Source organism: Hemiscyllium ocellatum, chromosome 34 (assembly GCF_020745735.1).
Source record: "Hemiscyllium ocellatum isolate sHemOce1 chromosome 34, sHemOce1.pat.X.cur, whole genome shotgun sequence".
Lineage (NCBI taxonomy): Eukaryota > Metazoa > Chordata > Chondrichthyes > Orectolobiformes > Hemiscylliidae > Hemiscyllium > Hemiscyllium ocellatum.
Window position 1 is genome coordinate 12,065,293 of NC_083434.1, and position 72,089 is coordinate 12,137,381.

Consider the following 72,089-nt stretch of genomic DNA (forward strand, 5'->3'; position numbering starts at 1 on the left):
GAGTGTTTTCAAGGATATAGGCATCACGGCAGCTCCTAGCATACCTGGTGCAGTCCTCTAAGATGTGGTAATGACGATCCCAGATGAGTTGGATCGACTGAGCGGAATTCTTTCCTGTTAATGAATTCAACTGTGTTATGATATAGCCTTCTCATTGCATCACATAATATTATTTCTAATGTGACCTGTATTTGGGGCAAGCCAGCTGTTAAACCAACTGCCCAGGCTGCAGCACTGACCTTGTCATGGGTAAAGAAGTTGGCACAATCACCATGACAGCAAGTTTCGAATAGCAGCCTTCCCTTGATCAGCAGACAAATAAAGGTTGTTGTGAGAATCTTTAACTTGCCCAAATTGACTGAGACTTGCTGGGGTTGGGGGAGCAGGGTGTGGGGCAAGGATTTGTCAGTTGCATCCAGGAAGGGTTCTTGAAGCTATTTGTAAATAGTCCATCTCAGGAAGGAGCCATGCTAGACCTGGTATTGGGGAAGGAGCCCAGCCAGGTGGTTGAAATCTTAGTGGGAAAACGTTTCAGGAACAGTGACCATAATTCCCAAAGTTTTACATTAGTTGTGGGTAAGTATAAAAGCAGTCCTCAGGTGAATATACTAAATTACAACGGCCAATTACAACAACAGAAGGCAGGAACTGGAGGATTTAGTCTCAGGGGTGGAGGTAGGGCAGCTGTTTGAGGGTAAATCCACACCTGACACACAGGAATCTTTTAAAGGCCAGTTGATTAGAGTTCGGGACCAGCATGTTCCTATGAAAATTAAGAATAAGGATTGTAAGATTTGGAAATCTTGGATGACAAGAGAAATTGTGAGCTCAGTCCAAATGAGAAAGGAAGAATACCTAAGGTTCAGGAAACTGAAGGCTGACCGATCCCTCAAAAAATATACACCAAGCAGAACTCAAACAAGATGTTAGAAGGGATACCAAGGGCCGGGAATGGTCAAACAGGATTAAGGGTAATTCCAAGGCATTTAATATGTATATAAGGACCAAGAGGGTGGCTGGGGAACTGGCCAGTATGTCACAGAGTCATAGGGTCACACTGCATGGAACAGACCCTTTACATGATGAGCCGGTTTCCTAAATAGAACTAGACCCATTTGCCTTTGTTTGGCCCATATCCCCTCCACACCTTCCCTCTCCATGTAGCAGTCCTCATGGCTTTTGATGGTTGTAATTGTACCTGCCTCTACCACTTCCTCTGGCACCTATTTCCATACACACAACCATCTGTGTGAAAAGCTTTCCCCACAGGTGCCTTTTAAATCATTCTCCCTCACCTTAAAAACGATGTCCTCTAGTTTTTGGATTCCCCCACCCTGGGGAAAGGTCTTAGCAATTCACCCTATTTATGTTCATCATGAGTTTATAAACTTCTGTAAGGTCACCCTCAACCTCCTACACTGTAGGAAAAGAAGTCCTAATCTATCCAGCCTCTTCTTATTACTCAAACCCTCCAGTCTCGGGTTCATCCTTGTAAGTCCATTTTGCACCCTTTCCAGTTTAATAACATTCTTCCTATAGGAGGGCAAACAGAATTGTACACCATACTCCAAATATGACCTAACCAAAGTCTTGCACAGCTATAACATGACCTCCTAACTGCTGTATTCAATGCTCTGACCATTGAATGCAAGCATGCCGAAAACCTTCTTTCAAAGAACTATGTACCTGCACCCATAGATCTCTCTGTTTGACAACAATTCCCAGGGCCCTACCATTAACTGTATAAGTGTTGCCCTGGTTTGTCTTAACAAAATTTAACACCTTGCATTTATCTGCATTAAATTCCATTGGCCATTTCTCGGCCCACTGGCCCAGTTGAACAAGGTCCATTAATACCCTTAGATAATTTTCTTCACCGACCACTACACCACCAATTTTGGTGTGATCGGTAAAGTTACTAACAATGCCTCCTACATTCTTATCAAATTGTTTATGTAAATGACAAACAACAGTGGGCACAGCATGAACCTGTGGAAGGGAAATTATTGGAGAAGATTCTTAGAGATAGAATTTACTCACATTTGGAAAAATGTGGACTTATGTATGATAGATGTTTGTATGGAGGAGGTTGAGCCTCAAAAACTTGATAGAATTTTTGGAGGTGACAAAGATGATTGATGAGGTCAGGGCAGTGAATGTTGTCTACATGGACTTTAGCAAAGCCTTTGATAAGGTCCTACATGGAAGTCTGAAACAGAGGGTGGAGTCACATGAGATGTGCAGTGAGCTGATACAATGGATACAGAACTGGCCTGGTCACAGATGCAAGAATCGCAGTGAAAGGGTATATTTCTGACTGGAGATCTGTGAACAATGGTGTTCCCCAGGGATCAGTGCTCCAAAGTAGGCTCCACATGAGCATAAGAGAGTGAGGGGCCATCTGACAGAAATTTACAAAATTAGCAGAGACATGGAGAGACATGGATAATCAGAGTCTTTTCCCAGAACAGAGATGTGTTCTAAATGCGAATTCTGGAGGATATATGTTTAAGGTAAAAGGAGGAAAGTTTAAAAGAGGTGTGAGAGGCAAACATTTTACACAGAGGTTGGTAAGTGCCTAGAATGTGCTGTCAGAAAAGGTGGTGGATGCAGATATAGTAGTGACATTCAAGATGGATCTTGACAGATACATGAATGGGCAGGGAATAGAGGGATACGGACAGCATAGAGACAAAAGGTTTTGTTTGGAAAGGCACCATTTGTTGGCACAGGCTTGTTGGGCTAAAGGACCTGTTCCTGTGCTGTACTGTTCCTTTCTCTCATTGTTCTTTATCACCAGTCTTACTCCAGGAGAGGACGGCATCCTGGTGTGGTGTCCTGGGACATCCTCAGTTGGCAGTGACGCTGGAAGAAATGCCATTGAGGATACTCCACTCGGAGTCTCTTGTACCTCCTGAGGAGATCTGACGGGAGCTTTCACAAGATCTTGCCCATGTGGGGGCTGTTTACCAGCTATGACAGGTTACTGTTGGTTATGGGCTAACCAACACCTTCGTTCCTCTTGGTGCTGTCTATGACTGTGACAGGAATGAGAGCACTTATTATTGCTGGCTTGATTCGGGACATGTGCACTGAACCGATGTGAGCAATGTCAGAGACCAAACAGCCTCTCAGTGAGATGCTTTGTCAGCATTTGCAGCAAACATCAATGAGACTTGACTGTAGCCCTCAGTACAATGGGAAATGGAGCCCAGCAACAAGGAAGGTCATAGGATGCCTCAACATAGACCTCTGAGATATTAGATTTTACTCTGACAGATGTCGCGTAAGACATATCACTGAAAAGCACTTGGAGATTATAAGTGCAGCAGGATTGCTTTGTCCACACGCCTAAATCATCCAAGAAACACAGAATTAAACATAATGCCCTATGTTCTTATACACATAAAGTTTACTGTGAGAGAAAGTAGCCCCATGTCCTTGTGCAGCCCTTTTGGACCTCGGTTGAGAACTGACAATCTCAGGTGACACTGTAAAGATTTTCTGTGATCACTTTCACTTCATAGAGATTTTGAGGGTTTACTTGTCATGATCAATGGCATAACCATTACTGCTTGTGGTCTAGGAGTTCTAATTGATCTTGTTAGTGAATGCATGAGCTGCACATAGAGAGTGGTGTAATGAGTACGAGAGCCATTTTGAATCTATAGTGCCCTAATTAATGCAATTGTCCCTTGAAGGGGCTCACAACAGCCACAAGTTGACCCCAACCCCACAGAGTAAAGAATGAGGTCTGCAGATGCTGGAGATCACAGCTGAAAATGTATTGCTGGTCAAAGCACAGCAGGCCAGGCAGCATCTCAGGAATAGGGAATTCGACGTTTCGAGCATAAGCCCTTCATCAGGAAGGGCTTATGCTCGAAACATCGAATTCCCTATTCCTGAGATGCTGCCCAATCCCACAGACAAAACAAAACAAAACAAAGTTATTCCGTCCACTCTTGATGTGCTGGCAGCCACTTTTCATTCTACCTTATAACCGCTACTTGATGGAAGATGGAAGGCTTTTCAGGTCATGCTTAAGAGTGTGCACTGCAGGCTTTACCTGCTATTCCAAATGATCCCTCCCATCTCCACCGCCCACTAAACCTTTATGTTCCATTTTGCATTGCAGTTTCTGTTAACCTATCAGGTTTGGATCTCCTCATTTTGAACCCTTTTCTTTAATATCAATATCTCCAAATTACCTCCCTAAGCTCCCAGCCTTTCACATAGCTATACCACAGTTGTTATATTCCATCTCCCACTGAAGCCAGGGGTAGTAGTCACTCGGGAAAAAGCCCTCCTCCTGCAGTACCCTGTGCCTTCTCATGTTATCAATGAGATACAAAATTGAAAAAACGATCTTCATGCTTATCATAGAGATGCTTGTCTGGCTGTTGAAAACTTACGGGGAAAATTGAACTATTGAAGAATCTAATTTTTCCACATTTTCCCAAATATCCCACCACTGGTGATTCTGTTCCCAGGCTGGAAGCCAATAATTCAGTTGAATCTTTCCAGACTCTGAGTGGCAAGATCTACAATGAGAAATTTAGGAAAATCGGTTGAGATGTTGAATGAGGGACTTCTCAGTTGCGAATCCGAAACCTCGCATTTTCCAATGGCATCCTGGATGTTGAGACAAGTATCTCGCTAGTGATTACCATTCATGATGGCCCTCACCATGACATAATCTCACCTCTTTAATATTCAGGCTCCCTGCCAGGTAAAACCTAGACACTGGGAATTCCCGACATGAAAATCTGAGCGGGTACCTGGTGACCGCAGCTTGCTGTTTGCTCCTCCAGATCTCCGTCTTGGACACTGGGCACCAACATCTCAGGGCAGTGACCACACGCACCCCATGTTCCCCAACACTGGCATCCAACATGTGCTAGTCTCACTATATCATCAAGGTACACCTCCAATCCAGTTACAATACAACTCTGCTTTTCAAATTTGCAGAGAAGCAGTGCTTGCATTGCATCATAGTGTCATACTGCAGTCCAACCCATCCTTGGCTGACCCAGGTTGTCTAAACTGAACGAGTCCTGTTTCTTGCATTTGGCCAATATCCCACTGGACTTTTCCGATCCACGTACCTGTCCAAATGTCTTTTAAGTGCTGCAATTGCACCCTCCTCCATCACTTCCTCTGGTAGCTCACTCCATCCATCTTCTGTGTGAAAAGGTTGCCCTTTAAATCTTTCCCCTCTCACCTTGAACCTGTACTGTCTACTTTTGTACTCCCCCATCCTTCGAAAAAGACCTGAGTTGTTCACTGTTTCTATGCCCCTCATGAATTTATGAAAAGTGGAAGCGCTGGCACATCTTGCACGTGGGGAAAAGATGGTGAGCTGTGCGCCTGTGAGAATGATAGAGCATTCTGGGAGGTGGGACCAGTAGAGCGCGCACACACACACACACACACACACACACACAGAAAGCGCAGAGAAAGACTCACCATGGTGGAATGGAGATCACTGACCTTTCTGTGACATTGGTGTGTGTTCCTCCATGTGTCTGAGACTGCATTCACCCTGGGGGCAACTTCAGGCCTGGCTGTCAGGATCTACTGTAGCGGCCTCCTCTGCCAGTGCTGATGGAAGAGGTCAACCCTTCTGGCTCGACACCACCCACTCACCCACCCATCAAGAACTTCGGGTCCCTTGTCCACAAAGTAGACCACCAATTTCCTCTCATCAGCCTTGCCCGGGGCAAATGCCAGGACCGTTAAGCTGCAGATGGCCAATATTTGATCAAGTGCGCAACTGACTTTTAAAGATGGCGTCAGCACTGGGTTTCTGAAATGTTTTGACAGTGGTGAGTATTTCGGCTCACGGTGAGGGGGAGAATCCAGCTTACATCAGTAGAGAGGAGCACGAATGGGTGTGATATATAGTTCAAGGTGTGAATTTTGAGTGATCACGCATGACGAGTTACAAGGCCTCAACGAATGTATTCCTCCATGAAACTCAACTAAACTGACACTTAGCCAATTTCTTGTCAGATTCAGGCCTTTGCTTTATTCTCCCACAGTTGCTCTCTATCTCTTTTATTTAGAGAGTCTCATGTATTCTCCACATATGGATGACATTCCATAAGGACTCTTCTTGTTTGTCTTTTCAAACAAATGTACTGTGTTGTTAAAGATTGAGGGCGTAGGGGAGCAATGGTCATTCTCCATAACTCTTCACTGACAACAGCTCCCTGTGATTCTTGGAACTACTTGTCCTTGAGTTAGGCTTTCTGCCAAGTCAGTCTGACTGCTCCAGTAGGACATTAGATTTGCCATCCACAGTTTAAAATTGTAGCTCTTGACTGTTCAAGGCTTGCAGCAACTGGTATTGGATACTGTGACAGTATCCAGAAAATATGCAAAACCACTGGAACTGGTTTAGTTCAAAACAGACTATTCTATTTACTCTTGAATACTGACTGATTAGCTGAAGGCAGAGGCTGTTTGAGTTCCTCGAGCCTGTTCCATCTGGCTTCGCTGTGACCAAACTCTGTATTCGCCTTCAGCTAAATCCCTTGGTACCTTTGGTTAACATAAACAATCAATCAATCACAGAAATAAAATGAACAATTGACTGAGCATAAGTTGCTAATTGTGGAACATCATTATTCCTCTTTAATTGTAGAAATGTTTTCCAACCTCACTCCTGAAATTTCTTGCTCCAACTTTCAGTCTACCTCTCCTTGTCTGACACTCCCAAAGAGTAAAAATAGGTTTTGTCTATCTGCGTTAGCCCTTCCCCCATAATACCATGGAAACTTTGATCAAATAGTCTCTTAATACTTTTAATTCCAAGGAATGCAACTGTAGTATGTCATCTCTTGTAGTTAAACCCTGAAAGTCCTTGTATAGTTCTGCTAAACCTATGCAGTGGTCCTCCCAAGGCTAAGGTATAGAACCTGGAACATTTCACTGCAAGTGTGGTCTAAGCTGGGCTTTGCCTAACTGTAGCATAACTTCTACCCTCTAGTCTTTCATTCCACCAGCGTTCCATGAACCTGTTTGCTTGTTTTCCACACCGGTTAATTACATTTTAATTATTCCTATCTATAGACTGACATTTTTCTTTGGACCTCCATTTTAGTTTTAAACTTTACACGACACGTGACCTTATTGAGGTTTATAAAATCATGTGGGCCGTGGATAAGACGAGTGACAAGAGACTTTTCCCTAGGGACGGGGGAAGTTCAAACCCACGGAATTATTTTTAAGGTGAGAGGAGAATGATTTAAAAAGCCCACGAAGGGCAACTTCTTCACAAGAGAGTGATTGGTGTGTGGATTGAACTGGCAGAGAAGGTGATGGATGCAGGTACAGTTACAATGTTTAAAAGACATTTGGAAAAGTTTATGTTTAGGAAAAGTATGCAGGGATATGGGCCAAGCACAGGCAGATGGGACTAGTTAGTTTAGGTACATGGTTGGCATGGACTGGTTGGACCAAAGAGTTGGTTACCATACCAAGTGACTCTATGACTTGTTGACATTGAATCACAGTTGCTAAAGTTTTACCTATCTACTTAATTTACCAAAATCTCATTGTAAAATATCAATATTGCTTTTAGTGCCACGATTGACAAACTTGGATAAGTAGCCCTGCGTCTCAATTTGAAGGAATGATCGTTGCAACACCGTCATTCTAAGGCATTGTTGTCTACAGAGTACTCATGAAATAGATCATAGAAAAGAACAGACATTTTCTATCTCTTTACTGCCCAACACTGAAATATGAAATGTGGAATTGAAATGTTTATTTATTTAGCATTTTTTTACCATAGAACATGAAACATCACTGCTATAATGTGTACTATCAACTCAAAAGGTTTAGCTACTCCCATCATTCAGTAATTGTACCTTGAATGAGATAATAAAACAGCTCTCCTCAGGCCACCTCAATCATCTCTCCTAAAATGATCTTAAGAGTTCCATTTATCAGAGACATTATTGTCTTGCTGTTTTCTGAGTCCCAAAGCGTGTTAAAGTGAAGCATGTGTTTCACTCTGCAGCTGCTGGAAGAGTTCAGTCTTATTGTGTGGATCACACTAAAGGCTCAAGAAAGATGCAATGGCTATTTGTACCTCCAGACATTCACACACTGCGAAGGCCTATTGAGCAGAAGACGGATATCATTAAGTACATTGTGCAATACAGCGGACTAACAAGCGAAGAAACTATGGGAAAGGTCGAAAGGACATTTCACTTGAGTGGTGGCTACCTCTCAGACCTGTTTCAAATAGAATCCCAGAGCAATTACTTGGGCCATCCCCACACATTATTGTTTAGATTTGCAGTTTGGAAGATAAGGTGCAGACTACAGATCTGAAAGACCACGGTACCCCTTGAGTGTTCCAGGCTAGGTTTGAAGTATCTGGAGAATAGTGAATAAAGATAAATTACCTACGCTTGTAAGGTACGCCTCACTTTTTCAATGATATTTTCTTCTGCATGTCAAGTACCCACACTTCGAACTGTGACTGTTGTACCTAATATATGCTGCTGTTGGACAATGTTTCCATTGTTGGCCAGTTTAGACCGTTTACATTGTATGTAAGTAACAGGAGAATGATGCCAAATACATTCAATGAGCCAATGTCCAACATTTATTCTTTGTCTTACCTCCTCTGAAAGACTGTTGGAGGATTATTTGGAATGAAGCAGAGAGAAGCTGCATTATTACTGTAGAGAAACAATTATGTCTAGCTCTGGGTTAAAAGATAGAAGGACATAGCTCAAAGGTGGAGATTTGTATGATATAGACAGAAAAAGGATTAAAGAGTTTTAAGATTCATGGTCCTTCAAAGCTACAGTTCGTGGTTGTGTAAGTGTCAACCTGGGTTGGTGGTAGTAATTGAGACAAGCTGATGGGGAGAGTCTGGGAAAGTTTGGACTTAGGGTAGAAAGTGTGATTAAAACTTAATTGAAACAACACAGAAGGTGGAAGAAATTTCGGGGAGGGTACATGAGGGATCTCTTTAGAAAAATTGGGAAGTTGCAAAAGGTTGTATTTATTAAGTGTGTCTTGTGAATAAATTATCAGAGGTTTGTGATGTACATTCAGAGTAATAATGGGTTCATTATATTGGAATCTAAGTTCAGTCTATTTTGCAAAGACAATAGAGGAGAAATGTAATAGGAAAGAAATTAAGTTTAGATTGTTCAAAGTCAAAGGACAGAGGCAAAAAGCAGAAAATATAAATTTTATATTTTGCTGCACAACAGTGTTTTGCAAGGGAGGAGTAGGCAAAGGTAGCAGTAGCAGACTGACACAGTAAGAAAGTGACCACAGTGTGATTATTGCAAAACATCTTTACGTAATGTTTTTGTCATTTTGTGATATTTTTAAAACATTTCAAGTGGAGATACAGATATGAAAGGAATAGAGCAGGGCACTGGACATATATAGGAATGAGATCATGAAATCACCTTCAGAATGGTCTGTCACCGATAGGGATCATTAAATGGGAATATTACAATGCACACCCCCATCTCTGCTAAAAATGATAAACTTGAAGACTTTTTAATCACCCTCATGCTAACAAATCTATTATATCAGTCACCTAATGACAATTCAGAGATAGTATTTGATCTTCAGCCAATTCATACAACTTTACTACAGCAGAAACCTGTATGCAAAGTCCGTAGAGGACAGGATACTGGAAGGGACAGTCCAGATAACAGAGTGCCTCGGCCTACAGGGAGTAGGCATTGGAGCTACCAGACGGGCATTCTGTCCTTGCTGTGAAAGATGGTGGGGTAAGTAGGACAGTGTAGGTGCCAGGTGAACACCTACACAATTGTAATGATGTCCCTTTTCTGCCTACTTGCAGCTATGGCTTCCTTCCCTGCAGAGCCACCAAAATAACAATGGAAGAAGATAATGCTGATGAAGGGGAAGAGAAAGAATTGATCAGAACAGCAAATCATAAGCAGTAGGAGGATACAGCCATTCAAGTCAATTCCACCATTCAATAAGATCTTAGCTGAACTCTTATCCTGGCTGCACCTTCCCACATCTTACCTGTATCCTGTGATTCTCTGATTTTCCAAAAACCTATTAATGTCTGACTTGAATAATATTCAGCAACAGAATATCAATAGCTCTTTGGAGTAGAGAATGTGAGTAGTCCATAACTCTTTAAAATAAACACATCCCCAGAATTCTGAATAGCTATCTCCTTATTCTGAATTTCTGATTCCTTGTTGTAGACTCTCCAGTTTGGGGAAATATCGTCCCAGTATACACTCTGTCAACACTGTAAAGAATTTGACATGTTTTAATAAAATCATCCATCAGTCTACTCAATATAAGCCTTGCCTACTCAACTTCCTCAGGATAATCTGCTCATCCCAGGAACCAGTCTTGATGAATATTCAGGCCATTCCCTCGAAGACAATGCTTCCTGAGGAAACTAACCCAGGTCTATACACAGTCCTCATTGTTGACTAGTACAGTTATAATAATACTTCTTAACTGCTAAAATTCAATCCCTATCTAATGCAGGCTAATGCTATTTTTGGTTTCTTAATTGTCTGCCACATCCAATTAGATAGTGGGAGGGTATCTGTGAGGAGGAGGCACAGAAACTTCAGTGCGTTTTTCACAAGTCAAGTAAGTGGGCAAATGTGAGGCAGATGAAGTAAAATGTGGATAACTGTGAGGTTATCTATATTGGGAGCAAAAACAGGAAGGCAGACTATTTTCTGAATGGCAATAGATTGGGAAAGGAGGCGATGTAATGAAACTGGGTGTTCTTGAATGTAAGTATTCAGGCATAGCAGACGGTGAGGAAGGCAATTGGTATGTTGGCGAGAGGGTTTGAATGAAGGGACAAGGATGTCTTGCTGCAACTGTACAATACTGCTTAGCAAGGTTAGATCTCATGGAATACAGGGAGTACTTGCCATTGGGATACAGAACTGGCTCAAAGGTAGAAGACAGAGGGTGGTGGTGGAGGGTTGTTTTTCAGACTGAAGGCCTGTGACTAGTGGAGTGTCATAAGGATTGGTGCTGGGTCCACTACTTTTCGTCATTTACATAAATGTTTTGGATGTGAGCATAAGATGTACAGTTAGTAAGTTTGCAAATGACACCAAAATTGGAGGTGTAGTGGACAGCAAAGAGGGTTACCTCAGATTACAACAGGATCTGGACCAGTTGGGCTAATGGGCTGAGAATTGGCAGGTGGAGTTTAATTCAGATAAATGTGAGGTACTACATTTTGGGAAAGCAAATCTTAGCAGGGCTTAATGGTAAGGTCCTAGGGAGTGTCGCTGAACAAAGAGACCTTGGAGTGCAGGTTCATAGTTCCTTGAAAGTAGAGTCGCAGGTAGATAGGGTAATGAAGAAGGCATTTGGAATGCTTTCCTTTATCGGTCAGAGTATTGAGTACAGGAGTTGGGAGGTCATGTTGCATCTGTACAGGACATTGGTTAGGCCACTGTTGGAATATTGCGTGCAATTCTGGTCTCCTTCCTATCGGAAAGATGTTGTGAAACATGAAAGGGTTCAGAAAAGATTTGCAAGGATGTTGCCAGGGTTGGAGGATTTGAGCTATAGGGAGAAGCTGAACAGGCTGGGGCTGTTTTCCCTGGAGCATCAGAGGCTGAGAGGTGACCTTAGAGAGGTTTATAAAATCATGAGGGGCATGGATAGGATAAATAGACAAGGTCTTTCTTTGGGGTGGGGGAGTCCTGAACTAGAATGCATAGGTTTAGGGTGAGAAGGAAAAGATATAAAAGAGACCTTTTTCACACAGAGGGTGGTGCGTGTAGGGAATAAGCTGCCAGAGGAAGAGGTGGAGGCTGGTATGATTGCAACATTCAAAAGGCAGTTGGATGGGTATATGATTATGAAGGGTTTGGAGGGATATGGGCCAAGTGCTGGCAAATGGGAGTAGATTAGGTGAGGATATCTGGTCAGCATGGATGAATTGGACTGAAAGGTCTCTTTCCGTGCTGTACATCTCTATGAGGTGATTCGTAAGCCCAAACTTGGAGTATTGAGTGCAGTTTTGATCTCATTATCTAAAGAAAGATATTTTTGCTATTGAGCAAGTGCAAAGAACAATAGAATCCCTAGAGTGCAGAAGCAGGCCATTTGCCCCATTGAGTCTGCACTGATCCTTTGAAGACCATCCACCCCAACCTTAGTCCCTGTAATCGTGCATTTCCCATCACTAGTCTACACATCCCTGGGCATTATGGGCAATTTAGCATGGCCAATCCACCTAACCTGCCCATCTTTGGATTGTGGGAGGAAACCCGAACACCTGGAGGAAACTCACACGGACACGGGGAGAATGTGCAAACTCCAGACAGACAGTCGCCTGTGGCTGGAATTGAACTTGAGTCTCTGTCACTGTGAGGCATCAGCGCTAATCACTGAGCCACCACACCTCCCACACTGGTTTACTGGACTGATTCCTGGGGTCACGGAACTGACATGCAAGGAGAAACTAGAGCAATTAGCATGATAGTCACTAGAACTGAGAAGAATGAGGGGAAGTCATAGGTGCATATAAAATTCTAACAGGAGCAGACAGGTTGGATGCCGGAGAGATGATCTCAATGACCAAGATGAGGTCACAGTCTAAGATAAGGTGGTGGGATTTTTTTGGGACAGAGCTAAAGAGATCGTTCTTCACCCAGAGAGTGGTGAGGTTGGGGAATTCTCCAACACTGGAAACTGTTGAGGCTAAAACATTGACTACCTTCAAGAAAGATATGAATGTAGTTCTCAGGATTAAAGAGGTCAAGAGGTGTGGAGAGCAGATCAGCAAGGAAATTTATTAGGCCTCTTAACAAAAAGAGTCTAAAAACCTTCATATGACTCAGACTTAGCCCAACATCAGCCTCTCCACTTTATGCTTAAAAGATGCAATGAACAATATCTCCATATCATGAGCAAATAACTGGGAGAGGAAAAGAATCCGGTCTGAAGCAATCAAAAAACTGGGAGAAAAGTGAGAATAGAAAGAAGGCCATCCTTAGAGACACAGGAATCGATTGTTAGGATAGCTAAATGTAAACATGACATGCTCCATCATTAATGGAGATTGAACCATCCAACTCATACAGAGCATTACTGCACCTTGCACCTCAGCTAAGGGTGAGCAGATTCCCAAGTCAGACAAGTGAGCTGGGCCAGAAGTAGATGTGATGGTTGACTTCAGACCCCTTGTGATTATTCTCCAGTCTGAGCTCCCAAGTAGCATACTGTGCTCTGAATGCTTTCGTTGTACTTCACTTCTTCTGTCACTTAGCTTAAGAATTATGCAAGGCTGATTTGAAACTTGTATCTCCAATAGGAACGCAACATGGCTGTAATTTCTATTTGAAACCTTAGGTGACAATCATCAGCAACTCAGATTTATGTAGCACTTTTAACGTAATGAAAAATCTAAAGGTGCTTTCAGAAACATTGCAAAAAGGTATGACGTTGAGCCACATCTTAGGTCAGATGACAAAAAACTTGGTGAAAGAGATAGTCTTAAAGACGTATGTCACTGACCAGAGGGAAAATTGGATTGCATTATTCTCATTGTGCTTCTCTTCTGTACAGACGTTTTTTAAAAATTGCTTTCTTTATTTTCTTTTCCCTTTCAAATAGATGCTGGTGTTTTTTTTTCCAAAGCCTGTTTGTAAAGTCAAATTTAAAATGACCCTGAGCAAACTTTTTCAGCAAAAGCCATTTCAGATTTATGACTGCATTCACAACCTCGGGGAACAGTTTATGATCCACATTCATACATGCACTTGAGAAACAAAGAAAAGAGAAAGAAAAGGTGGAAGTTACCAGTTACCAGTTACAAATTGCCGACAAAGATATCAGAAATAGTTAATGTGAAGTACAGAGTCCAGTAAGTTAATGTCCTGTTGAAGTCCTTTTAGAAGAGATGCAAAACGTACTGTTTACAGGAGCTCAGCACATTCAAATTGCGAGTGACAGTGTAAATGTTGTAGAGTGGGAATTGGTTTACTTCACAGACAAAATAAAGTTTTCTTTCCAGAAATAAAATGTTTGAGAGATATTAGGATCAGAGACAGATGTTTAACAAATCTGAGGGCTGCTTACTCATCTCGAAACATAAGCAGACTGGAGAACAGAAGTCAAGTTATCTAATTCCAGGTGGCTCAAACAAACTGCAGTCTCAGTTATTTGACTGGTACCTCAGGTGGAGACACTGAGTCAGTGAGTTGGTTCTAATGCTACCCCCCCCCCCCCCCCCCCCCCCAGCAAAACCACTGTATTCAAGCAGTAAACTGTGGAGTGGTGTACAGTAAGTGAAGCAAAAATGGGTTTTCATGGTCTCTTCTATTTAGATCTGGCTGACATAGATATCTTGCCTACAAGTCTTTTGTATTGGCTTTGTTCATACAATGTCATTAGTATGACATTCCTGGAGTTGATGAGTTCACTTTTAAGTCCTGGAAATTTCTGGAAGAGGTCAACTTTAAAAAGCAATGTAGGATATCTCTTTCTGCACTGTGAGCATAGCAATTGTCTAAAGGGGAATAAGTGTGGGAGGTTAACTGAGATGTGTAGGGATGGAACTCCTGAGCTTGGTACCTGGACAACTAAAGACACCGCCACCAATCAAGGAGCTATCAGGTCCGTGAATGCACAAGTGACAATAATGCACCGGAGTGCAGATATCTCTTTGTGCTGTGGGGATTCAGGGAATTTCAGGAAAGGTTTAAACTAAGGAGGGTTTGAAAACAAGGATGAGAATTCTAAGATCAAGGTATTGCTTGGCTGGGAACAGTGAGCACAGCGTTGCCATGAGTTAAGACATTGGGAATGGAATGTTGAATGATGCTACGTTTACAGGCGACATTTGAACTCAAATCTATAACGGGGAATAATGTGTCTGGATCAGTTATGCCTTTGTTGCCCTGAGCTGTATCTCTGTTAATGAGACTATTTTCATATGCAAAGCTCCTGATTGGACTGGAGGCAAAATTGGCACCTAATTAAGATGGCTTGGAAACTGATTCTGACAGTGGACTACAATGCTCAAAGGCAATTGGCAGCCATAGTTGGACTTGCTTGGAGATCAGAACAGAGAACAGAATAGAGGGCCAGTGTATACTCATTGCCAAAGGGTTAATCATAATATATTTGACTTCTCTCTTCTAACATCTCAGTTTCCAACATTTTAAATGAGCAGCACATCACATTTTAGTTCTTCACAGAGCTTTCAACCGGCCTGTGTTAACATACCCAAAACATATTCAGCTTTTGTTTCACCACTTTGAAAATCTCCTTCGAGCTCTCTCCATACTGTTCACAAGCTTTTCAACAAGTTTAACAGCCCATCAGCAGGAGCTGAATGTGTTGCTGCTCTATTCACAGTTGATCTCACTTTGAACATTTTAACATGGTACATTTTTGAGACAAAAATGGGAAAAGTTAACTGACCTTTTTAATTAGCCAAAGCGCAGGCAAGTTAATAACCACAACCTTATGGAACTTAGCTTAATAATGGTAACACATTTTGGGATATTCTTAAGAAGAAAACTCATACCTGGATAACATGAATCTCAAGCTCATTTATACAAGGGATTTTAAAACATCAAGTAGTCTGAACATTTGCTAGAAAATCAATCTTTGTTACAAGATCTTGTATCCATGCAATTTGCAAATCTGGCCTAGCACTGATCAGTTTCCCAATGGCCTGGGTGTTGTGCGAATGTATCCACACTAGACTTAACTTCGAATGGTTCTGTTTAATTCAGTCGTTATTAATACTGGAACACATTGTGCAGGATTTTTTTGAATGATGGGTTTTTTTTCATTGGCTTGTGGAATAATCAATTGGGAAAATAATGTATTGCCAATTATCACATCAATCCCTGGCTATTTAACTCTCCAATAATTGGCCATCTAACGGATTCAAGTAGCGTGAGGGTGGATGGGCTGCCCTCGCACTGCAAAATCTGCAGAGATTTGTCATGGGTGCGGCTCAGCAGAGAGTGTTGTGGGAGTCTCGTCCCTGCAAACCCATCAACAGGGGAAGTTAAGCTAAAATAATTTGGGTGTTCAGTCCATTTGATGTTTTAAAATCACTTCCATAAAGGAGCTTGAGATTTGTGCATGTGTCTTATTGTTAAGAATATATGAAAACGTGTTAGTGATATTAAGATTGGTACTGTAAAGTTGTGCTCATTAACTTGCCAGTGCTTTGGCTAATTACAAAGTCAGTGAAAGTTTCTCATTTTTGTCTCAAAAATAGAACACATAGTTTTGATTATCTGATTAGTGTGCCAATGACAAAATTCGTTGGAAATAAAAAAAAGTCCCAATTTTTATTAAATAAACATTTGAGCTGCATGTTTTAAACATGAGAAACATGTTTTAAAAATGAGAAAGAAAACATACGTTCTTCAGAGTCTCATTTTAATGTTTAAAATTGCCAGTGTTTAATTTAATTTTTGTACGATTATCCCAGGATTCCCAATCCTGTTGTGATTTACAATGTGTTTACACAATATTGTTCTCAGTTTTCCCCCAATGGATTTGAGCAGGAATGCTAAGAGTAATGTGTTGTTGCTAAACAACATCTCTGAGCATCAGTTTTCTATTCTGCTGGGAGAGGTCTGGAGAAGGAGACCTGTAAACACATATTGTAAAATAAACACATTTCTTATTACCTGCCTTTTTCCAGATTTAACTTTTCATAACTGTTTCCCTGACCAGCTTCAGAGGATTGCAATGGGCAAGGAACTCTTACAAGCAGACAGAAGTCATGGGTTCAGGCATTTACTTTCACCCCAGAGTCTTGGAATTAGAATTGCAGCTAAGTAAAACATTGTGTGGTGTCAATAAGAAGAGCAACACAACACTTCTTTGCCTCACCAGCCTATGTGCCAGTGCCCTTGATAGATGCCTCGTTGTAAGTGGAAACATCACAGGCCCTGAATGATGTGGGCAATGGCAAGAAATTCAGGGAAGTCTGATGTGATGTCAACACTAGTTCATCTCAATGGTGAGGACAAAAGGCACATTTTCCTAACAAGTCCTGGATGTTGAGACAAGATTCTCCCGACTGAGCAGTGAAAGGCTATTCAATGGGAAGTATCATTGATTTTCACCCTCATTGCTGGCTAACCTTGCCTCACTCATCTGCAGGCTCCTATTCTCCTACCTTCTGGATAGAAGCCAAATGCAAAGGATTTGCTCCCTGTTTCTCCTCCAGACCTTGAAGTTGGGCATCAAACACCAACATTTTAAGGTGCACGCCTTATATTTACCCCACAAGGATGTGAGTATAGGAGGAATGGTTATTAGGTTTGCAGATGACAACAAAGTTGGTGATGTAGTGATCAATGAAGAAGGGTACCTCAGAGTACGTCAGGATTGAGGCGTGGCAGATGGTGTTTAATTTAGACAGATGCAAGGGGTTGCATTTTGGTTAGGCAAATCAGAGCAGGACTCACACACTTAGTGGTAGGGTCCGGGGGGAGTGTTGCTGAAAGAGACCTTAGAGTGCAGATTCATAGTTTGTTGAAAGTGGAGTCGCAGGTAGATAGGATAGCGCAGAAGGGGTTTGGTGTACTTGCCTTTATTGACCAGTGAAGGAGAAAGTGAGGACTGCAGATGCTGGAGATCAGAATCGAGAGTGTGGTGCTGGAAAAGCACAATAGGTCAGGCAGCATCTGAGGAGCAAGAGAATTGACGTTTCGTGTATAAGCCCCTCATCAGGAAAGTGCATTGAGTATAGGAGTTGGGATGTCATGTTGCAGATGCACAAGACATTAATTAGGCTGCTTTTGGAAAACTGTATTCATTTTTGGTCTCCCTGTTATAGGAAAGATGTTGTGAAACGTGAAAGGGAACAGAAAAGATTTCCATGAATCTTGCCAGGGTTGGTGAATTTGAGCTGAATAGGCTAGGGCTGTTTTCCCTTGAGCGTCGGAGGCTAACTTTATAGAGGTTTATAAATTACGAGGGGCATGGATAGCGTGAATAGCTAAGGTCCTTTTTCCCAGGTTTGGGAAGTCCAAAACTAGAGGGAATAGGTTCAAGGTGAGAGGGGAAGAGACCGAAGGGGCAACTTTTTCACACAGAGGGTACAAAATGAATGTATAGAATGAGTAAACAGAGGAAATGATGGGGTCTAGTATGATTGCAACATTTAAAAGGAGGGTACATGAATAGGAAGGGTTTAGAGGGATATGGGCTGAATGCTGGCAAATGGGACTAGATTAATTTGGGATACCTGGTTGCCATGGATGAGTTGGACTGGAATGTTAGTTTCCGAGTTGTACAACTCGATAATCTATGACTAAAACACAGATATTGACATCAGGCATAAACAAAGCCTCACTGCACCATCATAGCATATCTCCAATTCAGTTATAGCATGCTGCTACACTTCAGTGCAGAACTTTAGAGCACACTGGCAACTTTCAGTGCACGCCTGCTGCAAGGATACTTTGTAGCTGAGACAGGTACCCACCTCATGGATTGGACCAGGCTGCATCTCAGGCTATTGACCAACTCCATTAAGGCACACTCACTTCACAACTACCTGGATGCTCACTGCAACCCTAACTTGCCTTGTTTAGCCCTTTTGCACTGCACTCTCTCCGACAGACCTAAAAGGGTTACAGTACTTCTGTCTGCTGTTCAGTGCAGACACAAAGCCAGGTGGCTTACAATGGCATTCCTCAGTCAAAGGAGCTGACCATGTTGCTGCATGACACATGTGCAAGCAGCCGACACAGCAAACATATTATATACGCACCAACCAAATGGTAAAAGGTAAATAGGCCTCAGTCAAGTCAAGGAGGCGGGGGCTACTGTTTGTCAGTCAGAGGCTTCTGGTACAGTCAGTCAAGGACAGTGTTCCACAGACTTGGGCATGGTCAGTCCTCTGCTCAGAGTAATCAGGGGTAAGGATTCTGTCTCACTATAGTCCAGGAAGTGGCTCATAGGGCTGATGACCAGGCCAAGGTGGCATGTTGCCTTTCATCAACTATGCATGTCTCTTTGTTGGCTACGTAGAACCAAAGGGGTAGCCATGGGCCCCCCGTATGGGTCCCAGCTATGCCTGTCTCTTTGTTGGCTACATAGAACAGTCGTTCTTCCGCAGTTACACTGGCACCACTCCCCACCTCTTCCTCCGCTACATTGATGGCTGCATTGGCGCCACCTCATGCTCCTGCAAGGAGGTTGAGCAATTCATCAACTTCACCAACACATTCCACCCTGACCTTAAATTTACCTGGACCATCTCTGACACCTCCCTCCCCTTCCTGGACCTCTCCATCTCCATTAATGACGACCGACTTGACACTGACATTTTTTACAAACCTACAGCTACTTGGCTTACACCTCTTCCCACCCTACCTCCAGCAAAATTGCCATCCCGTATTCCTAATTCCTCCGCCTCCGCCGTATCTGCTCCCAGAAGGACCAGTTCCACCACAGAACACACCAGATGGCCTCCTTCTTTAGAGACCGCAATTTCCCTTCCTACGTGGTTAAAGATGCCCTCCAATGCATCTCGTCCACATCCTGCACCTCCACCCTCAGACCCCACCCCTCCAACCGTAACAAGGACAGAACTTCTCTGGTGCTCACCTTCCACCCTACCAACCTTCGCATAAACCAAATCATCCGACGACATCTCCGCCACCTCCAAACGGACTCCACCACCAGGGATATATTTCCCTCCCCACCCCTTTCCGCCTTCAGCAAAGACGGTTCCCTCCGTGACTGCCTGGTCAGGTCCACACCTCCCTACAACCCACCCTCTCGTCCTGGCACCTTCCCCTGCCACCACAGGAATTGCAAAACCTGCGCCCACACCTCCTCCCTCACCTCCATCCAAGGCCCCAAAGGAGCCTTCCACATCCATCAAAGTTTTACCTGCACATCCACCAATGTCATTTATTGTATCTGTTGCTCCCGATGCGGTCTCCTCTACATTGGGGAGACTGGACGCCTCCTAGCAGAGCACTTTAGGGAACATCTCTGGGACACCCGCACCAATCAACCCCACTGTCCTCTGGCCCAGCATTTCAACTCCCCCTTCCACTCTGCCAAGGACATGGAGATCCTTGGTCTCCTTCACCACCGCTCCCTCACCACCAGATGCCTGGAGGAAGAATGCCTCAGCTTCCGCCTCAGAACACTTCAACCCCAGGGCATCAATGTGGACTTCACCAGTTTCCTCATTTCCCCTTCCCCCACCTCACCCCAATTCCAAACTTCCAGCTCAGCACTGTCCCCATGACCTGTCTATCTTCCTTTCCACCTATCCACTCCACCCTCCTCTCTGACCTATCACTTTCATCCCCACCCCCACTCACCTATTGTACTCAATGCTACTTTCTCCCCACCCCCACCCTCCTCTCTCTTATCTCTCCACCCTTCAGGCTCTCTGCCTGTATTGCTGATGAAGAACTTTTGCCCGAAATGTCGATTTTCCTGCTCCTCGGATGCTGCCTGAACTGCTGTGCTTTTCCAGCACCACTCTAATCCAGACTCTGGTTTCCAGCATCTGCAGTCATTGTTTTTACCTAGCCTTTCAGCATCTCCCAATTCCAAAATACACCGAGTGACAGAAAAATGACTGAGACTACACTCAGAGCGGGTGGAGTCAGGGTCTGTTTTTGGGCCAAAGTTTGGGCTTCACTCGTGGATTCAAGAGGCAGTTGCATCAATTGTGCAGTCCAAGTTGAAGTCATTTGTAATCCTAGCATTGTATATGTGAAATGCATGAAATGTCCAACTGTGTGCAGTGTTAAAACTGGCCACATGTAATCTGACTATTGGTCATTGCAGATTAAAGAATCTCTGTGAGGCAGATCAAATCCAAAGCACCTTAAAAGAGGCATCAGTGAGTCACAAGAATTATTGAACGCACAGGGACACAGAACTGATACTCTCCGAACTTGAGGTTAATGCTGCAGCTCGGGCTGTAGGATTCAGCAACACAGCTGGCTTCCCCTCGGGAAAGGAATAAATACACTGCACACACATTGCATTGGGAGGTCCCATATCATAATGCAGCTGAGTTCATCAAGCTAAAAATGTTCCAATTCATTAACATGCAAGTCATCTGTAAACAGGTACTGGTACTGTGAGAACTGCGATAATGCCTATACCCTTTAGAATTCTCTTAGTCTATCTGCATTTGAGGTGCCAGGTGCTTGTCAAAGACGTTTACTAGAAGACAAGGTCTACCTCCTGTGTCCATTATGCAGTCTTCTGATTGAAGAATGGCAGAGATATAATGTTGCCCAATTTTTGACCAGATTTCTTGAAGGTGAAATTGCACTGCTTGTGCAGGGGAGGGGGGCTATACGTTCCAGACAGAACATGCTGCCTAATCCCAGAATGCTATGCAATGCTCAACTGGAGCAAGCAATAAGGTGATGTGATGATGCTGTTGAGTTGGGAGCAGTTTTCTGAGGAAGATGAGGGCATTGAGCAGGAGGAACACCACTTCTGCATGATAGAACCCAACACGGCCAAGACTGAATTGACAGTGGAGCTGGCTGCAGTGATCATTTGTTGACTGAAAAATTGTCACTGCTTAACCTGTAAGCAGTTTATTTCTGTTCCAAGAAGCAAATACAGCTTCTGATTGGTTGATTTATATTTACCTTTGGTGTTGATGAATAAAGGTGACTAGTTTGAACTGTTTGAAAGCTGCCCTGGATATAATGGTACCACATTAAATAGTGATAAGGTGATGTGCATTGGAGAAAGGGTGGGAGTGTCTTAGAGAGTAGTAAGAGGGAAGATGATTAAGGACAGGTCAGCCGCGTGGCCTGGTGCTTATATCAAGATTGGAGTAGGAATGTGGAGAAAGTGAGGTCTGCAGATGCTGGAGATCAGAGCTGAAAATGTGTTTCTGGAAAAGCGCAGCAGGTCAGGCAGCATCCAAGGAACAGGAGATTCGACGTTTCGGCATAAACCCTTCTTCAGGAATGAAGAAGGGCTTATGCCCGAAACGTCGAATCTCCTGTTCCTTGGATGCTGCCTGACCTGCTGCGCTTTTCCAACAACACATTTTCAGCTTGAGTAGGAATGTGCAATGTACATGCAAGGAAGTGGTAATCATATTGTGAGAGGCAATGTTTTAGGGGAGCTGCGCTCCTATGTAGATGGTGAAAGGCTAATGTCGTCTGACAATCCTTAACTGGATGTATACCTGGACTTCAAAGATAGAGACGGCATTAGAAATCCTGGGATATCCCGGTAGTAGTGAGTATTGCTGCTGATGTTGATTTGGCAAATCCAGCTCGCAGCATAAGAGATCAACATCATAAGCATGTGCACATAGTCAACAGAGTGAGCTTGGGATGATTGTGTGAGAAAGCCCATTACACCTCGCCGAGTTGTTTTCTGGTAAGATTCAGTCCTTAGGCACCATGCACGATGACTCCAGGTAGTTGGCTTCATTAAGTTTCCATATGTTCAGATACTTGAGTTTGTTCAAAGTATTTTCATTTTTTAAAAAATTCCAAGTTAGCTGAAGCCAGAAAATAGAACAAAAAGACAACAAGGTTTTGGACACTTCAAGAGTTCTACCATTCCTTGTATCTTCCCTGTCACTTTTTTTGCATGAAGGAAACACGACACCCAAACACATCCAGCTTGATAGAAAGTTAGTTGAGGTTTGGTTTTAATAATATTTAAATGATGTGATGGAAAACTGCAGTTAACAGTAAAGTGGAAATGATCGAGCTTAATGAACCTAAACCAGGGCAATGTATAAATAGATGGCTTTTCACAGAACTGAGCTGCCTCAGATGCTTTTAAAAGCAACAGGAGGGATGTGAATGGGGCTGTCCCATCCTTGCTCACATTTTTAATGGTGGAGAAGAAGCCAGGGCTGAATCACACATGCAATTCAACAGAGCCATTTAAGTGAGTGCACAATGCAAGTAAATACCATTTTGGCAGTTCCATTGTTGTTAATCTGCAGTGTGGAAATAAATACTTCATGGAGGAAGTAGAAATGCCCCTGAAAGATGTGTAAAGTCTGTTTAAGTCTCATGATCTGAGGGAATTTAAATCACCAGCACTTTAAACCTGAAAAAAAAAACAAAATGCAGAGAAAGCAGAGACACACTGCTGGGATATGACAACAGGTCAACTGAGATAGCTCAGAAATAAAACAAAGAGCCATTGCTTCTTGTACTTCCAGTAGACTTTGCTGTCTTCCCAAAGCTTTAATCACATATCTCATCAGAAGACATTTCACAGTTTCACTGATATGTTTTAAGAGGCTATTGAAGGATTGGTTGTCTTTGATATGGCTAAAGAGTAGTAGTTTGTAATGACAAAAGATTGTCCACTTAAGGGAATTAAAATGGTGGCCACTGAACTGTGTTCTGGCTCTGAGATGATGTTTGCGATATAAGCATGCACAACTGGAACTGGTTACACTACAGTGGAGGCAAATTGGGTGATGGCATTAGTCCAAGGAGTGTTAAGGTCACAGTTTTGCAGAGTAGCCAGATCACAGCATCAGTTAGCATGTAACACTGATTAGATGCCAGTGCTGCCATTTCGGAATTCATTCTTACAGTTAGTACTATCTTTTAAATGTACCCGTGTTCAGGAGAAAGAAGGAAGTTCATCAGCACAATTTAAAAGGGAGCAACTACTACTTCCAGATGAGTGGTTGATTTGTTGATTTCTCTGGGCTACTGTCATGTCTTTGGGTGGTTTCCAGAGTTCTTCAAAATTACATAAATCGACAGGGAATGGTTCAGGGATTCTTCACAAACCATTTGTTCTCAGAAATAGCTGCAAGGACATACATTTACCCTGGGTTACAACATGAGGGCGAATGAGTAGAGATGAAACAGAGCAGAGCAGACTGCTGGAAGGAGAAGGGGGGAATGGTATGTCGGCAAACCCCCAATGAAACTTGATATCTTTTGCAGTCCGGCCCATATCCCTCTAAACCCTTCCTATTCATATACCCATCCAGATACCTTTTAAATGCTGTAATTGTACTAGCCTCCACCACTTCCTCTAGCAGCTCAGTTTATACACGTACCACTCTCTGAGTGAAAAGGTTGCCCCTTAGGTCCCTTTTATACCTTCCCTCTTTCGCCCTAAACCTATGCCCTCTAATTCTGGACTCCCCCCATTCCAGGGAAAATACTTTGTCTATTTATCCTATCCACGCCCCTCATAATTTTATAATCCTCTATAAGGTCACCATCAGCCTCCGATGCTCCAGGGAAAACAGCCCCAGCCTGTTCAGCCTCTCCCTCTAGCTCAAATCTTCCAACCCTGGCAACATCCTTGTAAATCTTCCCTGAACCCTTTCAGGTTTCACAACATCCTTCCAATAGGAAGGAGACCAGAATTGCACACAATATTCCAAAAGTGGTCTAACCAATGTCCTGTACAGTAGCAACATGACCTCCCAATTCCTGTACTCAATACTCTGACCAATGAAGGAAAGCATACCATACACCACCTTCACTTTCCTATCTACCTGTGACTCTACTTTCAAGGAGCTATGAACCTGCACCCCAAGGTCGCTTTGTTCAGCAACACTCCCTGGGTCTTACCATTAAGTGTATAAGTCCTGCTAAGATTTGCTTTCTCAAAATGCAGCACCTCGCATTTATCTAAATTAAACTTCATCTGCCACTCCTCAGCTCATTGGCCCATCTGATAAAGATCCTGTTATAATCTGAAGTAACCTTCTTCACTGTCCACTACACCTCCAATTTTGGTATCATCTGCAAACTTACTAACTATACCCCTTATGCTCATATCCAAATATTTTGTGTAAATGATGAAAAGTAGTGGACCCAGCACCGATCCTTGTGGCACTCCACTGGTCACAAGCCTCCAGTCTGAAAAACAACCCTCCAGCACCGTCCTCTGTCTTCTACCTTCGAACCAGTTTTATATCCAAATGTCTGTCCTTGCATTTTCTAGTAGTTGTAGCCTATAATATTTTCTCCTTCCTTGAAACTGAACACTGTCTGTTTCTGGTAGATTTCAGTAAACTTGTTTCTTTACACTATTATTTTAAGTCAGTCTCTCACTGAAACAAATTTCCATCCTTACTTTCCTATATTTTTCACATGATCACTGACGTCACTGTTGCATTATGTTATCATTACTATGTCCTCTCTCATTATATTACATCTCTCCCCACTTTAGTGGCAACTTTTATATCAACATTATCTATTTCTTTCAACTATTTACATGTTCACCTTGCCCTGCCCCATACTCCAAACCTCAGAGTTTGAGTCTCTGTGGTACACTTACAGTTCATCTGATCTTTTCTTCGTCACCATTGATCAAGGGTGGAAGGTTGAAGCCATTTATTAACATGATACTCACTTTGCAAGTTAGTCAGTATATTATTTGGTCAGTACCCCAAAGTTTGTAATAGTCTTGTTTGTTCATTCTTGCAGCCTCAAGTGGTATAAATGTTTTTCTGTTTCTTCTCAATATCCACGCCAGAGTTTGAGTAATGTAAGAGTTTGACGATTGTGCCTTTAGATTACTTACAGTGTGGAAACAGGCCCTTCGGCCCAACAAGTCCACACCGACCCGCCAAAGCGCAACCCACCCAAACCCCTACATTTACCCCCTACCTAACACTATGGGCAATTTAGCATGGCCAATTCACCTGACCCGTACATCTTTGGACTGTGGGAGGAAACCAGAGCACCCAGAGGAAACCCACGCAGACATAGGGAGAACGTGCAAACTCCACACAGTCAGCCGTCTGAGGTGGGAATTGAACCCGTGTCTCTGGCACTGTGAGGCAGCAGTGCTAACCACTGAGCCACCTTGGCGCCCACCGTGCTGCCTTCTGACTTCCTATCTCTGATCTATGCCTTGTGGTGTGACACCAAAGCTGGAAGTATTCACATTGTATATGGAATTATATCAATTCGTCTGTTTTGCTTATATTAGTTCTCAATTGCTTATAATGTCTTCTGTTCTTGTGATTTGGTCTGAGGTTTTGCAGCTGAGAAATGCTTTGTATTTTTGTTCTTGTCTCCCTGAGGAAGTCTGCCCAGGAATATCCATTGCATCCAGGTGCTGCTTTGTAATACAGTAAATCCGAATTTCCTATCAATATTCTTTGGCGGTGTCAGGAACTTCACTGCTCTCTTGGTTTTGCTATTGGCTTGCGAATGAAAAGGGGAACTAGAGACATGATGAAGTCCAGATACTGTTATGACTCGCTGAAAATAGGTGTCTCAAAGCTTTCTCCAAAACCTTTTAAAAATTCCTCATGGAATTCCTAAACAGGGTACAAGCATAAGGGCACTTTACCTGAATACTTGTAACAAGTCAGAGGAGTTAATGGCACAAATCATCGCAAATGAATATGATTTAGTAGCCATTACAGAGATGTGGTTACAGAATGGTCATGACTGGGAGTTAAATATCTGGGGATATCAGACTATTCGGAAAGTAAGGGAGGTGGTATAGCTGTGATAGTTAAGGACATCATCAGGCCGGTGGTGAGAGATGATACAGGTTATATGGAGAATAAGGTTGAATCCATTTTGGTGGAAATTAGCAATTCTAAGAAGTAAAAGTCACTGATAGGTGTAGTCTATAGGCCACCAAATAATAATATCACATTGGGGCGGGCAATATACAGAGAAATAACTAATGCCTGTAAAAATGGTACAGCAATTGTCATGGGGGATTTTAATCTGCATGTCAATTGGTTGAACCAGCTCAGTCAGGGTAGCCTTGAGGAGAGGTTCGTTGAGTATATTCGTGGAAGTTTTCTGGAACAGTATATAATGGAACTGACGAGGGAGCAAACTATTCCAGATCTGGTCCTCTGAGACCGGAATAATTAATGACCTCATAGTTAGGGATCCTCTTGGAAGGAGAGATCACAGTCTGGTTGAATTTAGAATACTGACAGAGAGTGCGAAGATAAAATCCAGTACAAGGGTCCTGTGCTTAAACAAAGGGGACTACAGCAGGATGAGGGAGGAATTCACTAAAGTAGACTGGAAGCAAAAACTTTAAGTTGGGACAGTTGATAAACAGTGGAGGACTTTCAAAGCAATTTTTCAAAGTGTTCAGCGGAAGTATATTCCAGTGAAAAGGAAGGACTGTAGGAAAAAGGGTAATCTGTTGTAGGTGTCTAAGGAAATAAGGGAGGCTATCAAATTGAAAGAGAAGGCATACAAAGTGGCCAAGATCAGAGGGAAACTAGAAGATTGGGAAAACTCTAAAAGTCCTCAGAAAGCCATGAAAAGAGCTATAAAGAAAAGTAAAATGCAAAATGAAAACAAAAGCTAGTTCAGAATATAAAGACAGATAGTAAAAGTTTCTATAAATATATAAAATGAAAAAGAGTGGTTAAAGTAAACATTGGTCCTTTAGAGGATGAGAAGGGGACTTGGTTATGGGATATGAGGAAATGACTGACGCATTGAACAGGTAGTTTGTATCGTCCTTCACAGGGGAGGGGACTAATAACATGCCAGTAATTGACAAAGAGACAAAGGGAGGTGAGGGCCTGGAAACAATCATTATTACGAAAGAGGTAGTGATGGGCCAGCTAATGGAGCTAAGGGTAGGCACGTCTCCTGGTTCTGAAGGAATGTGTCCCGGGAAAAATAGAAAATGCACTTGTGGTAATTTTCCAAAATTCACTGGACTCTGCAGTTCCAGCAGACTGGAAAACAGCAAATGTGACACCACTGTTTAAAAAGGGAGGTAGATAAAGGTTCGGGTCAGCTTAACTTCTGTGTTGGGGAAAATGCTTGAGCCAATTATCAAGAAACAAATAGCAAGCCATCTCGATAGAAATTGTCCTGTTGGGCAGACACGGCATTGGGTTCATGAAGGGCAGGTCATGTTTAGCTAATCTTTTGGAATTCTATGATGACATTACAAGCATGGTGGACAATGGGGACCCAGTAGATGTGATGTATCTAGATTTCCAAGGGGTATTCGACAAGGTGTCGCACAAAAGGCTGCTGTATATGATAAAGAAGCAAGGTGTTCCAGGCAATGTATTAGAATGGATTGAGGATTAGTTCTCCAACAGCTAAGGTAGATGAGTTTTTGAACAGTAAAGGAATTAAGGGTGATGGTGAATGGGTGGGTAGGTGGAGCTGAGGCCACGAAAAGATCTTATTGAATGGCAGAGCAGGCTCGAAGGGCCAGATGACCGACTCCTGCTCCTGATTTTTATGTTCTTATGCTCTTATGTACAGTTCTAATCTAAACTTCATTACTAAATTGGATTAGCACTACCATATCAACAAAAGATAAAAAGTGCTGTGTGCTGGGGTAACATTCTCTCCTTGAGACGTTCCCTCTGGAATACCCACTCTTTTGCTTGCATTTACTCTTCTTGATTTACATAAATGAGCTTCCTAACAAGTCACAAGCAGGATGACTACACCTTCTCCCACCACCACCTCCTGTAATTGGATACCTCCCTCCCCTTCCTGGACCTCTGTGTCTCCATCTCCGACAACTCACTCAACACGGATGTCTATTTCAAACCCACCGACCCCCACAGCTGCCTGGACTACACCTCATCTCAACCACCCTCCCGTAAAAACATGACCCTTTACTCCCAATTCTTCCATTTCCATTGTATCTGCTCCAAGGAGTAGTAATTCCACATCCCAGATGGCCTCCTACTTCAAGGACCACAATTTCCCCTCCCATGTGATCAACAATGCCCTCTGGCACATCTCCTTCACTTCCTGCACCTCCGCCCTTGAACCCCATCCCTCCAACCACAACAAGGATAGAACCCTCGTGGTCCTCACCTTTCACAACACCAATCTCTAGATATAGCGCCATTTCCACCACCTAAGATCAAACCCCACCACCAGAGATATATTTCCCTCCCCACCCCTATTGGCATTCCACAGAGACCATTCCCCCCACAACTCCCTCATTAGGTCCACACCATCCACCAACCCACTCCTGGCACCTTTCCCTGCCACCACTAGAAGTGTAAAACCTGCGTTCACACCTCCCCCTCACCTTGTCCAAGGACCCAAAGGATCCTTCCACATCTGGCAGAGATTTCCCTGCACATCCAAACGCCTCACCTATGTATCTGTCACTCTCGATGTGGTCACCTCTACATAGGGGAGATAGGACGCCACCTTGTGGAATGTTTCAGGGAACACACGCACCAACAACCCCACTGCCCTGTGGCCGACCATGTCAACACCGCCTCCCACTCCACCATGGACATGCAAGTCCTGGGCCTCCTCCAATGACAAATCCAAGCCATCCAACGCCTGGAGGAAGAATGCCTTATCTTCTGCCTGGGGACCCTTCAACCACACGGCATCAACATCAACTTCACCAGTCTCCTCATTCCCCCCCCATGCCCCCACTTCATCCCAGTACCAAACCTCCAACTCGGCACCACCCTCTTGAACTGTCCCACCTGTCCATCTTCCTCCCCACCTATCGGATCCACTCTCCGCTCCGACCTATCACCATCAACCCCCACCGGAATCTACCTATCGCCTTCCTAGCTACCTTCCCAACATGCCCACCCCAAACAAATACCCACCCCCACCCTCCTATTTATCTCTCAGCCCCCTTCCCCCCAACACCATCACCCCTCCCACCCCTCACCACATTCCTGATGAAGAGCTTATTCCCGAAACATCAATTCTCCTGCTCCTCGGATGCTGCCTGACGTGCTGTGCTTTCCCAAAGACCACTAATGGCTGAGTAAGTGGCTTAAGTATCAGGAAAGAATTAACATCATGTCAATTAGCTGTGAGATGATTGTTTGGAAGTGTAAAACAAGCAGGGATGATAGGAGCGGGCATTCAAAGCTGAAAAAGGTTTTGTCAAGTGCACCAACAACAAAAAAGTTTGACTAACAGATAGGTTTAAGTTGTATAATCCAAATCTCTGACAGGTAGACAAGCAACTATGTCTGGAGTTCCAGCTTAATAGCAATCATCAGTTGGATTTCCACTTTTAGCAGATTACATCTAAAGCAAACAGAGTTTCTGGATTTCTGAGGACAAATCTTTGGCATTGCCACAAATATATCAAACTTAACAAACATCTGTTCATTCAGTCCTGATGTGTGCAAGGGATCTTTGTATGATGAAAAAGATAAATAAGATTGAAGAAATCCAAAAACATTGAAGAAATCCAAACTCTGCATGATTCTGCATGGATCGGTATTAGACATATCCCAGGGTCATGTAGATTGATCAATGATTTGGGATTGGAATCATTATAGCAAAGGAGGGAGCAAAGCCAACTGACCATGACCTAGACAATGCATTGATGGGAACTGCTTTCTGCCATTGAAGAACCATGAGGTAATTATATCTGTACAAACTGCAAAGACCAGTTGTTTCTCAGAAATGGATGGAATTTTCCCGTTTGTAGGTAGAGTGTTTTGTCGAGTTAGTCTCATTGCGTCAGCCCTGGTTTGGAGCATCATTTTAAACACATTTTCTCACATAATCTTCCACTCATCACCTCACCAATTTGCAAACAGGTTCTTTCTTGGGGAATTGTGAGGCTGATGAGGCAGAAGTGCTGAGAGCTTTTGGGTTTCACCCCTCTGATGTCACATTCAAAGCTCAGCTGCACATACTTCAGATGTAACAAACAGGAGATTGGACGTCCCACTCAGCCAATATCACTAAGGACATGGCTCAGAGGAAAGAAAAAGGCTCAATCCCCTTTCCCATTGTGTGGTGTTGGATGAGGAGTTGGAGTGAAGAGGACAGGTTGGTGGCCACTGAAGGATATAGCCAATTGGATACAGATTGCAGCCTGGATCAGTGCTGTGTCCTGGGTGAAGTGGGGTGCCCAGCAGTGCAGGAAAGATTTCAATAATGCTCTGCATTTCACCAGGATAGGCACCACCACTTCTCCCTGTGACCCCTCATACTCACAGGGCAAACATTCACCTCGGCTCACAGACTACAATGTCACTATTGTATGCCATGATGTGGAGGTTCCGGTGTTAGACTGGGGTGGGCATAGTTAAAAGTCACACAACACCAGGTTATAGTCCACCAAATTTATTTGGAAGCACTAGCTTTTGGAGCACTGCTCTTTCATCAGGTAACTAGTGGGGCAGGATTACAAGCACACATACACACACTCTTACATGCTCACACATTTAGGCAGACCCTCTCTCATACACACGCTATCTCTCAGACACGCACACATACAACCTGCACACTCTCACCCACGCACACACTCTGTTGCAGGCTGACATGCCACCACGCTCACAAACACAATCTACCAATCACATTCACACACACACACACACACACACACACACACACACACACACACACACACACACACACACACACACACACACACGTCTCTGGACTGAATTTGCATTTGCAGAATTGTATTTGCAGATACATTCTATTTGTTCAAATAACACACAACATGTAGGCAGTCAGTCCACATAACATTTTATAAATTCCTACTTTGGAAATAGATTCCAGATTGGGATACAGACAGACTCTCACTCACACTTTTGATGCATTGTTTATAAAACTTTAAGTTATCTCAGGAATGTGATTTGAAAGAAATTCTGGGATTTTTATATTAATGAATTGATACCGCCAACCCAGTCTAAAAGATAGAAAACTTAACAGCAATCTAGGTTTGATCAAAATATATCTTATCAGTTGCATGACTCTGATCTTTTGCTATAAATTCTGTATCTTATGATCCTGCTCCACTAATTATCTGATGAAGGAGCAGCGCTCTGAAAGCTAGTACTTCCAAATAAACCTGTTGGACTATAACCTGACGTTTTTGTGATTTTTAATTATTGCATGCAACATTTCCACACAATAGCTTTCACGATTAAGGTTGGGGTTAAGGGTAGGGTTTTTAAGTTCTGTAATCCAATTCTCTGACAGGTAGATAAACAACTAACAAATTCCCAAATTGTCTATCCTTCCAGCCCTCTGTGCTTCCAACTCACTCCATAGGCACCTCACCACATCTCCATTCACAGCTCGTCCATTGACTTACATCATACACAATTCATCCATTGTCTCATTGTGGGGAAAAACGTCCATGAACTGAGTTTTTTTTTAGATTAGATTACTTACAGTGTGGAAACAGGCCCTTCGGCCCAACAAGTCCACACCGACCCGCCGAAGCGCAACCCACCCATACCCCTACATTTACCCCTTACCTAACACTACGGGAGGAAACCAGAGCACCCGGAGGAAACCCACGCAGACACAGGGAGAATGTGCAAACTCCACACAGTCAGTCGCCTGAGGTGGGAATTGAACCCGGGTCTCTGGCGCTGTGAGGCAGCAGTGCTAACCACTGTGCCACTGTGCCGCCCGCGGATGCTGAATTGGTGACGGGGATGAGGGGAGGGTGGCAGATATCAAGATCATCACTTTCACTAGGGAGGACATTCTTTACTGAACTGAAGTGGGGCATGGTCGCTCGAGTGGGAATGGAGATACCTTGATGAGAAACCAACTCAGCAAGCCTCATTGCGTTGTGCTGCTTTCTTGTTGCCGCTTGTGCTAACTCATTTTTGATCGAGCCAAGCTGTTATGCATCTTTAACAGTTAATTCTGTCTCTTTTCTCTTGCAAGCACAGACAGTGACCAGAGAACCTACACTGGGAAAAGACCAGCATTGCAGACCCTCAGCCCTACTGCCATTTCTGAGGAGGAAGCCACTCAAAGGCCTGTACCCTTGAGCTGAGTGACTTACACTTTGATAAGCTCTCGTTCTAGGTGAGCACATCACTGACACATGGCTGGTTGAGGAAGAAAGACCTCAGATTGCTGACACAGACAGGACTGACAGAAACCAAGCAAATGCTCAGAACCCAGGTAAAAGATGGATCTCTGTCCATCGCCATTAATTAATTTATCCAACTTCAAAGGCAGGTGCAGGAATTGTAGGAGGTAGTTGGATGGAAGGATGAAGGAGTCCACCAATGTTTACAGCCCTGTGCTAGTGCTGAAATTCCTGGGTCAGGCTAGTGGCTGCAGTAGTGAGCCAGATCTAGCACATACAGTATCTATAGAAAGTGCACACAACTTACCTTTCGTCACTTAGCTAAAGGTGCTTAGCAATAATGGCAAGGAATGAGGGGAACAAGGGACGTCTGCCTCTCTCTAGCTGCCCCCTCTCTTTCACAGGGTCAGTAGTTCAGCAGGGTCCCATAACGAGCAGCAGGAACAGACTCACCACCCAGAAGCTTATTATTATAGACATTCCAGAGGTTCCTAGCTCCTCCACCTCCCCCATGACCAAGATCCTGAATCCTGCAACAGTTCAAACCAAGGAGGGTAAGGCTGTACCTGGGCAGAATGCTCACAGTCGGCTTGGGCCCTCTAGGCTTGAGGACATCCAGGACATCTGAGCAAGTCTTTAAAGACATTAAAGGGTGTTTATATTACAGTATATATGTGTGTATAGGTCAATCTCATGTATAAGTCGACTCCTTATTTTGGCCATGAAATCTGGCATTTTTCATATAACTCATGTATAAGCCAACCCTAACTTTTCAGGGGTCTTTTCCTGACCATATTTGCAGCTTAAAGGGCATGATTTGCACACTTCTGATTTAAATGCAATAGCTGCATCATCACGTTACACGATCCAATATATATTCGTGCAACACAATTTTCAAATCGTTAAATTGAATTTTGATAACTACATATATACTATACGTGTATGCATACATATATCCTGTATATATTTATTTATGTAATATTTACATACATATATTTGAGCCCTGCATGCAAATAGTTACAGTATGTTATGGTGGCCCTTGACCTTGTCTTTCTACTGTTGCCTCAGTTTCTTAGAAATAGGTGGTGCATACAGTTGTGCTCTGAACGTATTGTAAAACCCCCCAAATCTTTCTGACAAAATAGCATCATGACGAAGCAAATATGCAGCATAGTTTAAATTAAAGGTTATTGAAATTGCCAAGAAGAACAACAATAGCATAGCTGCAAGGGAGTTCTGTCTTTCTGAAAAACCTGTTTGAGATTGGAGGAAAAAGCCACACAGTTTAAAGGCTATGCCAAAACAGAAGTATGCAAACTGAGGAAAACCGAACAAGTGGCCACAACCAGAAGGAAAGATTGCTGACTGGGTTGATCAGTGTCGGCAGAACGAAAGCATATACTCGTCAATATATAAGAATACACGGCAAAAACGAAGCAGAAATAGATGGATTCAGTGGTTTCAAAGACAGTGCTGGATGGGGCAGTAAGTTCATGAAGACATATGATTTCTTGCTTAGACAGAAAACCAATTTTTGCCCAATGCCTACCAGCAGAACTTACTGACAAGTTAATCGAGTTCCATCACTTTGTTGTCAGAAGTCGGAAGAAAAACAGGGTGCAGTCTGTCACGCATTGGCAATACGGACAAAACCCCAATAAATTTTGATATGCTGGGAACAGAACTGTGGTTCAGATTGGAGCAAAAACAGTTTGGTTAAGACTACTGGCCATGAAAGGAGTCGATTCACTGTGATATTTGGTTGTATGGTAGATGGAACAAAGTTATAGTCTGTGGTGATTTTTAAGCAGAAAACTCTGCCCAGACAGAAATTTCTGAAAGGTATTGTTGTCTTTGTCCATGAGAAAGGATGAAGGTGGCTGCAAGACTTGCATTAGAGAAATCTGGAATACATGACTTAGAAAGGAAAACAAAAACTTACTGGTTTGGGATAGGTTCAGATCACACAGGGTGAACTTCGAGCTAACAATACTGACATTGCAATGATTCCTGGAGGCCTTACGAGCATGGTGCAGCCACTGGATGTTAGCATCAATAAACCTTTTCAGGACTTAGTATGGAAGAAATTGGATGATTGGATGCAAGAAGGGGAAGGAAAGCTTCACAAAGGGTGGCAACATACATGCTCCATTAGTTGCAACTGTCTGTGAGTGGATTGTTGAGGCCTGGAAGGAGATGAAAACTGAAATAATTGTTAAAGCCTTTAAAAATGTGGAATTTCTAAAGCCTTAGATGGTAAAGATGATGTCTATTTATGGTCAGGTGGAAGTGATGACAAATCAATTGATGATCCTCTTGAGAGTGCAGATGAAAATGATCCAGTTGATGATTTGCTTGACCCAGACAACTGGAATGAATTATTCAGTGGTGCAACTGATGAGGACAGGGAATTTGAAGGATTCTAATAGACTTTTACATGTCCTGGTAACTTTTGCTTTAAGCAGCTATCCCATAATATTTGTGATATACAGTGAGAAAAGTTTTTTGCTGTGAATATTATCGTATAGTATTAACAATTTCATGTGGTCTTTCTGTAATAAAATATTATCAGTCTTTTTATTTTGTTTTTACTGCTCCTCTGTTTTTATTTCATGAATTGTGTGTTGTATAAGTACCCCTGGTAAATGGCCTGACCACCTGCTGGTTTGTCTATTAACGTTTGTACATATGTGTAGACCTACATGCACTTAACTGTACTGGTAACTGGAATATGAAATGACAGTACTGTTCTACCATAGCAGATAGAATGGAGACAGTTATTTTCTAGATAAATGTTCAATAATGGCCATAATTCTTTTTCCTTTTGTTGTTTATTATTTTATATTGAGATTGGCTCTTGTTTGTCTATTTTTTGACTCATGCCAAGCATGAATTTCATCCCCTCAAAAACAATACCTCATGTGTAAAACGTCCCTCTAATTTCAGCATGAGAAACAGTCTTCAAAACTCGAACTATACATGAGCATACACCGTAATTTAAACAAGCTTTCAAATTTGCAAATACATGTTCATTTGCATTATTAAAATATCTACTAATTTTCCCTGTCAGACCTAGCTATCACAGCCAAAGATGAGCAGCCTTGTTCAATATCCCAAAGATCAGAGACTGTGTAATTGCTAAGAATTGTTCATCTCTCATAAGCAGCCAACTCATTGGTTACAGATAACTTTTGAGTGTCAGGGATCTTTGAACCATGGGGAAAGTGTGTCCAGCAGGCTAAGATAAAAGGTAGGGAGGAGGGACTTGAGTTTATCTTAGTTGCCCCTCCCCCAAGTCCCTCCTCCCTACCTTTTATCTTAGCCTGCTGGACACACTTTCCTCATTCCTGAAGAAGGGCTTATGCCCGAAACGTCGAATCTCCTGTTCCTTGGATGCTGCCTGACCTGCTGCGCTTTTCCAGCAACACATTTTCAGCTCTGATCTCCAGCATCTGCAGACCTCACTTTCTCATCATTGAACCATGGTGACTGAGGCCAGGGCTTTGTGCTTGAATGTAGACAACTATGAGGCTAAATGCAACGTGAACGGGAATGAACAGGGAACAAGGAAAAGATGCAGCACATGAAGCGTTTTTAGTATTAGGTGTGCTAAAAATTTAACATGACTCCTTTTTAATCAAACGTTTCCATGTTATTTTAAGAACAGGTACAAAGTTGTTAGTAGCCTCTTAGCCTTAGCTGAGGTTCTACTGTTTGTTCATTTTAGTAGAAAGATAGACAACATAAGAACATAAAAACCAGGATCAGGAGTAGGCCATCTGCCCTTCGAGCCTTTTCTGCCATTCAGTACGATCATAGCTGATCTCTTTGTGGACTCAGCTCCACTTACTTGCCCTCTCACCGTATCCCTTAATTCCTTTGCTGTTCAAAAAAAATCTATCTTCACTTTAAAAATATTTACTGAAGTAGTGTCAACTCCTTCACTGGGAAAGGAGTTCCATAGATTTACAATCCTCTGGGTGAAGACATTCCTCCTCAATTCAGTCCTAAATCTGCACCCATTAATTTTGAGGCTATGCTCTCTTGTCCAACTTTCACCCATCAGTAGAAACATCCTCTCTACTTCTATCTTATCTATTCCCTTCATAATTGCATATATTTCTATAAAATCACCCCCCCCCCCCACTCAATTCTTCTAAATTCCATTGAATATAAACCCAGTCTACTCAGTCTGTCCTCATAAGCCAACTCCATCAACTCTGAAATCAACCTAATGAACCTCCCCTGCACCACATCCAGGGCGAGACCAAAACTGCACACAGTGCTCCAGGTGTGGCCTCACCTGCACTCTGTACAGCTGCAACATAACCTCCCTGCTTTTAAACTCAATCCCTTTAGCAATGAAGATCAACGTTTCATTTGCCTTCCTAATTACCTGTTATACCTGCAGACCAACCCTCTGTGACTCATGCACAAGGACACCCAGGTCCTTCTGCAGAGCAGCATGCTGCAACCTTTTACTGTTCAAGTAATAATCCTTTTTACTGCTATTCCGACCAAAATAGATGACTTCACTATTATTAACATTGTATTCCATCTGCCAGACCTTTGCCCACTCACTTAAAGCATCTATGTTCCTCTGCAACATTTCACAGCCCTCTGCACACTTTGCTCTGCCACTCATGTGGTTCCCAACTCCAAATTATCTCGGTAAATTGTGAATAATTGCGGTCCCAACACTGATCCCTGAGGCGTACGACTAGTTGCCGATTGCCAATCAGAATAGCACTCATTTATCCCTACTCTTTGCTTTCTGTTAGTCAACCAATCCTCTATCCATGCTAATACTTTACCCATAACGCCATGCATCTTTATCTTATGTAGCATCCTCTTGTGCAGCACCTTGCCGAAGGCCTTTTGGAAATCTAGGTATACCACATCCACTGGGTCCCCATTGTCCACCTTGCTCGTACTGCCTTCATAGAATTCCAAAAGAATAGTTGAGCATGACCTGCCCATCATGAATCCAATGCTGTGTCTGCCCAACAGGACAATTTCTATCGAGATGCCTTGCTATTTCTTCCTTGGTAACAGACTCAAACATCTACCCCACTACAGAGATTAAGTTAACTGATAATTCCCCATCTTTTGTCTACCTTCCTTTTTAAACAGTGGTGTCATATTTGCTGTTTTCCAATCTGCTGGAATTGCTCCAGAGTCTAGTGAATTTTGCAAAATTACCACAAGTGCACTTGCTAGTTCTCCTGCCATCTCTTTTAGTACCCTGGGATACATTCCATCAGGGCCAGGTGACGTGCCTACCCTTAGCTCCATTAGCTTGCTCAGCACTACCTCTTCTGTAATAATGATTGTTTCCAGGCCCTCACCTCCCTTTGTCTCTTTGTCAATTACTGGCCTGTTATTAGTCTCCTCCACTGTGAAGGCCAGCACAGGGGCTGTTCAATGCCTTAGCCATTTCCTTATATCCCATAACTAAATGCCCCTTCTCGTACTCTAAAAGATCAATGTTTACTTTAGCCACTTTTTTTTGTTTAATATATTTGTAGAAACTTTTGCTATCTCTCTTTATGTTCTGTGCTAGTTTTTTTTCTCATGTTCTACCTTACTTTTCTTTATAGCTGTTTTTGTGTCTTCCTGTTGACCTTTAAAGTTTTCCCAATCTTCTAGTTTCCTGCTGATCTTGGCCACTTTGTATGTCTTCTCTTTCAATTTGGTAGCTTCCCTTATTTCCTTAGTCATCTATGGCAGATTACCCCTTTTCCTACAGTCCTCCCTTTTCACTGGAATACACTTTTGCTGAGGAATTTGAAAAATTGCTTTGAAAGTCCTCCACTGCTGATCAACTGTCCCACCATAAAGATTTTGTTTTCGGTCTACTTTCACCAAGTCCTCCCTCATCTCATTGTAGTCTCCCTAGTTTAAGCATAGGACCCTGGTATTGTATTTTTACCTTCACACTCTCCAGCTGTATTCTAAATTCAACCATACTCTGATCCTTCCAAGAGGATCCCTGACTATGAGGTCATTAATTATTCCTGATGAAGGGCTTGTGCCCGAAACGTCGATTCTCCTGCTCCTCAGGTGCTGTCTGACCTGCTGTGCTTTTCCAGCACCACACTCTCACCTCTGATCTCCAGCATCTGCAGTCCACAGTTTCTCCTCATTGATTATTCCTATCTCATTACACAGGACCAGATCTAGGATAGATTGCTCCCTCCTCAGTTACATACTGTTCAAGAAAACTATCGCAGATACACTCAATGCACCCCTCCTCAAGGCTATCCTGACCTACCTGCTTCGATTAGTTGACATGTAGATTAAAATCCCCCACGATAATTGCAGCATCATTTTTACGGACCTTAGTTGTTTCTTTGCTTATTGCCCGCTCCAATGTGATGTTATTATTTGGTGGCCTACAGACTACGCCTATCAGTAATTGAAGTATTGCTTTATACACCTGATGAAAGGAGAGTGTTCATTTATAAAAATAGAAGGCAAATAGAAAACAGTGGATCCATATTTCATGCAGTTAACAGGATTGATTGCTGCTTGATTAGCACCAATCACCAGCTTCAAAACTCCCAATCTCCTCCACTCACAAATAATACATACCACCTACAAAATACACTGCGGTAACTTGCCAAGGCTCTTCGCTTTAAAAATATTTACTGAAGTAGTGTCAAATCCCTCACTGGGCAAGGAGTTCCGTAGATTTACAATCCCCTGGGTGAAGGCATTCCTCCTCAATTCAGTCCTAAATCTGCTCGCCCTAATTTTGAGGCTATGCCCTCTTGTCCAACTTCCAAACCTACAACCCTGACGGCCTGAAAGGATGAGGGCAGAAGGTGCATGGGAACCCCACCACTTGTGAGCTTCCTTCCGAGCAACAGAACACCCTGGTCTGAAACTATATGGTTCTTCCTTCATGTTGTGTGTTTGAGAACCTAAAACTCTCTCCCTGACAGCACCATGGAGTACCTTCATGAAGGCAGCTAAACATCACACTTTCAACTGTGATTAGGTGTAGGCAATAAATTCTGTACTAATCAACAGGACCCACAACAAAGAAAGAATATTAAAAAATAGGAGTTTTCACGTTGACCAGAGTCTGAATGCAATTACTGTCCTTCCCAGTTTACTCCGAGTGTCTCCACTGTTTATATTCCCAAATTCCTTCATCATTTTTTGCCTTCAATTTAATAGAAATTTAAATCAATGAGGTTTCAGGCATAAAATCTCACAAAATATCAGCTAACAGAAAAAGAAAAATGTCAGGGACATCTAATTTGAAACCAGTAAAATCATTTCCAACCTCACAGAATGCAGCGATTAATGTAGGATATGCCGGGCTCACTTCCCATGAGATCCCACAGTTGATTCACAGCATTTGTAACTGCCAGCGACCCCATAGAAATTTTGTGCAAAAATCTTATATCCTGTATGTTATCCCTGTGAGACTCAGTTACTGTACAGTCATTATTTATACTCATCTACCGGAACATCTGCTCCTTGTCTAACATTTAATTTCCACACCATTACAGTCAAACAATGCATTTACATCAATAGGTAATGGAGTGCATTCTCAGAGAAAACAGAGAGAGCAATTTATTATCCTCATTTAAGATGGCCTACAGCAGGAACTGTAGATCTTAATTCTAAAATAGGCTTTGAATATTGAACTTCTTATGCACAGACTGATTAGCAAGGTTAGATCTCATGGAATACAGGGAGAACTAGCCATTTGGATACAGAACTGGCTCAAAGGTAGAAGACAGAAGGTGGTGGTAGATGGTTGTTTTTCAGAATGGAAGCCTGTGACCAGTGGAGTGCCACAAGGATCGGTGCTGGGCCCTCTACTTTTTGTCGTTTACATAAATGTTTTAGATGTGAGTCTAAGTGGTACAGTTAGTAAGTTTGTAGATGACACCAAAATTGGAGGTGTAGTGGACAGCGTAGAGGTTTACCTCAGATTACAACAGGATCTTGACCAGATGGGCCAATGGGCTGAGAAGTGGCAGATGGAGTTTAATTCACATAAATGTGAATGCTGCATTTTGGGAAAGCAAATCTTAGCAGTACTTATACACTTAATGGTAAGGTCCCAGGGAGTGTTGCTGAACAAAGAGACCTTGGAGTGCAGGTTCATAGCTCCTTGAAAGTGGAGTCACAGGTAGATAGGATAATGAAGGAGGCGTTTGGTATGCTTTCCTTTATTGGTCAGAGTATTGAGTACAGGAGTTGGGAGGTCATGTTGTGTCTGTACAGGGCATTGGTTAGGCCACTTTTGGAATATTGCATGCAATTCTGGTCTCCTTCCTATCAGAAAGATGTTGTAAAACTTGAAAGGGTTCAGAAAACATTTACAAGCATGTTGCCGGAGTTGGAGGATTTGAGCTACAGGGAGAGGCTGAATAGACTGGGGCTGTTTTCTCTGGAGCGACGGAGGCTGAGGGGTGACCTTATAGAGGTTTACAAAATTATGAGGGCCATGGATAGGATAAATAGACAAAGTCTTTTCCCTGGGGTCAAGGAGTCCAGAACTAGAGGACATAGGTTTAGGGTAAGAAGGAAAAGATACAAAAGAGACCTAAGGGACAACTTTTTCATGCAGAGGGTGGTACGTGCATGGAATGAGCTTCCAGAGGAAGTGGTGGAGGCTGGTACAATTGCAACGTATAAGAGGCATTTAGATGGGTATATGAATAGGAAGGGTTTGGAGGGATATGGGCCGGTTGGTGGCAGGTGGGACTAAATTGGGCTGGGATATCTGGTTGGCATGGACGGGTTGGACCGAAGGGTCTGTTCCCATGTTGTACATCTCTATGACTCTATGGACTGTGGATACTCAAAACAAAAAAAACAGAAGTTGCTTGAAAATCTCAACAGGACTGGCAACATCTGTGAAGAGAAATCAGAGCTAACATTTTGGATCCAGTGACCCTTAATCAGAATTGATGGTAGCTAGGAAAATGTTTTTTATACAGGAGGTAGGGTGGAAGGAGGAGTAAGGAGTAGGTGAAGATAGAGCAAAAAGAGAGAAAAGAACAGTTGGACAGACAAGGGAGTGGATAACAACCAACCTAGGAGAATGAATAACTGTTAATGAGGACGATGAGTGGTTAACAACGGTTTGTGTGTAACAGCAGACCATGTACTAACAAGGCCTGGTGTTTTGGGATCAGGGTAAGGACAAGGGAGAAGGTGCTGCAAGCCCTGAAATTATTGAATTTGATATTGAGTCCAGAAAACTGGAGAGTTCCCAAGTGGAAAGTGAGGTGTTGTTCTTCCAGCTTGCACTGAGCTTCACTGGAGTACTTCAGTAAGCCTGAGATAGAGACATTGGTCATGAAACAACCTGGTGTATTGAAGTGGCAGGCAACTGGAAGCTAAGGGTCTTTTTTGCAGACAGAACGTAGGTGTTCTGCAAAGCAGTCACCCAGTCTCTCCCTGTTTCCCCAGTGGAGAGGAGACCCCATTGTGAGTGGTCAGCACCTCTATCTCCAATAAGTGTTTACTCCTTGTCCCCTGCCCCCGCCTATCTTCTGCATAAAAAAACAACCTTTTCCTAGCTACTATCAGTTCTAAAGAAGGGTTGTTGGACCTGAAACATTAACTGTGATTTCTCTCCATCGATGCTACCAGCCCTACTGAGAGTTTTCAGCGACATCTGTTTATGCTTCCTATATCACCTAGTACTCTGAGTTTTAATGCTGGAGTTGGAATGTGAGATCTTATCCAGACAGATTAAAGATGCTGGAAGGTCCTTCAGCTGAAACATTGGGACAGATTTTTCCCAAGCTGGTCAACATGGGAGCCCTTCAAAAATGGTGGGCAAGCCCTTAGTCTGGCATTCCCGACCCCACTCCAGGCTTTTCCATCTCGAAGAATGACTTTTAAAGTACGAGTTGTTTCCCTCCAGAACTCCTGACCTGTCCGGCTCAATTTCCGAGAAAGGTATGATCTACACCTCCACAGTGTTCATCAAGTCCGGCCAAACTTTGCAAGATTTGGTTCACAGAGATGTTGTGAACCATAGTCCCAGTGAAGGAAATTTGATGTTAAATTCAAACGATCCCTGTCATGATCCCATTCCAGGCTCTGTCACTTCCATGCTCCCTCACTTACTATATTATATAGAAGCAAGGTCTCTTATAGTCAATGTTTTATCACAGGATCCCTACAATGTGGAAGTAGGCCATTTGGCCCATCAAGTCCACACCGATCCTGTGAAGAGCATCCCACCCAGACCTGACCCCTTACCCTAACAAGCCACCTTTACCATGGTTAACCCATCTCTAAACACCATGGGCAACTTAGCATGGCCAATCCAACTTGCCTGCAGCTCTTTGGACTGTGGGAGGAAACCGGAGCACCCGGAGGAAACCCACAGAGAAAATGTGCAAACTCCACACAGATAGTTGCCCAATGCTAGAATCAAATCCGGCTCCCTGATTCTGTGAGCAGTGGTAATCACTGAGCCACTCTGCCAACCTTATGTATAAAAATCTTTAAATAAAGGGATTCATTCAATATTGTGCATTATTTTAAGAATTCCATTCACTGCAGGCCAATATTATTGTCAATCATCCAGACCTTTGGAAATGTTGACAGTTGTAACCTCAAGGCACTTGCAACCAGTTAAGTGTGTGTAAATAAACCTTATGAAATAGACAGCAGAGACCAGGATTGTGAGGAGTCAGGTGCTAATGGTGGGCAGGGCTCTTAATCAAGCCTCCCTTTTGCATTTTCATAAGCAAAGAGCATCGAAGTATCATGTATTGGCACGAGAGGTCTTGGGCTGGTGTGGAGGGTGTTTGAAGTTGCATGGATGTAGAATAGGGGCTGTGTTGGGTGGGTGAGGGAACTTCAGGATGAGGGAATTTCAGGGTTTGTTTTAACATCTGAGTGTGCATAGCTCCTTATGAATAACCCGCTGCCACATTTAGTGACATGCGCCTGAAGGTTTTCCAGGAGTAAGATCCTACCTCTGGAGTCAGGATTTCCTCAGGAGCATATGCAAAATCAGGAATTTTTCCATCTCCTGTCACTTGCCTTAAGGATAGAAAGATGGCCAATTAACTTGTCAATATATACCGCCAGATCTGCTGAGTATTTTCAACAGGCAGTATTCTGCAAATACTATATGATACTAGACATGATCGAGTGATTTCCAAAGACCTTGCTCATGTTATTATTCTTAATTTTTAGTGCAGAAGTGTGAAGTGATACATTTTCATTGGTAAAATAAGTGGCTGCAACCTCAACCAGAAAGTACACTTCTAAAGGAACACAGAAAGCTGGAGACATCATCCAAATCATTGAAGATGGCACGGCAGGTTAAGTAGCATGGATAAACATTATCTGGGCTCCTGAACTTTATCAACAGAGACATGCAGTAAGATTTTCGTGTGGGAATGAAAAAATGTAAAGCAGGCCCTTTTGCAGCTTCTGAAATGACTCCATTTTTGCCTTTGGAAGGGCAGGGAGGCAGCAGATTTTGTAAGCTACTGAGCAACATGGGAGGTGTGTGGCGACAGAGGTGGTTTGATTGGAAGGTCCACATCAGTGTTTGCTAACAGCAGCGCAGCTCCTCTTAATGTTCTCCACCCCTTCCCCCTTGATCCACTACCCACTGCCAAGCCTTCTCCAAACCTTCTAAACTTTTCCGCCATCTCATATGTGCCATGCTCGCTCCATGCCTCCTTACATTCTCAATGCCCCTTCCACACCACAATATATCAGCCATTGCCACTTGCCCAGTATTCACACTAGGATGTTCTTAAATTGTCTTTGAAATGGATATTTTTTTAAAGAGGTCTGGAAATCTAATAAAGGTGTCATTCCAACGCATATCTTACTGAAAACAAAATGTTATTGATTAAAACAAATATGTATTCACTTAATAACCTCTTAAAACTTAGAAACAAAATGTGAAAGGAGCCCTTCCACAGTTAAAGTGTTCACAAGCTTTGAAGCTCAACAAAGCAGTCATAATAGGCTCAGCTATTGAATAAAACTTACAACATCTGTACCAGGTGGGCTATTAAAACTGATATAAAATCGAGTTGGATATTATGCAGCCCACCAGGTGTGTTTTTGATGAGGGTGGCACATAAAAATAGGGCATGTATACCCACCCATTACCTTCTCACCACCTATGAGCTCAATCCCAGAATACAGAGGATGGTATACATAAATAAATAAAGGCTCAATGGAGCTTATTAAAAACTCAATTGACCCTAATATTGCATTGCTCATGCCATAATGCAGTGGCCTGGCAGATGGTGAGGAATGGATATTCCATTTTTACATCTTTGTAAAACTACAACATGGCAAGCAGTCACTATGTTCTGTGAGGATGTCCTCTGTGTATCCTCCCCAGAATTTAGCACCTTTAACCCTTCCTTCATCCCACAAGGACTTTAAAGCCTAACTGTTCGCCCATCTTGCCCCAGTCCATAAAGCCAGGAAGCAAGAGGCAATTAGATTTTAAGGCTCCCAATCTCATTCTCATCTCCTCAAGGGGAACTGAAGTAAGGACGTGGTGGTGAACACTGTTTCAGCTTCAGTTTGAATCCTGTGTCCCCTTCTACGCATCACACTTTCGAAAGTGGAGGCTTCAGTGAGAGTGGAGAAAGTGTTTCCAATAAGGGTTTCAGAGATGAAAGATTTCAGTTATTGATCCTCTGGGAAATATTATTGAAGATTGAGAAGACATTTTAGCGAAGATTTCCAGCGTGGAGTGTCTGCAGGTCCATGACTTAAGAAAGGACTGCAATGTTTAACTTTTAACTGTATTTCTTTATTTTTTAGAGAAGACCTGTAGTGTTGAACTTGTTAACTTATCTCTTAATTTTTCAATTTTGTACCCAGGTACCTTTGTATGGAAGGTGGCACTGGGAATGGTGACATTGTACACTTTTCAACACTGTACTCCTGTATCCCTGTACTTCAGTACTGGTGACAGTAAAACCGAAATCTAAATCTAATATCATGAGGGTTAGTAGTAAATAGAGAAAAGATAGCTATTGTTTTCCACTGGTGGAAGGGTTGCGAATCAGAGAACACTGTTTTGAAGTGATTACCAAGCAAAGTAATGGTGTACAAGGAAAATCTTATTTTGATGCAAGTGGCGAGGATCCAGAAGGTTCTACCTGAGAGATTGGTGGAAGCTTTCATGTGGGAATTGGATAGGCGTGTGGAGGGAGAGGTTTGCAGGGATATGGGAAAAGGGCAGAGAACTGGCTCATGGGTAGGAAACAGTGATTAGGGCTGTGCGGTTCTTTTTTCGGTTGATCCCACATGACCATTGGGATCAGAGCCGGAGTCACAACTGTTCCAAATATATATTAATGACCTGGAAGAAGGGGGTGAAGACACTGTAACCAAATTTGTAGATGACACCAAAATAGGTGGAAAGGCAGAGGGATAGATAGAGTTCACAGAGAGAAATTGAAAGCTTATGTAAATGGACAAAACGTTGTCAAATGGCTAATAATGTGGGAAAATGCAAAGTTGTTCAGTCTGGAAGGAACAATAAAATGACAGAATGTTATTTTTCCACAAGGCAAAGCAGGATTTTAAAGATAACTGAATAACAGAATATTGGAATAAAAGAACTGCAGAAATCTGCAACACAAAGGGACTTGGTGTACTTGTGCACAAACTAGAGAACGTAGCAGGTAATCAGGAGGGGGGTGTAGCGGGTAATCAGGAGGGGGTTGGAGCGGGTAATCGGGGGGGGTGTAGCAGGTAATCAGGAGGGGGGGTGTAGCAGGTAATCAGGAGGGGGTGTAGCAGGAAATCAGGAGGGGGGTGTAGCAGGAAATCAGGAGGGGGTTGGAGCGGGTAATCGGGGGGGGTGTAGCAGGTAATCAGGAGGGGGTTGGAGCGGGTAATCAGGAGGGGGGTGTAGCAGGTAATCAGGAGGGGGTTGGAGCGGGTAATCAGGAGGGGGGTGTAGCAGGTAATCAGGAGGGGGTTGGAGCGGGTAATCGGGGGGGGTGTAGCAGGTAATCAGGAGGGGGGTGTAGCAGGTAATCAGGAGGGGGGGTGTAGCAGGTAATCAGGAGGGGGGGTGTAGCAGGTAATCAGGAGGGGGGTGTAGCAGGAAATCAGGAGGGGGTTGGAGCGGGTAATCAGGAGGGGGGGTGTAGCAGGTAATCAGGAGGGGGGTGTAGCAGGTAATCAGGAGGGGGTTGGAGCGGGTAATCAGGAGGGGGGGTGTAGCAGGTAATCAGGAGGGGGGTGTAGCAGGAAATCAGGAGGGGGTTGGAGCGGGTAATCAGGAGGGGGGGTGTAGCAGGAAATCAGGAGGGGGTTGGAGCAGGTAATCAGGAGGGGGTTGGAGCAGGTAATCAGGAGGGGGGTGTAGCAGGTAATCAGGAGGGGGTTGGAGCAGGTAATCAGGAGGGGGTTGGAGCGGGTAATCAGGAGGGGGGTGTAGCAGGAAATCAGGAGGGGGGTGTAGCAGGTAATCAGGAGGGGGGTGTTGCAGGTAATCAGGAGGGGGTGTAGCAGGAAATCAGGAGGGGGGTGTTGCAGGTAATCAGGAGGGGGGTGTAGCAGGTAATCAGGAGGGGGGTGTAGCAGGTAATCAGGAGGTGGATGTAGCGGGTAATCAGGAGGGGAATGGAGCAGGTAATCAGGAGGGGGGGGTGTAGCAGGTAATCAGGAGGGGGGTGTAGCAGGTAATCAGGAGGGGGGTGTAGCAGGAAATCGGGAGGGGGGTGTAGCAGGTAATCAGGAGGGGGTGTAGCAGGAAATCAGGAGGGGGGTGTTGCAGGTAATCAGGAGGGGGGTGTAGCAGGAAATCAGGAGGGGGGTGTTGCAGGTAATCAGGAGGGGGGTGTAGCAGGAAATCAGGAGGGGGGTGTAGCAGGTAATCAGGAGGGGGGTGTAGCAGGTAATCAGGAGGGGGTTGGAGCAGGTAATCAGGAGGGGGGTGTAGCAGGTAATCAGGAGGGGGGTGTAGCAGGTAATCAGGAGGGGGGTGTAGCAGGAAATCAGGAGGGGGTTGGAGCAGGTAATCAGGAGGGGGTTGGAGCGGGTAATCAGGTGGGGGTTGTAGCAGGTAATCAGGAGGGGGGTGTAGCAGGAAATCAGGAGGGGGGTGTTGCAGGTAATCAGGAGGGGGGTGTAGCAGGTAATCAGGAGGGGGGTGTAGCGGGTAATCAGGAGGGGGGTGTAGCAGGAAATCAGGAGGGGGGTGTAGCAGGTAATCAGGAGGGGGGTGTAGCGGGTAATCAGGAGGGGGGTGTAGCAGGTAATCAGGAGGGGGATGGAGCAGGTAATCAGGAGGGGGGTGTAGCGGGTAATCAGGAGGGGGGTGTAGCAGGAAATCAGGAGGGGGGTGTAGCAGGTAATCAGGAGGGGGGTGTAGCAGGTAATCAGGAGGGGGGTGTAGCAGGTAATCAGGAGGGGGGTGTAGCGGGTAATCAGGAGGGGGGTGTAGCAGGAAATCAGGAGGGGGGTGTAGCAGGTAATCAGGAGGTGGATGTAGCAGGTAATCAGGAGGGGGGTTGGAGCAGGTAATCAGGAGGGGGGGGTGTAGCAGGTTATCAGGAGGGGGGTGTAGCAGGTTATCAGGAGGGGGGTTGGAGCAGGTAATCAGGAGGGGGGTGTAGCAGGTAATCAGGAGGGGGGGTGTAGCAGGTAATCGGGAGGGGGGTGTAGCAGGTAATCAGGAGGGGGGTGTAGCAGGTAATCAGGAGGGGAATGGAGCAGGTAATCGGGAGGGGGGGTGTAGCAGGTAATCAGGAGGGGGGGTGTAGCAGGTAATCGGGAGGGGTTGTAGCATCAGGACATCTTACTGCAACAGTACAAGACGGTGGAGAGACCACATCTGCATTTCTGTGACCCGTTTTGGACCCCTTAAGAAAAGATATCATTTCACTGGAGGCAGTTCAGAGAAGGTTGGTCCTGTTATCGACGATTGTTTTATGAGCGAGGAGAGACAGGTTGTGACTCAACTCTGGCGTTCAGAAGATGTGAAGTGATTTTATTGAAACATACAGGATTTCTAAGGGTCTTGACAGGGTAAATGCTGAGAGAATGCTTCCCCTCGTGGGACAGTCTAGGAGCAGATGGCCTGGTCTCAGAGTAACGGGGTGCCATTATAAGACTGAGATGATGGAGAATGCCTTCTCTCAGAACGTGGTGAGTCCTTGGAGCCCCCTTGCCTCAAAGTGCTGGGGAGCAGAGTCCTTGTGTGTACTCAGGGCTGCAATGAACAGATTTTTGATTAGTAGGAGAATCAAGGAATAAAAAACCCAAGTAGTGTGGGTGCAGAAACAAAAACTGACATTGCTGGAAAAGCTCAACAGGTCTGGCAGCATCTGTGGAGAGAAATCAGAATTAAAGTTTCGGATCCAGTGACCTTCCTCAGAACCCGTTCTTCATAAGGAATAATGGGTCAGCCGTGATCCCTTGAATGGCAGACAGGCTCGATGAACCAAATGGCCTCCCCCTGGTCTTATTGTTAATGGTCTTATGGCAGAAGAGTGGGATTAACTGATTTGCTCCTGCTGAGAGTTGCTGAAATGGCAAGTGACTATTACTGTTCTACACCTCTTTGGAGAAGTGGCAGTTGATGTAAATATTTGAAGCTGTTACCAATTGGACAATTTGAAAGAAGTACTCAGCTAGCTTTGTACTCCCCCCTCCCCCAGCTCCCACCCCACCCTGACCTTCTTATTGTTTTGGAAATACAGACTGTGTCAAGACACAGAGAGATGGAGCCGCAGATAGCTCATGAAAATCAAAAAGATGCAACATCCCCATTAAACCACATCAAGGTCTGGAGAGGAACAAAGAAGTCGGCTTGGAGGAAGCTGCATATCTGAACGCTGGTTAAAAAAACAGGAATGTCTTGTAAACGAGCAATTATTTGTTGTTCGGCCAACAAAAACATGCATAAAACATTACATTAGTAGCAGTGGGATACTGCATATCTACATTTTGAGACAAGTTGAAACATCACTTCAGTAAAGTGCTTATCATCCTGATCTCTCAGGTCAAGTCAATGATCCAAGGCAAAAGCAAACTCTTAACAACTGTGACTTTTTAAGAATAACCTTTTCATTCAAATGGCAACAGGCAACATTGCTTGCTTAAGCCGGCATTGTCTCTTACAATTTCAAATCAGCAACATTATCTTTCTAAGAAGCAGAATAGCTGCAGTTGCCAACATTGTCCTGCTCCTCTCACCAACAGGATTTTGGTTCCTATCTCTTTTCTTCCTCACCAACATTAATTCCATTGTCATGGCTGGTGTTGGACCAGGTATTTGCTAAAACCCATTTCCACAGCCACTTCACATTCCTCAGTGACCGCCTCCAACTCAGACTCACCCCACGTGGATTCCAACTCAACTTTCATCCCTCGTACCTGTGGTCCACCAAGATCACAGGTATCTCCGTGATGTTCAATATTCCACAGACAGTTACACTCGCCGTACACTGAGATCCACACTCAGTGCCATATGACATCACATGCACTCTCTCCACCTCTCGCTCTAACAGCACTGCTTCACACTGCCTTAAACTTGCACCAGTCCCCAGTTCCACTTCACCCTCCGGCTCATTCGCCACGATAACAAGAAACCTTTTCTTTTCCTTTCAGACATCAAGGCCCACAAGATGCAACAGCTCAGAGGTACCCATGGCCCTCTGGAACTTTCCTCCCCTCCCTTTCCCTCTGACTCCATCCTCTCCCCAAACCCACCTCCTGTCTGGTATTCACCATCCCTCCTGACCTTCCCCTCTCCGGCGCTGCATGTTCTGTACTCAGCAAAGGTCTCAGCTTTATCCCTCTGCCTTCCCACCTTAAGGAATTTCAGGCACAACATGGTATCGAACTCTTCTTCCATTGTCTTCACCTCTGTGCCCATTTCATTGGACAAGGGTCCTCTCCCCTTCCCACACCCCCTTCACCCAGCTCCAACCCTCTCTCTCCACCTGGATCGCTCCTTCTGGCCTTTTACCTGAACTCGATTTGTTCAGCGAGAGCTGTCAATGTGACATTGCTCACTTCCATTTCTCTGCCCCCCTTACCCAATACAAGCTATCTCCCTTCAGACTGACTGCACTCCCTGTGCTTAGATCCAACCCTGACTTTGCTATTAAGCCTGTGGATAAGGGTGATGCTGTTGTTATCTGGCACACTGAGCTTTATAATGCAGAGGCTGAGCGCCAGCTCTCAGACACCTCCTCCTGTCACCCCCTGGACCATGTCCCCCGCCATGGCACATCAGGCCATTGTATCAACTACAGTTACTGACCTCATTTCATCCGGTGATCTGCCCCCTCCCCCACTGCCTCCAAGCTGATACCCCCCAGCCCCACACAGCTCGCTTCTACCTCTTCCTGAAAATCCACAAACAGGACTGCCCGGGCACACCCAGCATTTCAGCCTGCTCCTGCCCACCGAGCTCATCTCTCCCGGTCCAGTCCTTGCCCGCGTACATCTGGGATTCCTCTGACACTTTACGCCAGTTTCGGAATTTCCCGTTTGCAGGCTCCAGCCGCCTCCTCTTTCCCATCGACGTTCGATCACTTTACACACCCCTCCCCCCACCAGGACAATCTCAGGGCCCTCTGCTTCTTCCTGGAGCCAAGGCCTGATCTATCCACACCCACCGACCACCCTCCCCTGCCCGGCCGAGCTCATCCTCGCTGGGCAGACAGTTGGACAGACAAAAGGGTCGATAATGCTCTAACAGAGAGAGGGGATGGCTGCTAGTGGAGCCTGTTAGTAGCTAACAATAGGTAGTGTGTAATGGCTGACTATGTGACAACCAAGCGGCACTGTGGGCGGCACGGTGGCACAGTGGTTAGCACTGCTGCCTCACAGCGCCTGAGACCCGGGTTCAATTTCCGACTCAGGCGACTCACTGTGTGGAGTTTGCACGTTCTCCCCGTGTCTGCGTGGGTTTCCTTCGGGTACTCCGGTTTCCTCCCACAGTCCAAAGATGTGCGGGTCAGGTGAATTGGCCATGCTAAATTGCCCGTAGTGTTAGGTAAGGGGTAAATGTAGGGGTATGGGTGGGTTGCGCTTCGGCGGGTCGGTGTGGACTTGTTGGGCTGAAGGGCCTGTTTCCACACTGTAAGTAATCTAATCTAAAAAAAAAAGCCTGGCGTGTGGGACAGGGGGCGAGGACATGGGAGAATTCAGGCCCTAAAATTATTGAACTTGATATTGAGTCCAGAGGGCTGCAGGGTGTCCAAGCAGGAAATGAGGTGCTGTTGTTCCAGCTTGCCCTGAGCTTCACAGGGTCACTGCAACAGGCCTGAGGCAGAGATGTTGGCCAGGGAACAGGGTGGGATGTTAAAATGGCAGGCAGCTAGAAACTCAGGGACTTTTCTGCAGGCAGAAGGTTTTGGTGTTCGGTAAAGCAGTCCCCCCAGTCTACACTTCATTTCCCCAGTGTAGGAGACACCACATTGTGAGCAGCGAATGCAGTAGACTAGATTGTGGGAACTGCAGGGAAAATGCTGTTTTACCTGGAAGGTGTGTTTGGGGCCTAGGATACTGAGGAGAGTGGGGGGGCAAAAGAGCAGGTGTTACACCTTCGGCGGTTGCAGGGGAAGGAGCTGTGGTGGGGAGGGGGTGTTGAGAGTGAAGGAAGAGTGGACCAGGGTGTCCCGGAGGGAACGGTCCCTGTCATCCATCTGTCGATTGATACTGAACCAGATTTATGAAGACCAAATAATCAATTCAATGTACTTGTATTTTACTGATGTGCCAAAGCAAAGATGTTAAATTTAATTTCAAAGGCAAGGCAGCTTTCCTATAGCATGCTTTCCATAGGCTTATGCTAAAAGAAGTAAGGTCAGATTTTGTAGATAATGGCGTGTAGTTTTCCCAGGCCTGAGCGCCATGGGCTATAGCAAGAAATTTTGGGAAATCGGGAAAATGTCGAGCTAGGATTTTTTTCTCCATTGACGACTGAAAAGTTGTATTTTCCATCTCAGTCCTGGATGTCATAACAAGATTCTCATTAGTGAGGGTGCAAGAAGCCTTTTAATAGGATTCATGTTACTCTTGTTATTCCTTAATCTTGCCTCAATAATATACACATTTCCATTCTGCCAATTGCCGGATAGAAACTAAACAGCAAGAATTCCCAACATGAAAATCAGAGTGGGTACCTGGTGACTCTCGCTCACTGCTTGCTCCTCCAGACCTCCATCTTGTGCACCAGGTACCAACATCACAGGACATGCTCCTTGAGCACTGACTGCTGGTGTACCATGGCCACAGACAATGGTATCTGACACGCAATAGCCTCACCACGTCTCCATGGTACCTTTCTGACCCACTAATAATCTGCTACTGCACTTTAATGCTGCACTTTGGACTGTCACAGAATCTTTCACTGGACTGCTCCTGTGTAGATACTTTGTGGGCAGAGACTGGCATTGCCTCATAATGGGACTGGGCTGCATCTCAGAGCTGTCCCCTCAGCCAGACTTTAAATGCAATCAGTGTTTCTGTTGTGCCTTGCTGTTTACTATAGGCAGAAAGGCAGACAGCTGGTCAGCACTCATCAGTCAGTGTTAATGTATGGTTATTTGGCATTATTGGTGATACACTTGACAATCCTCCTCTAAATTGTATTTTGGCCACATAGTTCTCCGAGGGACAAGCGTGGGATCTTTCTGTGGCTGGGTGACCATGCAGCTGAGAGGCAACGTTGGTAACACCTGCACTCTATCCCAGTTATGTACATGCTCAAGACTCTGTGTGTACTGCAACCAAACAACCACATTCCAAAGCCTAAAATGGAGTGGTCCTCAGTCAAGGCCAGAGAGAACCACCCTTGAGGAAAGGGGTTCTGGCTCAGTAAGTTAAGGACAGTCTCTGATATCAGGCCAGGAAGTTAGACACAGTCACTTAGCAGCTCAGAGTGGTCAGGGTTAGGGGCTGTGCTGAAAAATGTGTTGCTGGAAAAGCACAGCAGGTCAGGCAGCATCCAAGGAGCAGGAGAATCGACATTTCGGGCATAAGCCCTTCTTCAGGAATGAGGAAGGTGTGCCAAGCAGGCTAAGATAAAAGGTAGGGAGGAGGAACTTGGGGGAGGGGCATTGGGAATGCGATAGGTATGACCTGGGGGTGCAGTGAGAGAAGGACTCACTGAAATCCTTGTAGAGGGAGGAGGAGAGCTTCTTCAAGGAAGGCATCCTTGCAAGAGGATTCGCAGTAGGTTAAAATCAACTAGGAGAAAGTGAGGACTGCAGACGCTGGAGGATTAGGGGCTGCGTCTATTTACAGTGGGGGGAATGGATCACAGTTAGCTCTGTGGGTTCAGTGCATCCAGTCTGCGGAGTGATGGGGAGTCAGTGAAGGAGCTGTACAGGTATCAGTCACTCATCATTGGGCATTGTCTGACTAATCACTGCTGGGGTGCCATTCACTAAAGCCAATGGGGGTGGTTATCAGGGGTCAGCACTGTGGGAGGAAGGCTGCGGAACTTAATTGTTGGGTTTAGAGTCAGAATGTTGGGATGCAGAGGGGGTTACAATAGTGATGGGAACAACTCAATGCAGAGAGAAACACGGGGGAGGGTCATCGACTGTAAGCAGTACCCTGGATTCAACTGGAGAACAGTGCAATATTGGATCTGACATGTTTACTCAGGATGCCCATGGCTGGAAAGGGGGTTGAAGGCTTAGATAGACAGATTGGTTGAGGACATGGGCAAGATCAGAGCTTGTAGTCTTGATGGGAAAGGTGACCATAAAGGGAATGGTTATCAGGATGGAAAAGCTGAACCTGAAACTCAGTGTGTGTGTGTGTGTGTGTGTGTGTGTGTGTGGTGGGGGTGTGGGGTGTGGTGGAGTGACAGCTGTTTCCTTCCATCGTGCTGTAAGTAACCCATGCACAGTGGAGCTGAAAATGGCTGCAATTGCTCCCGCAGTTTGCGGGGTATGTGTTTCATTCTGTGAGGGAGGGGTCTTCAAATTCGAGCAATATGAGGCCCTTCAGAGTGGAACAGCCTTACCCAAATCCCCATCCAGCAGAGCTGAAGGACACATGTGAGCATACATGTTATAAGGACCTTAAATATTAACTTCCCATGTGCATTCCAAATCCTTGCTCAAGCATTCCTGACCATGTCATACAAGATACAGAATGAATCCCATAAATTTCTGTGCTGCATTAGCAAAGTCTGTTCACCTGTACCAATTGAACTTGTTGCTAAAACATCAATTACCCACAATTTATTCATTGCTTGCACATTGTACAGGAACTGTTCACTTCAGACCTTGCTCCATCATGCATCATGTGGACGCTAGTACTGTCAGTATTAGAGTTGCAGCAGGACAGGCATTCATTCACACAACTGCTGAAGGAAAGCAGAGTCCCAATAACCCAAACACCAGGGTGTGGGTCTCTGCACACATCCAGCAAATCCAGTAAGACCAGACCCTCCACATGGCAGCTGCCAACCTGCAGGGTCATGGATACAGCTAGATGATCGCACTGAGGGCAGCAGGGTGCCCACTGCATTGCTGCAGTCCTGCAATGTTTGTGGCAGGTTGCCCAGTGCTCTGACAGGTCCTGCATACTGCTCCTGCCCCTGTCTGAGCTTTGTGTGAGATTCACTGTGGAAGTAGGCCTTCCAGCCTATCAAGTCCACACTGACCCACCGAAGAGCATCCCATCCAGATTCACCCCCTTATCTTATTCCTGTAACCCTGCATTTGCAATGGTTAACAAACCGAGGCTGAACATCCCTGAACACTACGGGCAATTTAGCACGGCCAGTCCAACTTCCTGCACATCTTTGGACTGTAGGAGGAAACCGGAGAACATGGAGGAAACCAACGCAGGCACAGGGAGAATGTGCAAACTCCATGCAGACAATCACCAGAGGGTGGAATTGAACTCGGGTCCCTGGCACTAACCACTGAGTCACTGTGCTAAACTGCGAAACATCACAGGGTCCTGTCCTGCCTGGGGCTGAGCTGCTTGGTGTCCAGCACTCTTCTGAGTGTCAGTGACCTGGGGGGGTTTCTTTGGCTGGGTGCAGAGATGTGGCAGTGAAGAGCTCGCCAATTGATGTTACTGAATCTAATGGAGAACTCGTACTGAGATGTCAGTATCTGGGCACAGGTGGTGGCAGGAATGGTCTTCCTGAGCTACATTGTTGACCACGGAGATGATGGGAATGCCACTGGTGCCTGCAAGAGACAAAGAGACATTCCATGTGACTATGAGCTGAAGCAGTAGCATGGTGCTAATACATTCACATGAGGGTAACGAGAGAGTCATACCAGGATGGACAACACTTCCTACTTGGCTGTCAGGACATGGACGTTTCTCCAAAGCAGCAGTCCTGACTTGCACCTTTCAGAACCCAGTTCTTCTCTTCATAGAGGGTGAGGAGGTGAATATCAGGCACCCCAGCATCCACACTGGCTCCATCAGTCCTGATATTATCATGGAACGAGACATAGGGACAGATTGAGTTAGATGAAAGTGAGTGGCACAGTTGTTAGAGCTGGTGCAGGTGGAGGAAAGGTAATGAGGTGTCTGAGTGAGTGAGCAAGCAGGCAGAGGGTAGGCAAGGTTAGTAGGGAAGGGTGTTTGTGGAGGTGTGAGAGTGACTGACCAAAGATATGACATGTAATAGTGAGAATGGTGGAACGTAAGCATTGATAAGACATGGGTGCAGAGATACCGTGTGAGATAGTAGAGAGAAAATGGTGGCGTCTACCCTACTGCAGAGGAGAAGGTTACTGACTTTGTTGAAGCACTGCTGCGTATTTCTCTGGACCATGGGGACAAGACTGGTCTGGGGAGCAACCTTGGGCTATGCTGGCAGCATCTGATGTCATGGCTTCCTCTGGGGGTAAAAGGGTGTCCCTCCTCTGTATCAGTCCATCCACTTTTCCATTGCAGAAAGTGTCATAAAAGATTAAAGCGTGTGTTGGTAAACCTTCCTAGTTCTGTTTGTTAATGGAATTTGAATGTATAGATATCTATCTGTGAGAAAATCCCTTGCTTTGAAAGGTTTATTCCCATATTTCAACTCTAAGCATTTACTTTGTGCTGATATGTTTAAAGCTCAGGATAATACAAATACTTGGCTAAGTTCCAAAATGCACACTTCATTGGCCAGCAAATTGGTTTGGAAAATGGAAAGCACACCATCAGTTCTATCATTCTCAGGCTCTTAGAGTTATATTAACATTTTGACAGCTTTAACCATTATGAATGCTCAGCTGAGTTCCAAAAGGTGTTACAGTTATGTATTTCATTGACTTAACTGTTCTGGTGAATGACTGACAATTTTACGAAGTTGTGAAAATATCCCTGCCTTTGATGTGGTTTCCAAGAACAGGTTTACGTTTAGACCACTTACTAGCCACTTAAAGGTTCAACTCTTTTTCCACAGGAGATTGGTTATTTTTTAACAATATCAATGACAGCAATGACAGACCTTTATTTGAGTTTTATTACCTTGTCACAGCTTTAATTTATTTTGCAGCTGCGTTTGATTATACTTCCAATTGTTATTCCATAGTTCTTGAGGATTAATCATGTTGGATACTCTTTGACTAAAGAGGAGGGATCTGAGTAGCCATGGGTGACTTGGAGAATGGGTGGGGATGATAAATGAGATTTATGGTATCTTTGAATAATGTTGAGAGTAGGGTGTTTGTCGTTGAGAACCGAGGTGGACATACTTCCTCTGCACCCACAGTCCTGCTGCACTGCACTGCTAACTCAAGCCCTGTGAGAAAGAAATAAAAAGCCAGACAAAGATACAAGTGTACAGTTTGGGAGTTGCAAAAGTGTGTGACTTGTATATTTTACCAAATATTCACAAAATCTGGGCTATTAACTTTGCTTCACTTTCCACATGGCACTAGATCTGGTAATGTTCTGCAATAGATTTTCTGATTTTACTTTAAACTCCCTACAGTGTGGAAACAGGCCCTTCGGCCCAACCAGTCCACACCGACCCTCTGAAGTGTAATCCAACCAGACCCACTTCCCTCTGACTAATGCACCTAACACTATGAGGCAACTTAGCATTGTCAATTCATTTGACCTATACATCTTTGCACTGTGCGAGGAAACCCACACAGACACAGGGAGAATGTGCAAACTCCACACAGCCAGTCAACTGAGGCTGGAACTGAACCTGGGACCCTGGTGCTGTGAGGCAACAGTGCTAACCACTGAGCCATCATGCCACCTTTTTTCTTTGATTCTATAAAGTTATTTCATTCACAGACTTTCAGTCGTCATCCATGAAAATGGAGAGAAAATAATGTTTCCATTTCTTACATCTTGCATTTGCATCAAAGAGTGGAAATGATAGCTCCCCTTTCTGTTTGTGATGGTGCACAAGCAAAATGGTAAAATAATAATCAATCAGTCACTGCAGGCTTAAAATATTAGGTTCGAAAGTGGTTTCATAATTGCAACATAAAACACAAGCCAGCAGCCAATAATAACACAACCAGTTGCACGTTAGATGACGACCATAATTCTGCTCACATCAAAGATTAATTTAAAATGATTTGTTTTAAATTTCCATAATTGTGCAATATGTACTGAAATATTCTATCATGTAATGCTGTCACTAGTAATTTGTGTGTTGGCAGAGTATTGTTTAAACAAAAATAAATAATGTAAAACATTTGTTTCGTTCTTAAACAGAAAAAAAAAATACTATTTCCCAGCGATTCGACATTATGTTCCTTTTAAGAACATACGGAATGATTTTGACGAAAATCCAAAGTGATATTTTGCAAATGGTTAGGTTTGAACTGCTGAAAAAAAGCAGGAGATAATGTTTGAAACCAAAGGTTACCCTGAGCTCTGCATGTCGCTGTCCACATAGCTCACATAACTGCACAGAGACTGTATCCCCAGCAGATGATGCTAACTCCTGACAAAGTCTGCAGCCTGGTGATTATTACGCTGGGCTGGTAATGCAGAAGGCCATGTTTAACAAACCACAAACTTTATGTCCAAACGTGTGGCAGTTGGAGAACTAGGATTCCCTTGAAAAATAAATCTGATAATAAAACCTGGGTATTGTAGTGATTTTAACGAGGTCAGTCAGTTGCACTTCATAGAATATGGGTTCCCTGATTGGGGCCATTAATCTGATCCAGTCAGGGAGCTCTAGCTGACAGAGGAGAGTGTCAGATATTCTGACCCTCTGGATGCTGACTCTGATGAGGCTGTGTCTGAGTCAAGGATTTTCCATGTGTAAATAAAGGGTGACTCGATGATGAGATACCGGCCTCTGTGAAATAATCTCAGGTACCAGTCTAAAATGGTCTAGAGGTTGTCAACTCGGGTGTAAACTCTCAACTGACAAACTACTATCCTTAAGGGAAAGAAACCTGCTGGTACACGTGACTCCAGATCCACATCAAAAACATTCAACTCTGATGGTCATCAGGCTGTCCAGTCGTTCAGGAGATCCATTCACAACTTGTCAATGCAACCATACCTGGCGAATGAATTCCAACCTTGCCAGCAACAGCTACATTTGCTGAGGACTTTTTAAAAGAATTGTCCATTGGTTACAGAAAACAAATCCCTCAAACACGAATCTGCAGAGTGATACTCGACCCCCTGCATTATATTCCTGCCTTCATTTTGACAGAATGATCTTTCGGCACGATTTTTTTTGTATGTTTTTCCTCTATTAGCTATCATATCACAAGATTTGGAGAGAAAAATCCCAGGGTCCCTTATTGATCATAAGTGATACGATTATGAGATCTTCTTCAAGCTACTGCCTCACACTTATTCTCATAGTTCATACAACTTTCTTAGCTTCCAACTGGGTTAAGTGAGGCCTGGTTTTTGAGCATATTACAGCTGGCATTTAAGTAACAGCTCTAACATAATAAATCCTCCAAAGGCAATTTGCAGGAGCGTTATCAGGCATGGTTTGTCACAAATACAGATCAGAATCCCGAATTGTCATGGACATTGGTAACTTTTAGCTCCAAAATATGTTTTTTTTAACTAAATCGGCAACCGCCAAAATATGACTGCTGTTATAATGTCAGCCACTGTCTGGCCAAGTCCTGTGTGGGACAAATGGAATCTCACAGCTCTGGAATGTTGGGGAAACTTTGAACAGAAGGGAAAAGGAGATAATGAGGGGGCTGACTATCTTTTCCCCTCTCCGCAGAAAGCCAGTTGTTGGAGAATTTGTATGTTTTGTCCTTCTAGGAATAGGGGACAGCGAGGATGCTGGAGATCAGAGCTGAAAATGTGTTGCTGGAAAAGCGCAGCAGGTCAGGCAGCATCCAAGGAACAGGAGATTCGACGTTTCTAGAAGGGCTTATGCCCGAAACATCGAATCTCCTGTTCCTTGGATGCTGCCTGACCTGCTGTGCTTTTCCAGCAACACATTTTCAGCCCTTCTAGGAATATACAGAATAAAAAGAGATTGAAAACTGGCTGCAATGCCAGTGTGTGTTTGTTGATACCCTAACATTCTAGCAGGTGCACCAGTGGGCGTGAGCATCTGAACATCATGATTTTAAACATCACTGCCCTGCAAGGAAAGAAAGGTAAACAATTCTGTCTTACCCTTAGTGCTGCCAGTCAGGCCCCACTCAGGGGAATCAAGACAAAACTGTTTCAATCAACCTGCAAAGCCAAGAATCTCAAAATCGATTGCTCAACTTCCAACAGCAATGTGACTATTAATGAGTCAAACAGTGTAGAAACAGACTCTGTGGTCCAACCAATCCATAATCCCAAACGGAACTAGTCCCACCTGCCTCCGCGTGGCCCATATCCCTCCAAACATTTCTTATTCATGTTCTTATCTTTTAAATGTTGTCATCCCAACAATCTCAGCAACGCTCCCCAGCAAGGACTGCACACTACATAGGACAAACAGGAAGACAGCTAATGATCTGCATCCATGAACACCAACTAGCCATGAAACGACACGACCAGCTATCCTTAGTAGCCACACACACAGATGACAAGCAACATGAATTCGACTGGGACAACACTACTATTATAGGGCAAGTCAAACAGACAACAGCCAAGGAATTCCTAGAGGCATGGCACTCATCCACAGATTCAATCAATAAGCACATCGACCTGGACCCAATATATCGAGCACTGCAGCGGACAGCTGGAACTGACAACCGGAAGCGGCAGATTCAAACCACTACAAATGCCGGAGGAAACATCACAGAAGCGCTTCACAGGAGGCTCCCAAGCACTGAGGATGTCACCTAGACAGGGGACGAAATGTCTGCAACACAAATTCCCAGCTCGGTGAACAGAACCACAACAATGTTCCCTTTGTTTATCGGCTGGAAAGATTTAGCACTAAGTTACCTTCAAGTAAGATTTGATACTTAATGTAAGCATTTAATTTTCTAGGATCATGATCACATTTGTATCTTTGAATTTGAAAGTGAAAACTTCTCTAGTACACTAGTATGTTGCCAGCTTCCCTCCTCTTGTCTGTCATGTTGTTGAATACAGAAGACAATTGACACAAACGCCAACACAGTACTTTATGAAAAGTTTCTGGATGGTACATTTTCAAATCGTTCCTTCCTAGCGCTAAATCTAGTTGAATGTTTGGTGCCATTGTTCATCCTCACTTCTACGCACTAATAAATAATAGATGTTTATCTTCATCTTATTTGAGTCATGGATTTTAAAACAATATCATTGCTCAGGGTGTTCTGGCATTTTTGAAGAAAGGCAATTTCAGGAATAAAAGAATAATTTTAAATGGTCTTGTGTCTCAAAGGTCTTGTGTCTCAAAATCACAGTATCCCTGGAAGTAATAATGAATAGGAATGAATAAAAAAGGATATTTAAATTATTGAGTTCATTTGAACCCTGTTTCTTGATCATTAGCAATTCATATCAAATATCAATATCTGGACTACCTTGCCTGGAGGTGTGGTGGAGGTAATTTAATTGTGATAGTTAAGTGGACATTGAATAATCATCCAAATGGAAATAACATGTGGGGTTAAATGGAAAAGGCGGGAGATTTTCACTAAGGTAAAGTGCTCTGACGGCCAGTGCAGACTCGATGGGCTGAATGGCTTTTTTCTGCACCATAACAATGCTGTGATTCTGTGGGATAATAATAATAGTGATATCATTTTAAACCATACATGTGTCCAGTCATCAATTAAATCCTTATCTGATCTGAGGAAGCCAGGAGTTGAACATTTCTGGTCTTCAGCTGATCTACTGACTCGGCAGCAGAGACACTTGCCTGAAGTCAGCTGAGTCCAAGTTTGCAGATGCATTTTGAGTTCCAAAGATACCATCTGCACTTGAGTGCAATTGTAACTTGGATGAAAAGATCAGGGCACAGAAAATCAAAAAAGATACATTTTCTTACTTTCTCAGTGAGGACAAAGAGGAGATGAAGTTGCTGTCCATCTCATAGATATTTCTCCATATTGTATCACTTGCACCACTCTTTATTCATCACACTGCATCAGAAAGGGATGCTCCTGAATTTCTAAATCTGTATTATTTCACGATATCTTATATTCCTAAATTCTGATAACCTCTGCGTGAGATCAGACCTCACTTTGAAGGCTTTCCTTCATTTTGTACAGTGACATGAAGCTCACTAGCTATTAGGAGGAAGATTACTCACTTTAGAGTTATCATGCTCGGTGAACTGGTAATGAGGCATGATTGCCATTGAGAAACAAAGGAAGCTCAATGAATATTGAGAAAATATGCTTGGCAATATTTTGAAACACCTTTGTTGGAAACAATCACCTTTTTGATTTGAATCTATTCATTTTAACTTTTGAGGTTATGAACTGATAAATGCTCACAGCCTGTAAAAGAGACTACGTCTTTTCATTATTGGACTAAGGACTGAATTTACAAAAAAATGAGGACTGTTTTAAAAAGAGGGTAATACACAGGTTTGTTTGCAGCTTTGGAACAGCTGACTGATGGGAATACAACAATGTTACTTCTGGGGATACTGTGACCAGACAAAGTAGCATCACCTGAGTGTGTTCGGGGCAACTCTGTCCAGGGATAATCTTTTGATTGGCTTTTCAATTGGCATCTGTTATAGTTGATGCATAGCAACAGGCCCTTGACTGGCTAGGTTATGGTTTAACACAAACTCCTTGAGGGAGTGGAACAGAGCAAAGCAGAGAAATGTCAAGAACTCGTTGCGTCAATCTTTCTCTCCTCATTTCACCTTAATATTGCTCTGACTTTTGAATGACCACAAGAATAACCATTCAGAAAAGCTAAAAGAAATCATTCTAAAAGCCAAAAGTAGCTGGAAAGACCCCCGGTTGTCTGAACAAGCAACCAGTGAACTAAAAACTGATCATCACTGAAAAAATAACATCAAGGCATAGCGAAGAGTGGAAATGGACTGTGGATTTAACACATCTAAGATAATGATTTTTGATTTGTTGATACTGAACAGTGTTCCTCGGATTATATTGTTTTCCCTCCACTCATAATTATTGTGGTTTGAATTTTCATCTTCAGACATGTGTGGGGAAGTTTTAAAATGGCTAAAATTTAAGTTACATAAATTAGAAAACATGTTCTTATACTTTCCTTGTTCAAGTTAAGAGTGTTAGAATAAAGAGAGCTTTTTAAATGTGACTGGGTACCAGTGAATCAGAAGTAAATTGAGATTTATGATGATTTGGAGATGCCGGTGTTGGACTGGGGTGTACAAAGTTAAAAATCACACAACACCGGGTTATAGTCCAACAGGTTTAATTGGAAGCACACTAGCTTTCGGAGCGACGCTCCTTCATCAGGTGATTGTGATGATAGTTTCATTCAATCCTCACATTTGTTGCAAAGCTGGGAATAGTGGGCTGAATTTCCAGGACACAATCCCAGAGGATCAAGAGACCAGATAGACATTCCATACGAGGGTATTAGCATCCAAAAGAGAAAATGCTGGAAAATCTCAGCAGATCTCCAAAACTGCTTTGACAAAGGGTCAGTTAGATTCGAAACATCAGCTCTTTTCTCTCCTTACAGATGCTGCCAGACTTGCTGAGATTTTCCAGCATTTTCTCTTTTGGTTTCAGATTCCAGCATCCGCAGTAATTTGTTTTTATGAGGATATTAGCATGTTTGGGGTCCCAAAGATTAAAATTTCAAACTTAGTTTCTGAAGTGTTAACTGTTCAAAACTGCTTTGACTGGACTTTATGTAAAATGTATCCAGTTTTCAGCTCACCTGAAGTGTATGGAAATTATTCGCGACTACTCCATTGGTTAATGTAATTCCGAATGCGCAGAGTCCCGTATGTTTGCTGAAGTGTACCAGGGTAAGGTGGTCATTTTTGGAGATGCTACTTTTGTTCACCAGCTACTTCGAATATTGGACACCTTGGCAATGCAAGATCGTCTCTTGAAGTTGCAATCCAGTGAAAACTCAAGGTTAGGTGATAAATAGGCGATTAACAGGCAAGGAGAAAGTGAGGACTGCAGATGCTGAAGATCAGAGCTGAAAATGTGTTGCTGGAAAAGCGCAGCAGGTCAGGCAGCATCCAAAGAGCAAGAGAGTTGACGTTTCGGGCATGAGCCCTTCTTCAGGAATTCCTGAAGCTGCTGCGCTTTTCCAGCAACACATTTTCAGCTCTGATTAACAGGCAAGCCGACTGTCCCTATTTAAAGCAATGTTGAGGTCCATGAGCACAGCAGTGGTGCTCCAACGCATCTATTTGTTGGTGGGCAAGTGACCGACCCTCTGATCATTGGTGATAGGATAAAATTCCAAGGTGGAACCATTCCTCATCCTCAAAGCAAGGAGCAAAGATAAATTTTAAATACGCCTCAGGCCACATTTAGGCATGCTCCGACGGATTAACGAAATCTAGGTCAGACAAACAATGCAAATGCAAGTTCATGTGCTGTACATACCATTTTTAACACAAAATGGGGCTATGGAGGCTCTAAATGCCATATGGAGTGCCAATGTACACAGTAAAAATGTCCTTCTGCCTGAATCAGGTGAATGATCCATCCATTTACCTCATTCAAGCTGCTAACAACAACCATAACCAATGGAAGTTAGCCCAGTATCATCTTCAGACCATGATTATCTCAGATATGCTTAACGGATGCATTTAAAATTAGTACCCAAGGGAGGATTTTAATCACAAGATAAGTAACGATAATGTTGGATATATATATATTACACTACATGAATTAACCGACAATGTGTGTGTTATAAGGTGGTCAGTTTGCTTGAATTTTATCATCAATGGTTAGTCAGAGGTTAATTCAGAAAAATGTCTTGTTCAAGTTTCACATTACCGAAATGGTCAGATTGAATCTATTGTCTGGAATTGAAAGGGAGTCAGCTACCTTGTCCTAATTTGTGAAGGTAACACATTTTCCCTCACAGTGTGAAGGAAAGTGATCTTGTAACAAATAACACGTTTATGTTTGGAGCATTATTTCTGAGATATTGTTTGGACTGAAGTCAGACAGATTGTAACTGCTGTCCCAGTTTTTGAAAATGAGGGCTGTTCTGAGCAGAAGTCAAAGGCTGCATTTTCCCACATTTTGACTAAGTTTCAATTTCAGGGGCGGTTCGTGGAGACATTTCCTCCGTGAAGCCTTGGTGGCTTTTCTCACGCAATTCTCAGCTGCTCACCTGATTACGCATATACTCATTATATCTCTGTGGCTCCACTCTGTGCAAACTTGCACTCGGCAGAGGTGGAAGCGCTGGTCGGTCCTGGGGATACACCAGTCTGTACATCCTGGGGGCTACATTCAAACCTCCACTGCACACCATTTCAAATGCTGCAGGCCAGGAGTGGCCATCCATACTGTGTTGTGTACAATTCCAGAGGAGATGTCTGATAGAGGGATGGTCTGCTTTGTCTGTAGAGACTTAGAGGTGTCAGCGATGGTGAGGTAGAAATATAAGACCATCCTCTTTTCTCAGCACTGCTAAAGGAGACCATGGCACCAGACCCTGCCAGTCGGTTTGAAGTTGTCAACCATGCAGTTCCCATTGTCTGGAGGATGGAGCAATAATGCCACGAGAAGTTTGATGACACTCAGATCTTTAGAAGTTGTGGATGCTACATGATAGGAAAGACGCGAATGCATCAGAGAAAGGGTAGAAGCAGTTTACGAGAAGGGTGCCAGAACTGGGAAGATTCATTGTGAGCACAGATTGAAAAAGTCGGGACTATTATCTTAAATAAACCTCACCTTGGATTTGATTGCGCTACCATCCAGAATTGAATGTGCCAACTCCCCTGATTAGCTTAGGAGAACTGCCCCAAGATGGACCAGACCCCTAACTGATCTCTGTGCAGCTCTCTAACTGACTTACACCCAGTCCCCAGACAAATTCGACTGAACCTGCAGGACTGACCATGGTTCAATCCCTGCATAAAAGGACACAGATCCCTGGATGCTGATCACACTGAGTGGCAGACTGCCCAGGGTCAAGGTCCTGGACCAAGGTCAGACAATACTCTTGACTGACTGTGCTTGCACCCCCTTGAGCAAGTGTTCCTTGCCTTCGACTTTCAGACTTGGCCATTAGCTTGAAGCACACGCAGTGTATTTGCTGAATAAACTGCTAGTAAATGCTGTAGGTGTGACGTTAACAAAGCATGGTGCTGCACAGCAATATGCCCCACCCTCTCCACTCTTTACTGTTGGCAAGTATGACAGAAAGTAAGGGCTGCAGATGCTGGAGAGCAGAGTTGAAAAGTGTGGCGCTGGAAAAGCACAGAAGGTCAGGCCACCCCTAGTTTTCTTTCAGCAATAAGAGGCAAGGTATGACAGAAATACTGTGAGCTTTATCAGTTTTGAATGAAGCAGAAACATACTTCAAGTTAAGGTAAGGCAGAAATACTGTGAACATTCAACTAAGGTCAAATTGAGTGAGTGCAAGGAAAGCAAGCTAAGAGCCCCGAGATCCTAGTCTAATGTATGAGATAGGATCCCTACAGTATGGAAGCAGGCCATTCGGCCCATCCAAACCCAACCTTCTGAAGATCATCCCACCTAGAACCATCCTATCCCTGCAACCCTGTATTACCCATGGCTAACCTACCTAACCCTAGACACTATGGGCAATTTTGTATGGCCAATCCATCTAACCTGCATATCTTTGGACTGTGGGAGGAAACCAGAGTACCCAGAGGAAACCAACGCAGACACGAGGCAAATGTTCAAACTCTGCGTAGACAGGCACCCGACGGTGGAATCTAACCCGTGTTCGTGGTGCTATAAGGCATCGGTGCTAATCACTGAGACACCATGCCACAGGTGGATGTCTGTCCATGTGCAAAGTGACCTGACACCAGCATTGGAATGTAAGGTGTCGATGAGTTCCAAAGTGCAGTGCTGAACTGCCGAACAGCACCGTAAGTGTGTTTGAGATGCACCACTCAATTTGAGATGCTAGGAAATGGCTGACCCACATAGCAGCCTGAAGGAAAGGTCCTCTCTGGTTGGAGTCATACCTGGCCCATAGGAGGATGGTTGTGTTGCTGGCGATAAGTCGTCTCAGCTCCAGGACATCTCTGCAGGATTTCCACAGGGTAGTGTTCAAGTCTAAACATCTTCAGCTGCTTCATCGATGGCCTTCTCTCCTTCATAAGGTCAGAAGTGGTGATGTTTGTTGATGATTGCTCAATGCTCAGCACCATTCATGACTCCTCAGATACTGAAGCAATCCACAACCACATACAGTAAGATGTGGATAATATCCAGTTTTGGACTGAAAGTAACAAGTAACATTAATGCAACAGAAATGCTCAATAATGACCATTTCCAATAAGAGAGAATCTAACTATGGCTTCTGGCAGTTAAATAGCATTGCCATGACTGATTTTCCAATTGTCAGTATCCTGGGGGTTACCATTGACTGAAAACTCAACTGACCTGCAGGAGAGGTGGCTACAAGAGCAGGTCAGAGACTTGGAATCCTCCTAACTGGGAGACCTGACTTCTCAGAGCCTGTCCACAAGTCAGGATTATGATGTAAAACATCCCACTTGCCTAGAGGAGTGCTGTTCCAGCAACACTCAAGAAACGTGACATAATTCAGGACAAAGCAGCCTGCTTGATTGGCACCACATCCACAAGCTTCCACTTTAGTCAGTACCATCTACAAGATGCACTGGTGAAATTCACTAGTGGTCCTCAGACAGCACCTTCCAAACCCATGGCCACTTCCATCTAGAAGGACATTGTCAGCAGATACATGGGAGCACCACCACCTGCATGTTTGCCTCCAAGCCATTCACCATTGTGATGTGGAAATATATCATTGTTCTTTAACTGTTCCAGGGTCAAAATCCTAGAACTCCCCCCCTCAATGGCATTGTGGGTCTACCTACAGCACATGGACTGCAGCAGTTGAAGAAAGCAGCTCACCACCACCTTCTCAAGGTCAATGTCCTCATCCCATGAGTGAATGACAACAAAGGAGGTGCCAATGATGAGAAACTGCTGGGAAACTATTCTGACTTTCAAGTCAGGAATTGGCACCATCTCATTTCTATCCTGAGAAAATAGTAACTTGCAAATGAATAAGGTGAGGTTAGGTAATAAGGAGAAGTTAAATGTTACAATTGACCTCTCGACACTCAATAATGAGATTAACACCTAGCTGTTAAAACTTAGTGGGAAAACAGGACCCTTTATTTCTCGCTATTGAGCATCTCATTTATTCTCGTCTTATTTTCCTGACTTTCTTGCTATTACTCATGTCCATTAGGGTATTTGAAGATACAGGGTCGAGAGTGCATTACTGGAAAAAGCACAGCAGGTCAGGCAGCATCCGAGGAGCAGGAAAGTTGACGTTTCGGGCCGGAGCCCTTTGACATCAATTTCCCTGCTCTTCGGCTGCTGCCTGACCTGCTGCGCTTTTCCAGCAACACACTCTCAACTCTGATCTCCAGCATCTACAGTCCTCACTGCCTCCTATGGGAAGATTCAGCCCCATATATCTGGTGCCTATTTCCCTTCAAGAAGACACCCCAGTGCCGTGTGGTAGATTGTAATCAAAGTGGTAGGTTTTACGCCAATGAAGTTGTTTACTGTTGTAGTCTCCCGAGTTTAATATAAAAACTAGGATGATCAGGAGCTGAGCTTTTTAATGGTTTCTGAGGTCTGAGTGGATTTCAGATACACATATAAGAACTGCTTCCTGTGCATTGCATCAAAGAAAGGAAATGCAATACAACATGTGAATGATATCCTGTGTCTGACTTGTATGTCGACAAAACGGAACTACAGTACGACAAGAAATGGAGCATTTCATTGATGACAGTGTTTTTGCTTTCTTGGAAGTAGAACTCTGTGACACAGAAGGATTCATATAGCGATTGTAGAGACTGATGCTGAGAGTAACTGGTGATAATTCAACAGCCTCAACTCCATTTCTGTGTTAACTTAAAAATAATGGGCCAGGCTTCAAGGGAAAAGGGCATTTCATAGCACACCTCATTTTTTAGACTTGTTCATGGCTGTTCAAATTTTTAAAAAAATGTCCATTTAAATTGAAATAGCAGCAGCGTTAGTTAGTGACAGCACAGTGATAGTCAGTCTCCATTAGCCAAAACGAAAATAGCAAGTACAAAATTTCAATTTTTCAGTTTAGGCATTACTTAAGGAGATTTTAAGTGTTGTGTTTTCAAAAGATTGCTTCTTTATTTTCCTATTTGCTGTCTCTCTTTTAATCAAGTCGTTCTCCCTCTCTTTATTTGCCGTTCTGCCTCTAATTTGGCAATGAGTTCGCCAAGTCTAGTTTAGCCTCCTTCTGGATTCATCCTCCAGTTATTTCCCAGTCCTTTAATCTTAGTTCACCCAAGACACCAGATGTCCTGTTGGCCTCATTGCCTGTCATTAACTCGGTCTGGTATTCTCTGCATGCAATGAAGTGTTCAACTGATGCTGGTAAATATGAATGGTGATTGATAGAGACCCTTCTGCAACTCTTAATTAGCCAACAGTTAAACGGAATTCAAGTGGAGGCAGTAAAAAGATGGGTGGTAGGCCTCTTGTACTGCAGTTGTAGTGCCTCTACCTTTGGGTCAAATGTCCTGTGTTCAAGTCCTCCTGTACCATGCCTGAGCAGGTTGATTAGAAAATATCTGAAAGGTGGAAAGTGAAGTCAAGGTGAATTTAGAGAGGGCGCAAAAGGAGATATTAAAGAAATGCAGGCACATGTTATTGTCTGGGAGTCCCTTGGGAGTTTTGACTTGGTGGGCAAAGTGAAAGGGTAGAATCAGTAGATGGTAGTAGTTTTAATAATGAAGACGTCCATTTGCTCTTCACATTTGTTGGAAGTGAGATTAGAGAGGAGGGAAGAAGAGTTTAAGGAAATTATTGGTACACAATAAAGAAGTTCTGTTACCTTGTTCTTGAGGGAAATGAGCAAGGTGAAATAGAATAGCTGCACGGTGGCACAGTGGTTAGCACTGCTGCCTCAGAGTGCCAGAGACCTGGGTTCAATTCCTGCCTCAGGTGACTGTGTGGAGTTTGCACATTCTCCCTGTGTCTGTGTGGGTTTCCTCTGGGTGCTCTAGTTTCCTCCTATACTCCAAAAATAAGCAGGTTAGGTGAATTGGCCATGCTAAATTGCCTATAGTGAAAGGGTAAATGTAAGGGAATGGGTTGGTGTGGACTTGCTGGGCCAAAGGGCCTGTTTCCACACTGTAAGTAATCTAATCTTTACTGGGGGAAAATGTTCAAATGTGGAGCAGAATAAAATGGTTGAGCAGTATGACAGCTTGGCAGTGATGGAAATATTATGGCACATTCAGGGCCAAACACAATGTCATTGGCTACTTCACAGAAATAAGAGCAGCGTTAGCATTGCAAGGAAGTGAGCAGCAATGGTTTTGTCTGTGATTGAGATGGTGAGAACCATGCAAGATGGGAGCCTACCTTATTGAGGAATTGAAGGTAGAAATCAGGTCCTTGTAATAGAAGGCAGGTGCCTTAAAGGAACGTAGTGGAGCTGGAAAATAAATGGGACAAAGGGATGACGTTAGAGAAATAGAGATACGGATCAAGGTGTGAATCGTGATTAAATCTACATCTCTATGACATTGATTTGGGGGGGATTGATGACGAAATGTTGGTTGCTATGTGCAAGAAGGAGTTTGCAATTGCACTTTGTAAGAAGCAGTACTGAGTGCTGAGAGCCTGTATGGTCACCGTGGAGAGATACAAAGGATAGCTTTGGGCATATGGAAGGATTCAAGTGTAGAGTCACAGCAGGAAAATGGAAAGCAGAGGAGTTTTGATGGGCTGGGGAAGAGATTGTGGGGAACATGGGACATTTCTTCACTCTTCGGTGGGTAGAAGGAATGAGGACATTTCTTGGCTTGACACAAATACCCGAGAGCAATGTGTTTCAAACCTCACAATTTTCCCTCCAAAGGTGGGGGTGGTGGATGCAGGATGAAGTCCAATTCCCCAAATGGAAATGAGAGATATCCAAAGGGGCTGCCTTGTGCTATGATAGTCTTCTAATGGCACAATTTCTCCTCAACCAGATTGTTTAATATTCGGTCATCTAACCCCTCACTTCCACCCAATTCTTAAGTCACAACATACCAACTCATCCCATCTCAGAGTCCCAACGCATCCCCATGGCCCCTATAGACACCATGCAATTTATTTCCAACTTATGCCCTACTTATTTCCAGAGCCCTTTAAAGTCCCTGGGCCAACTTGATATCAACATACACCAATTGATGTCTCCTACTCAGCACTTTTTCCCTTTATACCCTCCTTAACAATTCATCACAGGCAGACTTCAGAAGCTGCTCAGCTGAAAAGAAATAACTTTTTAAATAATGATTATGGATTTCACCATAATAGACTATAAACTAACTTTGTTTTCCTGAACACCGAATCATCAAAATGACATTAAACCAAGTTATGGATTGCAAATATTGCATATGAGGTCAGTGTTGGAGGTTGGTTGGAAGCATTGGATCGTTTGTCCTGAAGGCGTAACACTCTGTTCTTCTCAAATGCTGAAGTTGCTTGATAATACAGACTCCTTCATTTGGATCTGCTCAAGGTTGTATTTATCACCCAATTGCAATTTCTGAAGTTGGCTTTCATATTGTCATTGTATCTGAATGTAGAGTGCCATATGGTGCAGGTTCTCATGCTCAGCTGTTTGAAGAGTACTGCCTTTGGTATGTGGAATTCATCCATGTGACCAACAGAAGAAGTATTCATGTATCATCCAAGGGAACTATTGAGTTATAGTGGATTTGAAATATTAGCTCTGTCTTACTTTCCACAGATGCCACCAGACCTGTTGAGTATCTCCAGCGTGATCTGTGTTTGTTTCAGATT